Raw genomic sequence first — 62,285 nt, forward strand, 5'->3', positions numbered from 1 at the left:
CAACATATGCATGTGGTATAAGACGGTTGATCAAATAAAATAATTAATTAAAATAACTTCATAAACAAAGTGTTAAAACACAATACAATCCAATCTCACAACCCTGTTATGATCAAAAAAGTAACGGGGTTGTGATTTTTCCCCTCAGATGGCCACTGCTCTTAATGTGGTCAATAACAGGAGAGCAGTCGAGAGTAGTCTAAAAGAAGGTGGTAACTTGCTTGTCTCTGCACAATGTCACTTACTGTTGTTGATGTCACAAAATCATCACTTCATTATTAGGTATGGAGCTAAATAATGTGATTTTAATGGATAATCCTGAATTTATTTAGCAAAAAAACATTAAAAGCAAAAAAGAACAGATAGATGTTTATGTAAATAGTAAATGTATGGACTTAAAATTTTCATTAGTCATATCCCAAGTATACTTTCATAGAAGGTCATGAGGAACATATATGGTGTCAACTGAAAAAAAAAATAGAATTTAAAGTGAACATAATGTTTTTACACTTTATTAAAGGGGACATTTCAATTGATTTAAAACGCTTTTAAAAATGACCCACTAGATAAAATACACTGAAAATGGTTGGAGGGACAATCGTACCGGTTTTGTGGAATGACTCATTTACCATACAGACGTGAGCGTGGTATCAAGCTTCTCATCTAAGTCTCGTCAAGAAAACAAATAAGCGTATTGTAGAAAAAGTTGAAGTATTGTAGATGTGTGATTTGTGATATTTGGGCTATGTAAATATATATGACTTGCTTTAATCATTCTTTTAGGTAACAGAATATGTGATATCTTGTGGCCACTACATAACATAATACAGTTACCGTATTTAGATGCAATACATTTAGAAAAATGTGGTGTAGGCCTACTTTGGTTTTTAATAAAATCTTAATTTCATCTTTGCAGGGCTTTTTTGTGGCATTTATCTACTGTTTCTGCAATGGGGAGGTAATAAAAGCTATGATTTTGTTTGAAGAGTCATCTCAGATTTACTCAGTCTTTTGAGGTCTGATACACTTTTTGGTTGTCTCCCTGTTCCGGTTCTCAGGTGCAGGCAGAGGTAAAGAAGGCATGGTTAAGACGCAGCCTCACGCTGGACCTCAAACAGAAAGCCAGGATGACCAGCAGTGGCGGCGGAGGCAGCTGTTACTACGGCGGCATGATGTCACACACCACCACCCACAGTGTCAGCTTGTCTGCTGCCAATCCCAGAGCACTTTCTTTCACCGGAGGTGTGGCGTGCTCAGGAGGAACTGCTGGTGGAGGTTCAGGGGTCAGGCAGGCTCGCCACGGCACTCTTCACCCACAGACCAGCCTGCCCCGATATGTGTCCGGTGATACTGAGATGTCCGGCCCCGGAGTCTTTGCCAGGCATGCCAGAGCCAACAAGGAAAATAATAACTCAAAAAGTCAGAAAGCTTCGCCAGCCCAGCCCCCTGCAGAAGATCCAGATAGCTCCTTATCTCTAAAAGAGCTGGAGACCATCTTGTGATTGTTTTGACGTTCAGATGAGCATACATGAAATATCGACTCATTCAGACTAAATTAGATGACAGGAATGAATCTTTCTGATTTGACTAAAGCAGCTGTACAAGCCTCTATGTTTGTTGATTTGCATTTGTAAATACACGACTGAGGACCTACCAAACTAGACATTTCAAGGAAATTTCAGATATTGTTTTAATCTAGCAGCTGAACAAACTCTGTTTCCTGAAGATCGTGTGATATGAACAAAAGCTCCAGAGAAGCTACCGAGCAGACCTTGTGATGAGATTGTTTTGTCATCAACAAACTTTTTTTTGTAGATGGGATCAGATTCCATTGTATAAACTATGAGGGAAAACAAACACATTTTCATTTTGCGAAATGACAGCGAAGGCCTCAATACATCAGGATTGTATGCATGTGTCTGCGGGGGTTTGTGTTGTACTATAATCCCAACTCTCTGATGTTACACAGTCTGATGGGTTTCTTACAGATCATTTTAATTTCTGTCAGTGTTCATGAATTGTACAAACATTTTTATATGCTTTTGGTTGATATGATAGAAATGTGAACAGATAAATGAAGCCAAATAATCTGTGAATCGGTGATGCTGCAGATAATTTAAAGTTGAGGGACAGACCTAGTTGTTTAAACAGGGCAACTTCTTCGTCTCCCTCTTCACATCTTTCTTATTGTGTGTGTGTGTGTATGTGTGTGTGTGCGGCTTCTTTCTATGAATCTACTGTAGCGATCCTAAGTAGTCACTCTACCGAGCTAACTGTCCACATTTGATTGTTTCCAACAGTCAGTAGTGTCCAGACAGCAGGTTTAGACAGGTTGAACTTCTCTCTGCACTTTTGTTGCTGTCCATGTTGTCTACTTAGTCCTATTTATCTGTCTGGCAGGACCCTGAGGGCTGATGCTCCTTTTTCCGTGTGACCTCTTGCCCTCACAATACCGTCTAGAATCTCACACCCTCCCCTCAGGCCTCGGCTCGCAGCAAGAGGCCTGAGGGGACCTGAGCTGTTTGTAGACCTCGAGCATGGGTGACGAACCTGCAGCACAAGCCACCAGTATCCACAAGATAAACAGACAGGAAATTGTGCCTGTAAATATTTTAAGACTATTTAGAAAAAGAGGTAACTGTTCTGTGTTTAAAGATAATTTAATACATGTTTTTGGTGTTTGAATAAAGTGAATTAAGTTAAACTGAACTAAACCGAATGGAATACTTACCATTTCTTAGATGTATGTTTAAAAAGGTCTGTTTGTTATTTCAAGTCAATACACACATTTGCTTAACACTGGTAAAACTGGATCAGACAGTAGAACAAAAAAATCTATCTGAATCTATCTGAAATGCAAAACTGACCTCTTAGCACACTCACCATTTAAGGTGTTATCATTTACTTTTATTATCTTTTGGTTGCAAACATAACAAAACAAATCAGACAACAGATTAAACAATAAACTATAAACAGATACCACTACTTCAAATAATAATAATAATAATCAGACAATAAGCTAATTTTAAAATTGATTTATTATATAGTTAGGTCCAATATATAGGTCTTGAGTGCAACAGATGTGTGTGGGGAAGAGATGACAATAGTGATTCTGATTATGAGACTTTTTTTCTCCCTGAAAAGCTGCATTTCCTAGTATTTTATATCTCACACTACCTGCACATTGTAACATCTGTTGCAACTGCTCCTCTTGCTCTTAAGATGGAGCAGTGTGAAGCCAAGTTCACTTGTATATTATTTTAAGGGGACTCAATTTCACAGGTCATTTTTAGTTAACTTGTCACAAGGAGTATTATTCAACCAGTAAAAAACTGTTCTATAATGTTATGGCTCTGAAGCAACTTTACAAAGTTTTAAAAAACTAACCCTCGTGATGTCATTTGAGTTTTTACACCTGTGAACCTGAGGTTTGGGTATTTCATTTGTCTCTTTTGAGTGCCCAACCTTATGGATATGCAATTATACATCAGTGGACTGTCCCTTTAAGCTATTAGGGAAGATACTAAAGCTCTGCCCCCTGTTGCAAAAATGAAAACATTGCAAGTTAAAATGTCCTCAGATTTTTTTCCACATGAAAGCAATAGTCTGTGCGCAATTTTTGGGAGTTTCAGACCATTAAGACCCCATCAACACACATATAATCAATGTAAGTTTTAAAATATAGTTTGACTTGCATATCTGTGTCTTTAAGGCATTTAAAATACATAAAATGCATTATTATGATACTGAATTAATTCGTTTGTTAAATTAGTTATTGTATTTATTTGTCTCCAACCCAACATGAACTTATAAGATACCAAAAAAATACGATTGCAGTGGTAAAACATCAGACATGAACAGAACTTATTATATATAACATTACATTACATAGAAGTTTGTCTCCTGTCCCAAGCTTGACAAATAAAATCTGCCACAAAAAGGTTTTCTTCCTAAAACATCAGAAAATAATTTTAACGTTTAGACCATAAATTTATACTTATATTGTAACAAGCAATAAAGCCATCTTCAGTCTCACCCAAATCATATTTAACAATCACTTCAAAATCTTTTCTCTTCAGGGAAAAGGTGAGGTATTGTGATCGCCACATATTACATCTGTTTACTTCTGAATCTCATTTTAGATTACAGGCCATTCATTAACATTTCACAGCTCTGATGTTGTCAAAAGAGGAAACGTGAAGCATCCAAACATATGGAGCACCAGATACAGATAGTGAGTGATTGCTATTCCACCGGGACAATGAAACCCACATCCCCCACCCAACAACGTGTGGTGGCAGCCAGCTGTCAGCTAATTAGAGAGGAAGAGGTTGGGGACCAAATTGTCACTGTTTGATGAAATCTACAGCTGATTCAGTTCAGTTGGTTCAGATATATGAAAACCTCTTCTAGTAGCAGAGGTGGAGAAAAGCGAAGAGAAGGAGGAGGGTGAAGGGGATGCTGATCGGAAATTACAGAAGGAGGAAATGATCCAGCATGATGACTGTGGTGGTGCTGCTGGTGATGATGATATCACCCTTATTGTACTAGAAAACTATTTTCAGAGGCTTAATGAAATTAAACTACATTTCTGTCACAACACATAAACACAATGCTCACAAAGGCTTTTGATGGACAGATGAAGGTCATGTAACACAGGTGCATCGTCCCTTACAGAGGAAATGTGTGTATGTGCATTTATTGAAAAACATCATTTTTTTATTTACAACACATTATCCTATATTCATTCAAGCATGAACATACATATACACACATATGATAGCTAAATATAGAATAAAAAAGGTGGTATATGTTAAGAAACACTTCTACATTACATTTAGCTGACGCTTTTATCCAAAGCGACTTACAATTGCTATACATGTGAGAGGTCTGGAGTAACAAGGGGTTAAGCATCTTGCTCAGGGACACAATGGTGGATGGGTCACAGTGGGGGATTGAACCCAGGTCTTTTACACCAAAGGCAGGCATCTTATCCATTGTGCCATCTCCACCCTTACAGCCATTACAGAAAAGCAGCAATCATTGCTATCTTCTACAACACTACAAATAAATGAACTCCCTAACATACTTTCCCTTTTACTTCCTCTTTTTTTTAACTTCCTCTTAAGCAGCTCTAATGTTTGAAAACTATTTATACTGTAAGTTTAAATGTGCTGCACCTCCACCAGCTGTAACATTAAGATGCTGCTTATGTGTTAAAGCATCAGTAATAATATTCGGATAATATTCATGACTCTCTAAAAGGGACAATTTCACCCTTTCACTTTTTACTTAATTGAAATTTTGAATGCAGGACTTTTACAGAGCATGATAAAAACAATTTTTGAAGTATGTCCCCCAAATATTTGGATCTCTTAATGACCCAACTTAAAGAGGACAATGTATGGGCTAGGAATAAATGTGCACATGGGCCTGTATTGATTTAACATTACAAACAATGTAGGGCCAGAGCTAAAAAAACCCCTGATTAATATAGATGTAGTTCAAACAACATTAAACGATTATTTCATCAGATTGACACATCCTGTCACTGATTGTGATTAAGTGTATGATGCCTGCGGTATAAACATATTGTATTGAACTTGTCTTGACAAATACAAGTTCTCAAGCCTATCAAGAATAATTTCATTTTAATAATATTGAAGTCCTTATAATTCACAATAAAAATGTTAAAGCCATATTGTAAAGCAGGAAACCTCTTTAAAAGTGTACATGTCACTCAAGCCAGGAAGTGATTCGTCATGTTTAGTCTGCCTGATGAGAGCTGATCCGGTGATGTCATTATGACTTCAAAAGGTGGGCGGGGCGTGAGAGAGCGCGCGCGCGCGCGAGAGAGAGAGAGAGAGAGAGAGAGAGAGAGAGAGAGAGAGAGAGAGAGAGCGAGCACAGAAGCCCACGTAATTCAGTCTGTGTATAGGAGTAATAATAAAATAATCAGACCAACACACTGCATGTTGCGGTCCTATCTGACGCGTCAAACTGCACATCCTCCGCCAAAACTGCTGCAGGCTGTCAGGGGTTCTGATGCGGGCAGTCAGCATCCTCTCTCCTGCATCCAGAAGTGAATGAGGAGGGCCGGTGGCCGACAGGGAGGGGTCCTTTGATATCAGGGCTGCCTCCTCCTGGATGGAGCCCGGCTGTATGCAGTCAGCGATGGCCATGGGAGATGTCTCGAAAAAAGCGTCGGCTCGGAACGTGGCGGTGGAGCGAAAAAACCTCATCACCGTCTGCAGGTCAGTTTACTTACTACTTTAGTGTGTGTTTGTGTGTGTGTGTGTCTGTGTGTGTGTGTTGAAGTGCCTGTGCTCTGATAGCCTATAAGTGGAGATCTAATAGGTTAAATGTAGCGTTTATTGTTACAGTTAGGCTATATTTGAATGTTTGATGGCCTAACAACAATTTAGATCCTGGTGTTTTTGTTTTTCACTGTAAGCCACACATGCACAAGACATATTTTTGACATGCACGCCTAGCCTACGTCATCCTCATGCTATATGTCCTTTTTATGAACTCTGCACCGACAGTGGGCCTGTACTGACATGAAGCCTGTATATACAATGGCCTACTTTCTTAATAGGCCTAAAATCCGACAAAATCCACAGATAGAGGTCTCTCTGTGTGAGTTTAGCAGTGTCATCTTTGTCAGTGCAATTTATTTTCTCCCAGCTGATGGCGTGGTTGCTATGAGACAACCTTCCTAGGGCAAGGACTAGCTGGCACCCCAGGGACTATGGGCAGGGAAGCAGCTACAAGGTCTGTACATCAAGTCCTGGACTTTGTGGGGGTTTTGGATAGAGGTTTGCACTTGAAGGCCCTTTACCAGAGCTTTTAAACAGCATATATACAATACCTAGCCTATAGAAACATACTGTGTGCATGCATGTTTGTAACCACTCAGCAAGGGCATAGGTTCGGGGGTCCATCAATTTATGTGGGAAATGTCTTTATTTATGTAAAGGGAAACTTTCAGGCAGAAGGTGACACTTAAAAATTAAAAAATGTAAAAATGAATAGGCTAAAGGCCTAATGCAATAAGGCTTTAAGGCGTTTTTCTCCTATGGATCAACTTTTCTCATTTAATATCATCCCTGTTGAGTCAACACATGTAGGCATGCTTTAGTCTTCCCTCCTCTTTTGTGTCCTTTGTTTGGGGAAGTACCTTCTGCAAACTTTCTGCACATTCAAAATCTACATATCTGTTTTCTCTGACATTTCGAGAAGAAGTTGTAATTTAATGAGACTAAAGTCATAATACTTTTAAACAATCTACCTGCACTACTACTACTCTGCTGTGCATTAACCCACTTTATATTGCTCTGCTGATATGATAGTATCCCCTTCATCCTTCTGATCATTTTTTTGGTTTTCTGGCCTGCAACTTAACTGTTTTGGTCCAGTCTCACCACTCTCATAGGGTCCATGTCTATTGCAATAATGCTAATATTTTGAATCTGCTGGGTGTGTAAATAGGCAGCTGTTTGCTACTTTTGCTATGTCATCTTGTGTCAATGTTGTTTTCACAGCTAGCACCAAGTGGCCCCCCAAAAATCAGTTATTGAACATATACATGTGTGTACAACAAAAAGTCCACTGGTATTTTCAAGCCCTTCTCTTACCTCTCCTCACAGACATAGACTATACACCTTAAACAGCAAACGTGTTCATGTCTGGCTTCATGTCAGCTCTGCCTGTTCTGCCAAGATTCAAGTCACTGATGTTAAAGGCAAAAGTCAAGTCTAAAGTCTGTTTCTTGGGTCTGTTGTGACTAGGCCCCACAGTCATGTTCTTTTCATACTGTATGTAACACCTACTTAACAAACATACACACACACATTCAGACATCTGTGCAGGTGAACAAGACTGCACCTCTGCTGAGCCACTGACAAGCCTATCTGGGTCATGTCACGTCCCTGCTGTCTGTAATACAGTGAAAACACAGTGGATTGTGCTCGTTTTGAGGATAGTCAGCCAATTATTGTCCAGCATCTGGCCACAGTCGGAGCAGCTGAATGAGACATTGTTGCCTTTGAAACAATGGGGAGTGAAATCACTTGCTTCAATGCCCTGTGTTAGGATAAGCATTGTACACACACACACCACGCATACTGACTGTAAAGTGTTCAGATATGTTTTACTAAATATTATTATATACATCCAGAGTCAGAAAAACATGACCAATATCTATCAGAAATAATTTCGCTCCATGTATACCAGAGTTTCTTTGGTCCAAATTGCCCCTTTTCAACCAACAGCATATCACGGTGTCGCTGGACAAATAGCATGTGGCAGGTGTTCTTGCAGCAAATAGAAGTGCTGAATTATTTAGTCTAAAATATTTAGGAATGGTCATTTCAGGAGATGGTTAATGTTGCTTATAAGCCTAGAATTTTTGTTTAAACCGCATGGGGGTTCATGTGTGTGGGTGTATATATCCTGGGAGGAGGTCACCCCAGCTGACATTAAACCTCTTAATTATGCAGGTACATTGTTATACTCAAATCCATATTAATTATTTATAAATATTTAGCCATTCTGCCATCCAGGGATGGCAGTGTTGGTTGGTCAGTCCAGCACTTTGGTCCAGAAAGAAATATCTCATCAATGATAGATTGCCATGACTTTGCTATAGACATTCATGGTGCCCAGAGGATGACTTTTCCTCTTGTGCTGCCATGATATTAAATTTATGGTTTTAGTGAAATATATGAGTGAATATAATAAACTACTTTATTGACTGCCATGAAATTGTTAGATATTAATGTCCCTCTCAGGATAAATTGTAATCACTTTGGTATTCCTCTACAGTCCCATCAGCCTCAGCTTCTTTATGTCTAGTACTAGTTAGCAAATGTTAGCATGCTAACACGCTTAATTAAAATGCTTTAAACTGTTCATCCAGGGTATTTAAATTCATTTGTTTTCCAAATAATTCATGTACTTAAAATGTACTTTATAGACATCAACAAAGTGTATCACAAGCAGGCTTCCGTACAACCTTGAGTGTAATACATCAGACAAGAGTCATAAATTCAAGCTGTTCAATAAGAAGTCAATTTAGTTGTTGGGAGCTTCCTGAAAGCTCTCCATAAACATCTTCCTCACAGTAAATGGGTGACATCAGGCTCCAGTGTAAAAACAAGAGTACAGTGTGACTGTGGGCAGAAATCTACATCAACAACAAAATGGAATGAACATGATGTGTGTTTAACAACCCAAGTTCTGATTCACTTTTTGATTTTATCCATTTTACAGGTTTTTATCATTGACTTTGTTTCACTCAATCCAGATGTTGGCAGAACACTATTCTTACATGGACTTTTGTGATTTATTTTCATCAAGTAAAGTATAATTATAGTTTGATTGATGAAATGTTCCTCCTACAGCGAACTGAAACAAAGAAAGCATTAATCCATTAATCTGCTCCCTGGCTAACTTATTCCCATGATGACTTTATTACTGGCAACTTCTCCTTCTCTTTGTCTTTCTCTACCACACAAAGGTTTTCAGTAAAGACGCTGTTAGAGAAATACACAGCCGAGCCCATAGATGATTCATCTGAGGAGTTCATCAATTTCGCAGCCATTCTTGAACACATCCTTAGCCACCGTTTCAAAGGTAATGAACCTAAATAAACCTAAATAAGGAACGTGTCTGGAAGGTTAACATGACATGTTAAGAAAACTTGAAAAAACAGTGAACAATTTATGGAATCTGACTTAGAAGCAAAAAAGCATATTGAAAATGTTCAAATGCTGTTTTTGATAATGCATTTTTAGAAGACAATACTAATTTAGTCAATACTGACATTATTACTTAATTATTACTTACCAAGTCAAATCTAAACATTGTTGTATTGTCTGCATTAATACTTGTTCTGAATTTTTAAATAAAATATAATAGTTTCTAAAATAACAACATAGTATCGCGTTCATCAGTCTATTATCAATGGCTGCAATCATTTTTTTGGTCAAACACTGTGGGGTTCCTCCTTCTGCAGCTCCTTGTTTCCATGAGGTCTCATGCTGTTAGCCCATACTCCACCCTCTGCTCACTGAAATAAATACACATTATAGTATGTGTTGAGAATTAAGTTAAACATATCAACATAGAAAATGCATTGAACAACATTCATGTTACACTCTTTTTCTAGGCTCCGGCAGTTGGTTTGATGGTCAGAGGAGTTACTGGGACTACATCCGTCTGGCCTGTGCTAAAGTACCCAACAGCTGCATCAGCAGCATCGAGAGCATGGAAAACATTAGCACCTCACGAGCCAAGGCAAGTCCTATATACAGTACAGTAATCTAAATATAAAACTAATTTTAAACATATTTATTTTTATTTTTATTTCCGTCATTTTCCTAGCTTGTGCTTGTTGGTTTCTTGGTATGTGGACATGTTTTTGTTTAAGGCCTTCCTTGGATTGGTCTTTCTAATTGATTGCCCTGATTTGAAACAGCTGTCCTAGTTAGCATTTACGCATAAATCAGATTTATGAGTATGCAACTATCCCAATCTTTCGCAATAGAAAGAAAACAATGAAAGAAAAAAAATGTCTAAATAAAGGAAGAGTTGTAGTGCAGTCTCAAATAATGTAATAATAATGTTATATTGTACGTATAGTGTTTTAACCTTTGTTGTCTCCTTCAGGGTCGGGCCTGGATACGAGTAGCCCTGATGGAGAAGAGGTTGTCTGAATACATCGCCACTGCTCTGAGGGACAGCAGAACGACCAGGTTAGAGGCCACACATATACAGTAGTATTGCCCTATCCCGACTAGAACCATGTTCCCACCTGGATGTATTCGTCTCTTTGCTTTAGGAGGTTCTATGCAGAAGGAGCCATCGTGTTAAGAGAGGAAGCCACGGTCCTAACAGGGATGCTCATTGGTCTTGGAGCCATAGACTTTAGGTGAGGAAACATTTATGGATCAAATTGATACATTTAGATGGGTATGTTATTTATCTTATTGATGTGTACTTTCTCTTCCACAGTTTCTGTCTGAAAGGGGAGGCTTTGGATGGGAAATCTTCAGCTGTGATTGATTACACACCATACTTAAAATTCACACAAAGGTATGTTCACTGACACTGTGTAAAATAGCGTTTTCACAGTGAATTTGTGAATTTCTCCTCATAACCTTAAATACTTGGAGTGACTATACATTACTGATCCAATGAATCTTCACACAAATAAATGATCATTTACAGTACACATTGTTCCATCCTGGTATTGGATTTTTGCCTCAGGAAATATACCTCACTCCACCTTTAGGTATTGTTAATATGGTATTGTTCTGGTGGACAGTACATGCTGTTTGGTTTTGGTCTATGTGTCAATGCCATGCCTTCAAGATGCCACATTTACCAATAACAGAAAAATCTCTTTGAGAATATTTATTTATTCACTTTACAAATAGGAGCTTCATTTCTTTTAGGATCTTACTTCTATGTCGTTTTCATAGCATGACTTGTTACAGTAGGAAAAGCACATTATCGACACTTGAAAATAAATCATTTTGCTGCGTCTTTTGTAGTTATGAATACCTGAGTGATGATGATGATCGACAGAGTGTTAACAGCAGCACAAGTGATGACAGCATCCCCGAACACCCCTACATCCCCCTGGTCACTGACGAGGAGAGCTGGAGCACAAAGTGTCGCAAGATGGAGCAGAGGTTCAAGATCGTCAATGCTCAAAAGGTGAGCGGCTTTTTTTTGTATTTGAACATACACAGTGTTGCTTGAAGAAATAGTTCATAGCTCATAGCATGAAATATGAAACTACATCCAGCAGCTGTTAGCTTAGCTTAATTTATCTTAACGATTGGAAACAGGGAGAAACAGCTAGCCTGGCCCTGTACAGAGGCAAGAAAATCCACATACCAGCCCTTCAAAAGCTCACAAATTAACTAATGAATTAAGTTATATCTTGTTTGTTTTGCAACAAATAATTTTCCAAAATGTTGAACTATTACTTTGAATGAGTCATCTTACACTGGTTTTGCAGGGTATTGCATTGTCATCTTAAAATGATGATTAACATTTTGCTATCAAAAAGTGTTAGTTACTCTTATATGTTAAATATGGCATGGTTTACTACATATGGTTAAGGAGAAGTCAAACCACAAAATCTCAAAATGATTTCTTTAAAACACGGAGCATCACAGATGTCTAATGTCTCATGAATGTCTGAGGGTGGAGATTTCCTTTCACTTAGTGTGGATGTGCGTTTTCAGGGTTACCTGGAGGAGCTTGTGCGCCTGCGTGAGTCCCAGCTGAAGAACACAGAAACAGAGAACAAAAGGCTGAAGGCCCGATTGGAGGAGCTACAGAGCCACAGCCAACAGGAGAAGAAGGACCTGGAGGCCATAGTCCTGGAGCTTCAGGAGCAGCTGTGAGTAATGTGGACAGAGGGTGGTGTCCAGGTTTCACCCACATACTGTATTCCTCAGTGCACTGCACTATGGCAAGCAGAAAAAGATAACCAGCTTAAATCACATTGGTTTAGTTGACGTTTTTGGTGCGTCTGTTCCAGAGGCCTGGATTGAATTACTTCTCAGTTATGTCTTGTATCCTCATGTTTGTCAGGACAAACTTGATACCATGCGACTCCAACCACCTGGCCAAAAACCTCTCCATCCCTTTGGTCAATCAGTGGCCGACGCTCCAGCCGTACAACAACCAAGAGGACGTCAAGCTGTTCCGCAGGTTTGACCCCTTGAGCATCTGTCTCCTGGCATAACAGAGCTTATGTGTAGCACACGTAATTTAACTGTTATAGATGATTTTTGTATGTAATACTTGAAAAGAGAAACAAAAATGCACACACTCTATGACACCCACAAGTGACTGTCCTAGACGAGAATAAATCTGTCATATCAGCAAGGGTGTGGTGGTACGCTGTGTGCAATACTGCTAATTCCTGCTTCTCTAAGATATTAATATAATAATGATAATGTTTATGTATACATACATTATATACATGCACCACAACATGCGCTTCTATGTACATGTATTATGTTGCACATATGTTGCATACAATAGCCTATATAGAAAATATTTGTTTTGTTAATTTGTTGATTATTTTGCTGTTTTTACATAGACTAGTGGGAATAATTATAGACTTCTACCATGTTTACTTATAATGAATTAAAATAATGATCCATTTAAGAAGCTGTTATATTGTTGTATGTATGTTGGCAGGAGTCTGGACAGTCACAACTTCTACTAAAGCTTTTTTCATTTCATTTAGGTGGCACAGTGCTTATTAACATATCTCTAAACTAAAACAAATGTTGCAGGGAACAAATTGATTGTGAGAACATGGCAAACATATTTTGTGATTCCATGTACAATTTCAATTATTAATTCATAATTTAAAGATAGAAATGATTCCTTGGAAATGTATTTAACTTTAATTATTTATCTTACTTTGTGATTTACAGTGCATCTTTTAAATTAAATTAATTAATAATAAGTATTTTAACATACCAACCACATCTGCAACTAATGGGCGTTACCGATTATTGATTGGGTCATTATTGATTAATCGGCCCATCATTTTCTCAATTATTCAGTTCAGTGGCAGTATTTTATTCAATACAATGTCAGGGAACTTTACTGTTACTGTGTCCTAGAGCCCAAGGTGATGTCTTCAAATTGCTTGTTTTATGCAATAAACTAAAAAATCCAAAGATATTAAATTTACTAAATTATATGACAAAGAAAAACATCTCATCCTTTGATTTGGGAAGCCGATCCTAACAAATGTTTGACATTTTTGCTTGAAAAATGAAAAATTAATTGACTCATTATCAAAATAGTTGCCCAAACTTTTTCAGCCAATAGACTAATTGATTAAGCTCAAATAGGAATTATAGGAGCTATAAAATTTTCCATTTTTTTATTGCTGTATCATTGACCCACTGTATTGTTGCTTAAACCCTTGACTCCTGTTGACCTGTAGGAGGAGTTTCCCCAGCACAGAGCTGCTGTCAGTGGAGATCAGCCTGGATTCAGACTCCCAGAGGATGGAGGGGAAACAGAATGGAGGAGCCTGGTGCACAGGTGAAATTTTAAACAGTTACACACTGTGTCCTCCTAAGATAATAAGTGAGTAAACACACATGAATTGACCCTCCCACTATGTGACTGTCCCACCCCTCCAGAAAAAGACTACACCCCCTCCATGATGGGCCTGTGTGGGTCCTTGGCATCCCTCCCGAGCTGCAAGTCTCTGGCTAGCCTCAAGTCCAGCGAGTGCCTGGTTAACATCAGCACAGAGAACAGTCCTGCCCTCTCTCCCAGCTAGGGGGCGCCAAAGAAACACTGCCAACAACTTAACAGACTGCAATTCAACATGAATACAAAAAGACTACTTTTGGTAGGCGGACAAAAGCTCTCTTTCGTGGCGCTTACGTGAGTCCCTTTACCTTTCTGCTCTGCGCCCAGCACTCTCGCAACTGGAACCTTTTAAGTGTTTGTGAATGAGTAGCCTCTGTGTCTGGGACTGTCCAACAAAGACGCAGGAAAAGCTGCTGTACTGCCTGACGGCCTCCTTCTGTTTCACTGTCTTTATTTGTCTTGACATGATTAAGCCTCCAGAAATGCAAACAACAGGTTCAAGTTTGACCTCTCTTATGTCACAATACTTGATTTTGTGCACTTACAGTCACGTATCTGTACAAAACTTGGTGTATGGTTGTTTTGTATGTACTTGTCCATTTGTCTGTGTCTTACCAGTCTGTGTATCTTATTCTGCCTCTTGCATAATACTGGCAGTGCAGGATGGATGAGTTATGAGTTATAACCTTTTATGGAACAGAAACAATGTTTTGCCATATAATATTACACTATTATAAGAGAGACAAAAAGAGAAGCTTGTCTTGTGCAGATAAAGAGGCCAGAGGGTTTTATGATGAAGATTATTTTAAAATGAACAGATGCAGCTACATGATATTTAGGATGAATGGCAGTTTAGGCCCTATTCCAACTTACTGAATGTTAGATACAGATTTTAGGATGTGACATAAAAGATCAGGCTACTAAGGTTTGCAGAGCCACTACAATGTGAACATAAAAACACTCACATAATATCTATTGCATACAATGCAAAGTGCATTGTGACTATGCAGAATGAATGTTTTCATTGTCTTTTTCTACAAACCTGGCTTGATAGAGTAGTTTGAGCGAGGAGAGAAATAGTGAATGTGCAATGTGAGTATGTGTGTCATTTTTACCCCAATTTTTTTCTTATGATCTGTTTTTATTTTTATATAATTTCACATCATACTTACATCTATCATTACCATCATGTAAATTGCAATCTCATGCAGTGTTGTTGAGAGTTACATTGCGTTGTTTAAAATTGCAATAAAACTTACTTTTTTTTGAAACATTAAATGCTGGTGTGCAATGGATGTGTATTTTCAGTCAGTCGGTCCACTAACTTTGGTGCAGAATTTAATATCTCAACAACTATTGGATGAATTGCCATGAACATAGTTCCCCAGATAATGCATTCTATTGATTTTCGTGATACCCAGACTTTTCCAGTAGCACCATTGACATTTTCAATTTGTCCAAAACTATCTCGAACTGCTAGCATGGCTGTCTTGTTTTCTTAGCTTTTTTACTACTGCTTTTTCCCAGAGGGCAATTTATTTTAATAGTGTCAATGCAATTTGTGTATGGCTCATCACAAAAAAAGACTTATGCTAACGGCATACTGCGTGGCTCTAGCGTTGGTTGGTCAGTCCACCATTTCGGACCAGACTGATATATCTTAACATCCAGATGGATGGATTGCCATTAAATGTTGTACAGACATTTCTGGACCCCTGAGAATCAATCCTAAGGACTTAAATGATCCCAGAACTTTTCCTGTAGCGCCACTATGAGTTTGACACTTTACATTTGTTCAGTACTTTGGTTTATGTTCAAGTACCATCATAACTCATAACATTTCCATCAGCCTCAGCTGTACTTTGTGTTTAGTGTTAATTAGCAAACATTAGCATCCTAACTCATTAAACTCAGATGGAAAACACGGTACAGACAATACCTGCTAAACATCCGCATGTTAGCATTGTCGTGATCATGTTAGCATGATGATGTTAGCATTTAGCCTTACAAAGCTGTTAGTTTGGCTGTAGACTCTTGATCAAGCACATATTGTTCAGTTAGTAGGCTAATAATAACAGCTCACATTTTATAGATTTAAGGATGCGTTTACACATAAGGAGACAGACAAAACAAATAACACAAGAACATAAAATGATAGTAGCAATGTTTGCTGGGGATAACAGAGTTAGCTGAAGCCCAAGGCCTTGGTGAACAGGAGTTTTTACAGCTCCACATTTAGACTCAACATATAGGAAAAAAAACCCTGTATGTTGGTTGCCATTTGGCCACATAGAAGCTAAATGTGTCAGTTGCTAACCTGACTGAAGAAAATCAGACAAAAAAATGACATGAAATGAAAATGAAATGAAATGAAAATTAGCTCTAAATGAAGAGCTGACATCACAGCAATATATTTTACTAGAGGTCAAGAAACCCAACACACGCTCTTTCCCCCTGTGCAGCAGCCTAGGTCACCTTTTGTTTTCATGTCTCCCCTTTGTAGCTTAACTGTGTGAAGCATGACATCGTCTGTCTTCAAATGAGTTTGAAATAACTTACGTGAGGTCATAGGTTAGGATCATTCATTCATTTACACAGACAATTACACAGAGTTAAACAAACAGCAGCTGAAGGTCCTTTGGTAAATGTTGGAAATGGATTAATAGTCAAGACACATTCCAGATTGACATACTGTCCAATTAATTGCTTGACTGTGAAATGAATGGATACCGAGGGTTGTGAAAAGTTGGGTTTAGTTATCTGGCTTTGTCTTTGGCTGTTTTGTTAAAGTGACAGCAATTGTTGGGTGTAGTTGCACTAGATAGATGAGCAGACTGCTGGACACATGGTTCAGCACTTCACCCTTCTGTGATAAAGCACATTTACTCTCATTGTGGTGTGCCAGACACACGGGTGTGTTATCTAAGCATGAGCCAAGGTCTCGTGTAAGTAAATGCATATTTAGGGCCAGTTTTGTTTGGGTGAGCAGATACCGGGAGCGTTAGCCCTGGTCTAGGATCTGCCCCTAAAAGTGCTTGCCACGTTATCTTTACTCCCTTCTCTTGTCCCAAAATTGGCACACCCTTTTACACAGAGTCAGGGTATTTATCTCCCACAATGCACACTGTCTCACCTCACACAGGCACACACAACACCCAAAACCACTCCACAGTCCACCCAGATGGTGCACACACACCCAGCTGGGGTGATTTGATAGGCGTCAGTAGTATGATGAAATGATTAGCCTAAAAATGAATGAATGAATGAAGGTTAGAGGACCATACCAGATGTTTTGTTGTACAGATCATATATAGTTTACATCACAGCTAACTATTTTGTTTTAGAAATTTGGTAATATTTTTCCTATTGTTAGGTATCCACTCCTACGGTATGAAAATCTATTATTTAGCGAACTCTTTGAGACTTACTTTTGTTGTGTGATTCATTACAGTGAACATCAAGTCTGCATTAATTTTTGTCAAATCACATTATTGGTATGAGGTAATGCAGTTCAAGCTTTTCAAATCAATCTGCTCTTATATTGCACCGCCATGCAGCGACAATGTAACACTAACAAAAATGAATGTGGACTTGATGTTGACTGGGATGGATTACACAAATCAATCAAGTTCCAGGAGCCTGCATTGTTATGTTCCATGCTGTACTAAAAGAAGTAGTAAATATATTTAAAAAAATCTCAAATTGTACAGCACACTTTTCAAAATGGTCATGATCTGTTGTTAAAAAGCCAAAACACTGGTATGGACCTTTAAATACATGGGCCGTAATTACTCAATGTATTTTCAATGTCAAATTAAATATATAAAGTATAAGTGTCAATTTCCACACATAAAAAGCTTAAACATTTTTTTTCATCACGAATTTAATGACGAAAATCAGTAAATATGAGATACGAGATGGGGGCGGTGACAGCAAATCACATTGTCCGTGGTTTGACTGATTGAAGGCAGATTGTTCAATAGGATTGAAGTCAGAGGCTCCGCCAACCAATACAAAGTGAGGCCCAGAGCCGGGCCCTCCCCCCGACATAATTAAATCCACACCAGCGTGGTGGAGGAGATGTTTGGAGTTAAAACAAGGACGCTGAGGAGCGAAGAAACTAACCACTTCGCAACTTTCTGGGGCCACCAAAGCACGCTCCAGCCTGAAACAAAAATACAGTGAAATACACCTAAAGGTTTCCTCAGAAGACGTAGGAGTTGACTTTAAAGTGACTTTTTGAAACTGGAGCTACTTCCTTGTTCGACTACGGGGTGAAATATCTCAACATCCTCACAAAGAAACTTTTGCTTGCTAGGCTGCTAACTCGCACACAAGCCAGAGGGAAAAAAAAGAAAAGAGTATTATCACCGCCGGAGACTTGCTCTCAAGCTGTTAGTAACGTTTCATCTGTCGAGCTAAGTGTCGCTGGTAGTTTCTTTTTACTTGGAAATGGTGTTTAAAAGATCCGAGACTGACTTTTGTAACGGTTTTTGAGTAGTCATCATCACTAGAGGAGGAAGGGTTGCAGCTGGTAACTTAGCCAGTGCTTCCACACAGCGCCCCCAGATCTCCCCCAGGCAGGACATCCATTATTATTTTCACTTGTTTAGGAGGCGAGTAGTCACACATTTGTTGCTGGAAAAGATGTCTGGCCGAAGTGGAGTTGGACAGCACCGGGGAGCTACTTTGGGTCCACAGCCCCTCAAGGCTACTATCCCCTATCAGCTGGCCAGCAAGCCTCGAGCACACCGAAGGGATGGAAAGTCAGGTATGAGTTCACCACCAGTCAGACTGTATCATGTGGTTATGTCCCTGGATAAATCTGTAAATGCTTAAATATGATGCCATGATAGGAAAAAGTGAAAATATAAGACTTAAATTCAGCCTGGCGTGAGTTAACACCAGCTTTATGCGTCGCCAAGTAGTAGCTAGTGTAATGCACTTGCTAAGTTATTAACTACTTATTAGTTTCAAACTCGAGATAGATGACCTAGTAGGGGGAAATGAAGTTGATGTCTTGAAATTGCAGCTCTAAGCCCAAAGATATTTCAACTCCATATGTTGTTAATGGTGACACAAAGTGGGTTAAAGCTTGCGGCTGTGGCTCAGGAGGTAGAGCGGGTTGGCCGTTAATCGGAAGGTCGGCGGTTCAATCCCTGGCTCCCCCTAGTTGCGTGTCGAAGTGTCCTTGGGCAAGATACTGAACCCCGATTTGCCCCTGGCGGCTGTTCTGCCAGTGTATGAATGTGTGTGAATGTTAGTTTCCGTTTGAGCACTTAGGCTCAGTGTATGAATGTGTATGACTGGTGAATGCAGATGTAGTGTAAAAGCGCTTTGAGTGGTCGAAAAGACTAGAAAGGCGCTAGACAAGTACGGAGCATTTACATTTACATCTATTGTAACCAAATTACACTTTTTAAGACTAATTTAAAATATTCATGTGATGTGTGTTTACTTCAGCACTTTATAATTTAAAGATTATGTAGGTGAAAATGATGAATTAATATAAGAGCGCAAAGCGATAACAACATGGTCACAATTCTGCAATATTGCAGACGTAATAAATAACAGGATCATTTAAATCTGTTGCTGCATGTCAAGTAAAAACTTGTCTGCGTCTGACAGCTGGAAAGGCCAAACCACACCAGCTGAGCTCTGGCATGAGGCGGACAATGTCTCTTGACGCCATCATCGGGCCGTACCTGCAGGGACACTGGCCGAAAGAACCGGAGGGCCAGAGCAGCCTGTCTCGCAAGGACAAATCCACCCAGGTCAGCTCCGGATGAGGAATGTTCCTAAGTGTGAACATGATTGTGCCGGCCAATTTGAATCAGAGCCGTGAGAAAGAAATTAATGGAATGCATTACTTTACCACAGATGTCTTGTGTTTAGAGTTTTTAAATCATTATTTGTGTCTATGCGCTAGTGGGGTTTTTTGTAAAGCATATGGGGTTGGTTCATGTTAGAAGATTAGTTTGCAGTTTATGCAGAAAAGGAAGTTGCTCGAAGACTGGGAGGGAGGGAGTGTCCACTGCTTGCAGAGCTATTACAGTGAGAACCACAGCCATGAGAACAGTCCCTGAAGTCAGCTGATGAGGCCGTTTTGGCTGCACCCATCCTCTCTGCTCTGTGTGCAGGCACTCGCCACTGCCGTTTGGTTGCCCACATCCTCCCTCCCCCTTCTCTCTCTCTTTTGTTTTTCAGTTTCTCCTGCTCTTTCGCTCTTCAAGTGTGAAGAAGAGAGTCTGTGGGTGTGGATGGTGTGATGTGGCAGCAGATCAGCCTTTTGAGTGTGAAAAGCTGTGCTAAGTGCAACTTTTTGGTCAAATATGTGTGAAGTCCTGATGTAATGCGTCACTTGAACGCAGCAGTTTCAGGTCTTATGTTTGAACACAATCAAAAGGCTGAAATATAATTTTGGTATATGCGCTTATTTATCAGTGATGTGTGATCTTATTTGCAGAGTGTTGGTTCTTATGGTGGCTTTCCCTCCCCAGACTCCAGACTCGTGGTCCGATAAACCCCAGAGCAGGAGAAGTAGCAGCAGCCACAAACGATCAGCGTCATGGGGCAGCGCTGAGCATCTGCGAGAGGTGAACCCCTGCCATTGTTGCTCAACATGTGTGTCTGTAACAGCCAGGCTTGCTAAACTGGATGGGTTTGTATAAAAGAGTTCAAACTCAATTATTTTGACAGCATTGAGCAACAGGAGACCAAATGAGCTCATCTGCAAAGAAACTTCCCTTTCTGACAGTTTTAACCCCTCCTCATCGTAGCTTTCATCTCAAGCATCACATAATCAGATTGTCTCTAAAGGGTTGTAAAGTGTGTGACATGAAAGGTTAAAGGACTTCCTCTGTGTGTTTTTGTGAGCGCAAGCTGATCGACTGACAATAACCTCTGTTTATTGCAGATCGCTAAACTAAAACAACAGCTGCAGCAGCGTGCCAAACCTGCAGTCTCAGGGGGGCATGACAAAGACCGCCAGCGTGGCTATCCTCAGGGGTGCTGTAGCCTGGGAACTACTCAGGTACCCTAGCAGTATCACCACACACATACAACACACTGCACTACTTACTTGATACATGCGTACAAGCTTATAAAGACAACAGATGTAAAATCTCACTGATTTCAGAGAAGAGTCACTGATTGCATTTCTCACAGTGACCTAAACTGTGCAGCTCATAGCAGGAAGTGAATGAACTAAAGCAATGAAGCAACAGGAAGACTACTGCATCACGTCGCTTCTGCTTTTCAGAACGAAATACGTAGTTCTGCTTTTGAGCACAGCTGGTCTGCACTTTCTTGTTGTGTGGTGCCACACTCCACTGGGCTGAATCGGCAGTGACGTGACCAACCAGAAAGACCTGATTTGTACCTGAAAGTATTTTTATAAGATTTTAAGAAGTTAAAATAAATTTTTAACTCTAGCGTGTTTCAAATTTAGTATAAGACAGACAGTAATCATCTTTTTGATATAGCACACAATTACAGGAAACATGACAAACTGACCAACAAACAAGTGCTTTATCTGCTTGAAGTTGCTTATCAACCGTAATGCAGCCTAACTTCCATTCAACTTGTTTTCCGTGTTCTTAGACTCAGCCAATTCCCATCCCCCTTGCTCCCCTGTCGACACTGGTCCCTCGACTGCGGTGCAGTGTGGAGGGCCTCAACCAGGAGCTAGAAGGCATGTTCATCTGCCAGCCGCCACTTCCTCAGCACAGGGTAACTGTCACCCGCTAGATGGATGAGTTGGTTTAATTGTAAAGAAAAGATTACTTTTAAAATGATGGTGGCTGACAATAAATTACACTTTCATTTCCCACCTTGCCAGCTCCTTGAGGTTCCGGACGGCCACCGGGCTCCAGTCCCTCCGCAGAGCTGCAGCAGTGGATCTCAGAGTGACTCCGCCACCACACCCCTGTCCTCGTCTTCCTCTTCACCCTCCTCACCCTGCTCCCCTCCTTCCTACATCTCCACCTCCCCTCCCAACTCTGAAGATGCACCTCTGGATCTGCACCATGGTTAGTTTCTACGCATAATGTGTCAATTCACTACATCCAAATTCAGTGTTTCCCATACATTGATGCGTTTTTGGGCCCGCCACACTATCAACGCTGACCCCCACATATTGATTTTTGATTTCTTTTTTACTATTTAAAATGGGTAAAATGGTATTTCACTGTAGAGCTGTATGCAGCAAATAGATTTGCTCAGCCCCTCCCATCCCTTGCGCTCTCTCACAAACACATTAGCCGCTTTCATCCTGCCCTATTCTCCAGGATTATTGCAGGTATATGCTGGCTCGCAGCGCTGTATGAAAGGGAACGAGCCCTAAAGTGTTGTATGTGTGAAAAGCCACAGTCGGTATGCCGGTGTTGTGTTAACGTTACATAAACGTTGCCTATATGAATGACCGAATGTGATATACTGGTGGATATGCTTTCCAAGTTTATTGTGGGATATCTGCGTTAAAGCGGCTGACAACAGACCTGATTCAGACTATTCGTGCACAGTCTGAATCAAAACATGATCATGTGCTGGAGGAAGGATTGTTGCTTTTGCACACAGACAAGATTCCTGAATCAATCCGTTGAATGGTTAGTAACACCACTCCACAACTTTTTGTAAAACTAATGCATTCAAGTTAACTCTGATAATTTAGTCTATCTGTTCTTAACACAACGCTGTCAATGTGAGAGACCCACTGTCAAAAAAGTTAATAGTAACCATGTATGAAGCCCAGGTAATGTTAGAAATATTTACAGCTGGGTTGTCTGGTACAGCTGCTAGTCGTGCACCACAGCTACACTGTCATTCTGTGGGAAACACTGAAATTTCTTGATGGTTTAAGTCATGCAATATTATATTGTTAATAATTAATTATGTTAGTATTAAAATAGAGAATTATCAGAAAACAACCAGAAAAGTAAACTGCTGTCATTCACACCTGTTGCAGCCTCTCCGACACGACCTAAAATCAGAAAATCGCTTGCATGCACAGTCTCACAGGCAACTTTCCCAGACACACACACACTAAAACATACTCAACATTTCACACAGGGGTTTGGGTAAACGCTGAACATCGTGAGACTATCGCAACTAAACAGGAGTTTATAAATAAATACTGGTTATAGTAGCATACTGAATATTCAGGCACAGGTTGGTTTGTCTTGAGGTCTATGGTGACTTGTCCTGTTTTTTTAAATGTGTTTAAAGCCATACTTACTAGGAATTACAGACTTTAAAGTGTTTTCCTGTTATACAGCTCACTTTAATTAAGATACATAATTAGCTAGAATAAGAAACAATTTCTGAGGTATATTTTCTACAAAGAGACCTTGCATGCCAGTAGTACATTGTCCATTTTTACATTGCCACCTACTCTATTGGTGCAATAATAGCAGATGCTTTATCAGTCTCTGCAGTGAATCATCCCCCAGACATTTACCATCATGTTTTTGTTAAGTTTTGTTTGGTACTGGTCCCCCATGGAGACGAGTACTTGAGTAGTGAAGTCTTTTCCGGTGCACGCTTCACCCTCCACTTTTCACGCACAATATTCAATAAAAAAACTGTAGGTTACAAACTCTTAAGTGGTGCATTCATGTACTAACTTATGATTGTGGTGCAAACAATTATCCACATACAATATAGTTTATGTTGATGGTAGTCTAACTGGACAGGCTGCTAAACTCATAAGGGATTACATGTTCCTTATCTTGTGATACACTGACTGCCGTCACACTTGCTTAACAACCAAGGGGAGCACTTTTGTTGCTTAGTAAGTGGAACAATCTAAAATACTTAACACCTGCATACTTTCAACATTTAAATATTGACTCTAGTACATTTGTAAGCATTTATCACTTTGTCCATTTTTGCTTATAAATTAATGGAAAACAAAATTGAAAGATCCATGATATTTGTAACAGAATTTATTATTTCAATGCTCAGAAACTCCAGTTTGCCATATTAATAGTAAATTTGATTTTGTTTTCATGGGTTGAGATGACGATAGCTAATTAATTTCATAAATTGAGAACATTAATATTGAAAGCACATGAGAGATGTTTATACTCTTTCTGCTACAAAGCCCTGAAGGCAAACTTCTCCTCCCATGTGCAGGTTGAAAGAGTTTTGCTTCTCTACTATATTGATTGATTTTTTGTTTTCCTCCTCCTGTTTTCAGCTTTGATAGACGGTGCAGAGATCTGCCTCCTGTCTCCGTTTTCCACCCAGAATGAGACTGACCTCTCCCTCCCTCTCCTGACTTCGTCCTCCCCAGGGCCCAACAAAAGTTGCTGCTTCCAGAGAGAACCTCCAGAGGGCTGCGAGAAGGTCCGGGTCTGGGAGGAAGCCAGGTACGTTTTTGTTCTGCGTCTCAAACGGGAATTGGCAGCTTTCTCTCATACATTTACTCCGAGCCACGCCAACAGTAGTCACCGGCTCATGGGGGGCTCTCAAGAGTACTTCATCGATATATTGTCGTGCTCAGGGTGGATGGTTTCATTAAATAAAATAATGCAACAGAACCAGAAATTTTTTATTTTTAAATTTTATTTCTTCTTCTTGGCAACTTGACACCTACATTACCCAAAACGCCCAGAACTTCACAACTGTCAGTTCAGAGATTCAGGTGTTTTATGCTATTAGAAACTAGCCTCGGGCCGCTAGCCTCAAGCAGAGATGAGGAGCGGGCTAAAGAGGTCTGGCAAGCACACTTCATTCTAACTCCACACCCCCAGATTTTTTTTTTTTCCCCCTATGAACCGGTTGTCTTCAGACTCAGCCGTCACTTGAGACACTCTCTAAGACTTCACCCAGCTTCCTCTGAAGCCACTAAAGGCTTTATACTACTTTCCCCCCCTCCCCCACATGCAGCTGCACCCCCGGCTGCCTGTAAACAGACTTTGATGTGGACAAAATGGTGGTTCTGGGTAACTGGGCGAGTTACATGGTGTATTTGTATTCTGATGTTTTTCTTACCTCTACACAGACAAATAACTAATAAACTAATGTAACTGTTCTAGGCCAGTTGAACTGAACTGTGTGTACGCGCCCTCTATTGGTGATTTCAACGTCATTGTACAATGACAGAATTTACAACAAGTATTTCCCCGTGATGTAAACTATATCTAGACATGACTGGACATTTACTGTCATCAGTGTGCTAGCAAGTTTAGCCATTTAAAACATCCTCTGTAAATTTCGTCAGCAAAGTTAAACGTCTGAAAAAAGCGCAGACCTAAAGTTACAGAATGGTTTTGGTCAACAGAACCAGAGTCAATCAAAGGAGTGTGTACCCTCCCCAAAGTCTTGCCCCCCACCTACACAACACTACTGCCTGGTTTATGTCCTTAAAAGCTGGGACAGTTTGTTTCAGAAGCATTTTTATTGTCGAAACTCTCTTTACATCCTGACAGCAATCATTAAATCTGAAGCTCTGGCACAAAAATGGAAACATCCTGCATCTGTGGCTGTTGAAGGACTGTAATAAGCATAATGTGATGTCTTGAGTAGAATTAAGCCTGGCCTGTTGTGAGCGTGACTTTTCCATTTAACCAAACCTCATTTCTAACACTCTCACTTTGACAGGTATAAGTTTTGTCATTAGTTTCTCTCTCCTCTCGTTCTGTAGCACTCTACACCAACTCAAGCCAGCCCTCATCTCCTCCTGCCCAGACCCCAACAAGGTAAACTTCACCCCCTATGGGGGCTCAGCCTTCTGCCCCGTCAGCCTCCTCAAGCCTCTGCTCCCTTCCATGGACCTGCTGTTCCGCAGCCTCGCCATCTCTCCGGCAGGCGGTTGCTCAAGCCAGGGAACTAGCTCCTGCCAGGCAACGTCCTCTGGCAACCGGGCTGCTCCTCCAGATCCTCCCGCCACCGTCGTGGGAGAAAGCTCAGAGGAGGGCCTCGCTTTCTGATCACAGCTGCGCAGGTCTCTGTTGAAAATGATTATGCAGGATGCAGATATTTCAGTGGTCTGGGACAGATTTGTTGATGTTGCTTTATTTTAGAAAAGGACCATTCCTTTTCTATACAGGGTTAAAATGATCTTTATGTTGACAAATAATAATATTGAAAAGAAAAAAAAAGAATGAAACCTGTACGCGATACAATGGATAAGCTTTATGAGCTCCTTGTTTTGGGTTTCCAGGCAGTGTAACATTTCTAAGTTAAGGTCTTCTTTAGTTCTGTCATTTCTTAATCCAAAGATATATATTTGGCCAAACATGAGTGCGAGATGGGTCAGCCTTAAGGCAGGACATCTCACTTATTCTACTCTTAACTCTATCTGAGATGTGATTTGTTGACTGACTGACGCCCCCCCACCTCACTCGCTGCACATATTTTCTGTTTCCCCAAAGAAGCCATGACATACACTTATTATTTGTTGATCCTGTTTTTTAAACCTCTGGTGTGTGTGTGTGTGTGTGTGTGTGTGTGTGTGTATAATCTTTTGTCCAAAATGAAACCCTTCTTGGATAAGGTTGATTGTTTGTTTTTAAGTATTCAAAGATATTTATCTGCAATTCACCTGCAATGTTTTACCTAACTTGACCTTGCACCTGTTTGCTGGTGTACATAGCACGACAAATCAGTTGGGGTACTCCTTTTTATTTTTATTTACCTAATTTGAAAAAAAAAAAAAACTCAACACAATGAAATCACAATCACATTCATTATTGTAGACTGAAGGGAATTATCGAGTTGTTGGACTTGGGTAGCATCAATACCTAAAGGCTTCAGCTTATGCATTCCTGCTTTAAATGTTGTACAGATATTGTTGTCATTTTGTTTACTTGCAAAAAAAAAACCTTGTGCACGCATGGATACAAACCTTTTATTCCTTGACGTTCTCAACGTGTGCTTGATGGTATGTTTATAGTTTGTTGAGGTTTCACAGCCTAGTTTGACTACCTAACCAGTTTTAGTGGTGTAGATTTGTCATCCTTAATGTTTCTCTAAAGATTTTCTTTTTCTCTTGCCAAGCTGACATGGTGATGTTCAAATAGTTTTATTTCTGGTAGACATGTTTGCACAAATTGAACTGCTACTTTTGAGTCGCAATTCTTATTTTTATATTCACTTTTTGTACTTTAAGAGTAGTAATGTGTATTTTCTACATTCTTTTTTCCAATTACCTGCAACATAAGCTAAAGAAAAAACCTGTTCCTTTTAGTTTTGTTCCATCATTATAATTTTAGGCAGGTGTTACATGAGATACTGTATCGGGTGGATTTTCTTATGCACTTCCAGGAGAGGGTTTTATAAGGAGGAGGAGACGTTTCTTCCATACGTTAGTCCTGGGTTTATTTTCTTTGACAGAATTTTTGTTAATGTATGTGCACATGGGTCGAAAGCTAACTAGTGTGATGGTTTTGACTTACTGCTCCTAGTCCCACTAGCACCTGTCCTGGTGAAATACTGATGGCTTGAAATATTGTCTTTCCCAAGTAAGCCTCACTTTCGATGTTTTATGTGTGGACGTGCTGTGTTATCTCAGGTTCTGTGTTATGTCCACATAAATATGATTGAAAACATGTCGTCTTTCTGATTTATTGAAGTAGTCTTAACTCAATGTCTGCAGAGATGGAAACGTACACCAGATTACATTTCCTCCCCACACTGTCACAGGTGTGCATGTTTGCTTTGTTAAACCCTGAAATTCAGGACATAACCTACTGTTTTTCATTTTAAATTTATACTGCCAAAAAACAACCAATACAGTTTGTCAGTTGAATTACTTCTATGTGCCATTGACACTATGGCATTTTTATGGGTTTGCTTTTCTCTTGTCCTGGATCAGAGTCCTTAGCTCTGTCTTTTCTAAGTTGACTTTCAAGGTGCCAGCAATTACTGCTGGAACTATTTTGATCGATTGTTTTATTTATTTTTTGGCATCTTTGCATAGGAAAAGGTACTCAAATGCTTGCGGATTCTCAAATGTTATGATTTGCTTTTTTTTTTTTGTTACATGTTAGATATTTTTCACAATTTTCTGGCATTTTATAAATTATCAATTGATCACGAAAATAATCAGCAGACCATAGAAAACTGTAAGAGATGCAGCCCTAGTGAACTGTTTCCTTTCAGCATTTTTACATTAACAAGAGTTTGCCATTTAGGAATGCGACTGTTTTCAGCATTTTAAATGGTGCCATTGCAACAATTTACACGTATTAAGAGTTCATTTCCTCTTGTAGGTCAGATTATTCACCGTGAAGATGAATCAAGTTTGCTGTGATGGAGCTGAAATGCCTCGCTTGTAAAAAGATGTATGTATCTGAAGGACATTTTAGATTGAGGTTCATTCTCGACTTGGGAACGATCCAAGGTGCATTTAGTAGCTGTTCTGGAGCTTTCAATCGCAACATGTTCTTGGAATGAGAAATGTCCATTTTATTAAGGAGACTTATTTTAATTTTAAATCAAAAGTCTTGAGTAGCTTTTAAGCCAAACATGGGGCCAAAAACGTGCTCAGAAGAAAGCCCTGATAATTTGAACACCTACATGACAACTTTGCAAACTATGTGCTGATGAAGACCATGTGGTATGATGTAAAGCTCCCGAACCGCTAAGTGGTCGATGTAGTGAGAGTGGCCAGACTGTTTGCGCAAATTTTAGATTGCAGCCTTGAATCAAGAGTCAGTGCAGTGTTTTTATGCGCTTGTTTCTTGAAGGTTTAAATGAGCTAAATGGTCTTTTACTACATAGGCTATTAAAAATACAGAATACTTTTCTTTTCTGGTTCTTGAACATGGCTGAGATGAGCCCTGAAAAAGCCTCAGTCAGGAGTTTCCTTTTAGACCAGCGCTCACACATACAATCCAGCAGGGTAGCCTACTGGTTTATCCAGCTGTTGTCGTTGCATTGTGGGATTGGCTGCCAGTAGAGGAGGTGGTGTACACTTCACTGTACGTTCAGGCCTGTGGGAAACGGCACGAGATCGTCTTCAGAGGAGCGCGCATCACTTGCCCGCAGATATATTCGCTTTAACTGACTCCGTCAGCGGGAGCAGCGTCCACCATGTCGTCCATGCTTGGGGTCGTCGCCAAACAGCTCAGGAGCCACCCGGCTGTAAGTCCTGAACACTATTTATTTAAATAACACGTAAACGACCCGGTGACATTGAACGCGCTGGGAGGACGCAGTGTGGTTAAGCGCGCGACCGTTATCGCACTGTTCTTATGATCTGATGTGTTGTCACCTATTACGCTATATTATTCAGCCTTTTAATGCAGCTTTCCTCAATTAAAGCTAGGTTATTTTACAGTAGCATATGCGGCAGATTCATCTATTATAGGGCCATGACTGCGGAAATGTAAATTCCTTGACACAAATTTCGGTTGAAATGGACGAAAAAGGCAATTTCTCACAAATAAATCCACATTATAGTTCATATTTATCTCCCCAGTCTTCCCTTTGAACAATACTTTATTCAAATTATTATCCTTATTCCTGTTTAGGTTTATAGCCTATTTTTGCTCTCCTGCCCTCGTGACAGGCTACATGTTTCTTTAGCAGCTGCTCCGATGAGGAAGGATAGCTGGCGACATTAATACAAATTAATAGAGGAATCAAAATTGTAAGGGTGAAATGTCGATTGTGAACGGGGGAACAAATGGATTTTTACCGGTAAGAGGTGTAGGCCTACTTCATGAGCACAGCCATGTGTGTAGGTTGCTGCGGCACGTCCTGTCATGACTCAACAATGAAGAGTCAAATATCCAAGGGCGACCGAGTGACACGCTTAGCTTTACGGCTGCCTCTATTAATAGAAATGGTTTTGTCACCTATAAACAGTGTAAGCTTTCCTTTAGGTAAGACACTTCTGTGAAATGATCCATTATTGTGTGTGTAGGGGGTGGGGGGCTGATACAGTATAGCCTATATGATTATTTCATATAGAAAATATATAAGCAGCAAATTTTGCTGCTGGAATGGAATAAAACAGTGGTTCCCAACCTTGGGGTCAGGTCCCCAAGATTATTATAGAAATATCCTAATTAGGCTACTCAAATCTTCTTTTTCTTGTGAATTACTAGATTATTTTACCTAAATTGATTTAAATATATTGGGGGGGGGTCACTCTTTGTTTTAACACATGCAAATGGACAAAAGGGGGTCACAGTTAAAGTCCTTAGTTTTAAGGGGGTCTGAAGCCAGTTGGTTAAGTGCCACTGGAATAAAGATTAATGAAGGCTTTGTTGTTGGGAATCTCTGTCATAATTGGTATGAAATCTGCACTGTGATGCATTTATCTTGTTCTTTGCCCACTAGCTCATCCCCCTCTTCGTCTTCATCGGTGGCGGGGCAACCATGAGCATCACGTACTTAGCTCGGCTGGCTCTGAAAAACCCTGATGTCTCGTAAGTCTCCATCACATCAGAGGAAGTGTCAACGGAAAGACATAAGCTACTATGAAGATTTCTTGTAGATCTAATCCCTCAGATTTCTTTTTTTCATCAGAATATACTGTAAATGTTTATGAAACCTCAGTGTTTGTTTAAGTATGAAGCTTTGAGAAAAATGCTGATAACGTCACATTTTTCTTCTTTGTCCCCAGATGGGATCGCAAGAACAACCCCGAGCCCTGGAACAAGATGGAGGTCAACCAACAGTACAAGGTATGAGCCTTTATGTACATTTTGCACAAATAACTACAGTTCTGATGCTTGTTGATTATGTTCTGTCATTGTTCATATTCTATTAAATGGCTGCTTGGTTATCCACTGAAGACAAGCCATATGTTTTCTGTTATCTTGAATCAAAGTCCATATTGCCTTTGTTATACTGATAGTGTGTGTGTGTGTGTGTGTGTGTGCGCGCGTTTCCAGCTTTTCAAAGTTAACATGGACTACTCCAAGCTGAAGAAGGACAGGCCTGATTTCTAAGTCTTTGCACCTCTGACATTGGTATCAGTGTGAGGAGTCTGTGCACTTTTTGCCAAATACAAAACAAACCCATGACGCTGAATGAAGGTTGAATTGCTCATTGTGCACATGTTCAGTCAGTTCATTTCAAGTGTGGAGGGGCAAAGTGATCATTCACCTATCAATGACTGTATGAATAAAACAGGCAACCACTTGTTTTACTGCTTACTAATTGATGAATTTATTTTTGACTTTGTTGTAAATTATTAAACTAATTTTAAACACATACGTCTTACTTGTATGTCTGTTTTCCACAGTAGCTTTGACAAAAGACAAAAACACATATAAACTTTCTTTACCAAGTTTATATTCGTAACTCTCTGGTGAAATGCTATTATGAGACTATTATTAAAAGACCAAGTGGCATGAGAGATGTCATTTGATCTTCCACTGTGATGTAGCCTAATATTCTAAGCAAAATTTACTCAAACACCCTGATTGGATGTCTGCTGGTCCGTTACTGTAATCTAAATCTTGAAAGAAACCAACTTGAAGATCTAAATCTTTCAACCTAATTCTAAATTAAGTAGTTTTTATGGTAATAAAATTGTTTTGGAGGCTGTTGAATATAGGCCAGCTTGGTGTCAACACAAGGTTATCAATGGATCTACTGTTTTACAAGAATTTACATTACATTTAACATTAAACATATTCCACAACAGTGTTGTCAAAGTCTCATTGGAGCTGTAAGTGTTGAACGCAGATAAAATGAGTGTTATCTTTAACTGATGCAAATTATGTTCAAATTTTATTAGCCAGTGTAGTAGTAAACATCTAAGAAAACAGAAAATCAAAAAAAAAAACCAAAGTGTAAAACAATGTTGTCAAGCAAACGTTTGCTCTATCAAGATCTGCTCAGGGAAATTCAAGTTATTTCCTGTCGTGTCTTGAGGTTTTGGAGTCTGCGGATACATCCATGGTGGAAAGCAAATACTGAGAACTGCAGCTGCTTTGATTTCATGAGATTATTGTAGTCCATGCTAGGGATGGACTGATTAATCCAGCCGATATCTGCCATTTTGACATAATCTGCATCAGCCGATACCTAATATATTTTTCTATTTTGTTAATTAATAAAAATTCCATCTAAAGCAACACATTACGGGCTAAGATAACCATGTATATTAGATTGTTTTCTACACGGAATGATGGAATAATATGACACTTCTTTGTTTTGATATCGGCATTAGGCCTATAAATGGGCCATTGAAAAACCCACATCGGTAGACCGCTAATCCAAGTCAGAGACACCACAGCAGGTCAGAAGATGTGATTGTGATTAAAAATGGGCCACATTAGGAAAAATCTTGATCAGGGACACCTTCATTATACAAGGACATGACAAGGATGTCAGGATGAAGTGTTCTTTAGGATAAATGTTTACATTTTATATATAAATTTATAACCCTGATGAAAAACGTTTAGGCTGTCCAAACCTTTTTATTTATACTTCTTTTGTCTTCATGAAAAACGTTGGAGACTCTCCACCTCTACATGTCAAATTGTAACAATTTCCTCTTGTAGCTGTTATTCCTTATTTTGACCAACAGAGTGTACTGTTACACAAATGGAAAATACCCTGTGGGACATTATCCATTGAGTGGACAAGACATGGAAAAAATGTTTGTTTGACTTATTACTTGTGTAAGTTTTATAACCACATATGCAAAATGTTAAGGGAAAAGTCTTTGCTTTCAAAATATACCGGGAGCATCACAAAATCACCATCAATCAATCAATCAATCATGTAAGGATTTTGCGCATGCCTGAGAACAAACGGATCTAAAATAATGTTTTCATAAAACTCAGCAAGTAGCCTAACATTTAAAATATATTTAACACATAACTCCGTGTTCTGTCTAGTTTGTTCAGTTGGCGGCGATATCGCTCTAGTTGGTGGCAAACCGCCATTTAACTACAAAAGAAGAAGAAGCAAACTGTCTTCTCGCGAGGTTTCACTTAAAAATAACGCGGGACGTGTGAGGAATGAATCCGTTGAAAACAAAATTAGACAGTCACCAGAGGGTAGATAATGTTTAATTAGATAAAACATGTAATGAATGACACTGTCCTCAGTTCAGCTCCATTTGTTGGACTCCACAGAATCGCCGTAGTTTAACACGGTTAACTGTTTACCATTCTCAAACGTTTGTAACTAACGTTGACGTTAGCTAACCAGCTGACTAGCTAAGCTCATTTTCTAAATGGATCCAACGGAGGACTTGTCTGCTCGAGTCCTGCTGAAACATATTCTCAGCACCGACACACCCAGGACTCCCATCACCCGCAGGTACTTCAACAGCATCTTAAACTTTGTTCAGTTTTTTTCCTGTGAAATAACTAACTAACGTTAGCTAAGTTAGTCAAATTATTGGCATCCTCTGGGCCCAGTAACGTTAAACATGTTGCTTGTATTGAACGGAAAACTGAGTTTTAATTTAACCATGTAAAAGTAGAGGGAAAAAACAAAATGTTCCACTCTAAAAAGTGTATAAATTTACACCTGACACAGGAGGTGCCAGGTTACCATAACAATCTTGATGTTAGTCTCAATGACTTTGTATCCAGTTTTTAACTAATTATGAGCTGTTTTGTCTTAAGTGCCTCCAATGCACCAAGCACCAGCGCGACCAGGCGCAGCAGTAGACTCAGCAAGAAAGATGCTGGGCCCAAAACCCCACAGGACATCCTGAGGCGCAGCCTGAAACATAAACTACATGAGGTAAGGAAGACCGGCAATGTTAATGCTGATTAAGGACATGTTTGAGTCTCCAAAAATGTACCTATCTACCTTCTTTCCAGAATTTAACCAGGAAGTCCCTGCCCAATACTAAAAGGAGAACTGCCTCAGTTGTGCTCAGAAAGATAAACATGCCTACCCCAGGCTCACTTCCGTTCGATGATGGAGACACACCGAGGCACATACTCATGAACATCATGCGGACAGGTAGGGCTGGGCAATAAAACTATAACGATACTCATCGCAATGTAATTTTCCTCTTACAATATAACAAATATGTTCAATATATCGTCAATAAATGTTTGATTTAATTAATTTGAATCCTGAACAAATTAGCACTTAATTTTAAATTTTTAGATATTTATTTTGTTGAGGAAAAGGGTTTGACATCAAATGTTACAGGTCACATTCTTACCTTACAGAAAAGTTCCACCACACAATTAACCATCTGGTTTCTTAAATTTTCACTCAGGAGTTAAAATCAGCCTTTAAACTTGAAATTAATATTGATTTGACATTTATCGTGCTAATTATCAATAGGTATGAAATTTTTTATCATGACAACATTTTTGGCTATATCGACCAGCCCTACGGACAGGTATGCGCAAGGGCCGGCGTTTATTCACACATCATATTGCTGCTGGTTGTCATTCTTTTCACCATGTCATCTGTCATGCGATTCAGAGCCTGTGAGGTCCCCTGTGGTTCACGAGGAAGCTGCATCAGAAGAACCACAGCCATCTTCAGCCAGCATTACCAGCAAGCGTCCTAGGTGAGCTGTGTGTGAAACAGGAATTCCATGTTGCTGACATTTAAGTTGTCCATCCAGCAGTACTTTAAATAAATACACTAATGTTAGTTAGGAATACACTTTTATATCATTGCTGGGCCATATCTGACTGTCCACCCTGACTTGCAGTCTCTCCAACAATATTGACTGTATGCAGTTTGTTAAATTACATTGTGTGTATAACAGGATTATATGTGCTTGACTTTCAGCATTGAGCTGTCAGGGTTGGACTTGCCTGATATAACGATTGGCACCGCAGCTAGTACTGTAAAGGGACTGAGCAGAAAAAGACCACGTCGGAGCCTTAATGTAACAGCTTTTGAAAAGCGTCTCAAAGATGGAAATGGTAAGTTAAAACCCCTATTGGTAGGCTTCAGTTGGATTTTTTAAAGGTCCTATGGATGTTTATTATTGTAAATTGATATATTTACAGCAGGATCGGAGTGTTCCCAGTATACTCCTGCTACAAGAACAGGAGGATGGTGTAGAAACATGTTAACTGTATCAGTGAACAGTTATCATGTATGTTTTATTGACTAGCTGCTTGTCCTTACAGATGTTGAAGAGGAAAATGAATCAACAAGTGACCTTACATCACTTTCTTTGTCAAGGTAAATAGCATTAAAAAACTACAGTTGTTTAGTTTTTCTTTTAACTGAGGTTGATTCTGATCAGGCATTGTCTGATTTTTCCAGGGAGTGATCTTATTAAGTTAACTCTCTTTTCGATCATGAGTGGATAGATAACTACATGGCATGTCCAATCTGTTTTGCAGTTCCACCTCTCTGAGTTTAAAAACACCCTTTGTGGATGTTCAGACTGAGAGAAATGGCCTGCAGAGAAGAATTTCTAAACGTCGAAAAATCACAGAGGAAGAATTTGGAGCCGCTGTTGATAAAAGGCAGATGGGAGGTGAATATGATGATTAAGTTGTTCCATTTTTGATCATATGTATAACAAGTCGATGCGATCACTGATTATTCATTTATTTGTTACGTTTATAACAATTTAAACTGTAAAGTGTCAGAAATAATGAAAAATGCAAATGTGTTTTTACTTGCCTCCCCATTACACATAATGGTAGTCTAAACACCTGACTCAGTCTGTTATTCTTCTTGACTTGCAATACTTGCTTTATCTTTCTTTATATTATCTACTTACTATGTTCATTGCTTTGCACCAAAATGCCAAAGCAAATTCCTTGTATGTGTAAACCTACTTGGCAATAAACTGGGTTCTGATTCAAATAGAGTTGTATGTATGAAAATATATTAGTTATTTGCAGCTGCTGTCCTCAGTGTCATTGCTAATGCTCTTTTTTCCCCTTCATGGTTTTCAGGAGTGAGCAGCTTTGTGCTGGCAGAGCGGGGCCTCAGTGAGACCGCCTACTCTGAGGGCTTCACTTTGGGCCTAAGTAAACTCAGTGAACCTGATATCACGACTGACATTGTCCACTGTAACACAGCTCTCTACGCTCATGCTGATGCCATGTCCAACTTTTCTATTGTTGCAACTCAAGACAAACCCACAGTGATGGCATCTCAGCTTCAGAGACAGATCAGAGAGATGGAGCAGGAGGAGCAGATGGGAGCGGAGCCAGGGAAAGGGAAATCAATGTATTTATTTCCGACTGAAGAAGAGGCAGAACCTCAGAATGAAGAAGGTTTTTATCAGTTGGAGGAAGATGTGAACGCAGCTGATGTTCAACCTGAAGATGCTGCGGCCATGTCAAAATCTGAGGAAGATAAAGGTACAGATGAATCTCAGACTAGTGTAAGGGATGATACAGCCAAGTCTGAGGAAGAGGAGAACCAAGTGGAAGCTCAAACTGAAGAGGATGCTGCAGCCAGCTCTCAGTCTGAGGAAGAGGAGATTGCTGCAGATTCTCAAACCGAAGAAGAAGAAGAAGGTGGAGTTGATTCCCAGCCTGAAGAGGATGTTGCAGGCAAGTCTACGTCTGAGGAAGAGGAGGTTGCACCAGACTCTCAAACCGAAGAAGAAGCAGCTGCTGTTGATTCTCAGTCTAAGGAGGATGTTGCAGCCAAGTCTTTGTCTGAGGAAGAGGACGTTGAAGAATATCAAAGTGATCAAGAGGATGAAGCCAATTCTCAATCTGAAGAAGAGCATGACGGGGAGCCAGTGGAGGAAGATACTGAGCAGAAATCAGAACAGCTGCAACGTGACCTGGAACACATCACTCGAAGGACTCATTGCTCTGAGGGGGGGCTCATTGTGCCGGTTACAGACGCAGGTAAGGACGTCAAAAAATATAGTCTCTGGTTATAACTGACAATTCTTTATATTATTGATAGATCTGTCAAACAGAACCCAAAGAAAACCCTTAAAAGCTGGAGCCAGAAAATGTTTGGCATTTTGGCTTTAAAACAACTTAGACAATGAATCAATTATTAAAATTGTTGGCAATTACATTTCTGTTGATTGACTGAAATGTATGATTGACTGATTAATTCACTAATAATTATTTCACTAATAATTTCACTACTAGTATGGCTATGTTTTTATTGTCAGCAGACTGTTAAATGACAATGACTATATGTCATAATGTGCAGGACATAAACTGAAAGCCGGGCAATATGGGAATAATAAAGAATCAGAAGTTCTTTAAATATTGATTTTTATCACCTATATTTTTGAGGTTTATGATACCTTGCCTATCTTTCTGGTTTGTTAATAAATGGGTTGGACTGAATGATAATCACAGGTTAAAAATATTTCCCTGAAAACAGGTATAACATCTAAGTGTTTGCATGTAGGGTGGTCTGATGGCAGGTCCAAAGCACACAGTGCTGTTGGTTTACACAGCAGCCTGGCAATGGGAAGCTATGAGAGCGGCCTGCCTCCTGTTGGGGTCCCTGACTCGGCTGAGTCCCCAACCCAAATACAGACAGATGCGTCTTACACAGAGGCCAAGCCTGATGCTAACAAAGAGAACTCCCTTCAGGGGATGCCTGATATTGAATACAGTGGGCACATGAGTCACAACTCACCTGAAGAAGCTGCTGCTGACGACCCTGCTGAACAGGAGGAAGAGTGGGAGGATGATGAAGATGGTGACGGTCAGTCTTTCTTTCTTTGTGTGTGTGTTTTAATAATGAGAATAAGAATAATACACATTTTTTGTTTTCTAAAATCTTCAGACATCCCCAGCAAGACGCCGGCATTTGTCAGAGAGAAAATGAAGATTTTTCACTCTGATCCTCAGGCTTCACCTTCTGTCTTTAGGAACACTCAAGCCAGGCATGTTGCACTGAAACATCTAGTCTATTATCTATTTTACTGATCATTTTTTATGTTACTGACATGTTCTTCTAATATCTAATACATCACCAGTAGTACAAGTGAAGGTTTGCCTGCAACTAAACCTAAGCAGGTGAGAAAGAGGAGGTCCGGGCCAGCTAAAAACGAAGGCGGCCTTCCTAAGAGCTACCTGATGGGCATGTTCAAGCACTTTGCCAAAACGAAGGTCTCTGCAGATGTGTACCCTGTCCTAAAAGAAACGTAAGTAACTATGACTGTGGATATTTTGAGTTTGTAGACTGTTGGGTTGCCTATGCACTACAATATGGTGAAGACATCATGGATTTTATTACCTGTATACACTTGCTTCATTGTAAATCACTGTCTTTAACAGAATGGATAAATTCTTCGAGCGGCTGGCGGACGACTTGGAGACGTATGCTGTTCACGCAAAGAGAAAAACCATAGAGGTTGAAGACGCTGAACTTCTGCTGAAAAGGTAGGTGTGCTAGGTGCAATTTTTGAACAGTATTAATGACTTTTTGTGATCAAAAGTTTTTAATGTGAAAAGAATCGCCTCCCTTTAAAATAAAAACAAAGAGACTGACACTTTTGTTTTATGGTCTCAAACTGATTGTTAGCCATGTCTTGGATCATTGAAATAACATGAATGGTAGTATGACTTGATGCATGTGACATTTTAAAATATAATTGTGGCAGCACTTTCAGTCACATTATTTTCTTCAAACTGGACTTTAAGTTGCAGCTTGCTATTTAGGGTTTTGATAAAATGAATCAACTCGGTTCAAGAAGCTATAGTATAAACACAACACTGACATATTATCAGTCATGTAGTTGTCATGACGAATGTGAATACACAAACAATTTGTGTGCAGACACAGGGCCACATTGGCACTCATTTGTAGTCGTGTTTGTGGCGTCAAACCTACAAGCAACCTCTTTAACATTACACACAGGCATTTAACCCATTGTTAATGTAAAATATCGATTAGAGAAGCTTTAACAAAGTAAAATGCTGTTCAGCACTTTAAAACCACAAGTGCAGCAATCATATTAGGTTTCGCTTACATTCCTAACACAGACCCGAGACATTAGGCATAGCTCAGCAAGAATTCTAGAGACGGCTGTAATGCTCTCACACATAGTATGAAGAGAGAAATATTGCAGAACCGGCAAAAAAACACTGCCACACTAGGACTATACTGACCTCTACAAGGCAAGCTTGAGCTCTGTGTTCAGTCTGAAGAAAAGGACAGTTGGCTGTGAGCAGTAAGCATAAGGAAGGAAACTTTCAGTTCTGAAATATCCTTCATTCGTCAATGAAAGCAAACATCTTAAAAAACAGTTGACATAAAAATGCCTGACATATTGCATTAGTTCTCTTACAGTTAACTCGTGGTGTGTTTTTGCACTCTGCAGGCAGGGTTATGTGAATGACAAGGTGCCGGTGGAAGTGCTTATTGAAAAATATCTTCGAATGGACCAGCGCAAGCTCCTGATCCCCATAGCAACCAGTGGAAATGTTGTAATCCCTAAAAAGCGGAGATGAATGTTTATTTTCATATACAGCTATGTTTGTTTTGTCTGGTTTCATCTCTTGGACCTCTGCACATTTTAATTACACTGCATTTGATTTGGACAAGCGATACCTCTATTTAATCTTGTTAATCAGAAATAAAAAAGATTTCTGTAAAGTGTAAATATTTGTTAACATATCTTTTACCAAGACTTGGTAAAAGACCAAGACAGTTTTTAACAATTTTTTTTAATTTTTTTATGGGATGTCTGTGTAGCTTTTTTTCTGTATTACTATACTGTGTTGAGTCGAGTGTGATTACACATCTGTACGAAATGCAAGTGTTGTGCTAGTTGACAACAGAGCTCTGTCATTATTGCTTAAGATTACACGAGTACATGTGTCAAATGTCTTCATTTATGATTTTATGCATATATTTTATGACAGTTTGAAACAAAGGAAGGTTTTCAGACTTCTAAAAATCAACAAATCTTAAATTAAAGTTTTCTGTTTTATATTCTGTCCTGTAATCGGCATCAATTGATGAATTGACACCTTTTTAACTCGACTAGTTCCTCTGCTGACTGGCCCAGAAATAAGTGGAGGTAAAGTCAAACCACGGGATGGATGCCGCTCTATTGTTTTTTTGTTACCTTGATTCATTATATTTAGGCTTACAAGCCACCGTGCTGTACCTAACAGTTGTAGGAAAGGAACTGGAAGCATTTAAATTGTGCATTTGCAGAATGGTCAGAGTTTGGATAAAAAAATCTGTCTGGTTGTGTTTTTTATGTATATACATTTGAAAAGAAAGCAAGATTTTTTGCAGAGGGATTTGTCCTGCAAGACTGTCCAGAGCTTTGCTCTTGTCCACTAGATGGGACAAATTGTGCTAAGAATTACTTATCATGAATCAGTCCAGCTGGTGCAAAGTAATTATTTGATGACATGCAGAGTTCCCTATGTGTATTAATGAAAGCATAAAAAAAATCAATAATGGAGATTCGAAGTTTGTACAGTATTGTGAGAGAACACTTAAAGTTGTAAAAATTATAGGTTAAAGATGCACTAAAGACACTTTCAGGGTGAGAGGATGAATCCAGAGATTAATTCTGTGTACAACTTAATTAAAACTTTTAACAGTTATCTGTTAATCTCGGCAGGCTGTGTTAATAATCTTCGCACAAGACGATGGCTCATCCAGTCGGCTGATTAAATTAAACACTGGCCACAACATCTATGTGAAAGAACTACAGACATAACAGAGCCATTACTAGTTATTCATTTTCATCTATTACATACAGGTAGGAAAGAGAAAACGGTGATAGATGGAAAGGAAAAATGATACTATGGTATATTAGATATAAATATTTAGTATATTTTTTCATTTTAGTCATGGTCTGTGAAATTACCCCGAGACAGCAGGAGGTGCTCTTTGCCAGACTATCTATGTCTGGCAGATCTACAGAGCTAGCCTGCTAGCAAACAACAGAAGATCCCGGGCAACTAGCGTTACAATTTAACCCAACACGAAGGTATGTCCGTCGATAAATAAAAAAGAAACCGCCAATATACACGCTAAAGACGTAAAATACCCCGATGAATGCTGTTGTGTCGTAATTGAAGTTTCAGTTTTTGCGAGAATTTCCCCGACCTTTTTGTTTAGCTTAGCTGCTATATTAACAGGGCTAACTAGCCAGCCATCCTGATCGGGTTAGCTCGTGTGCTATCGCCAATTTGTCTGGATTATTTACAGTATTTATATACTTTTAACGGCATCAGACCTTGTCTTAAGTGTGTTGATTATTTCTTTCTTTATGAGCACACAGTTCTGTACGCGTACTTAGCTAAAGAAAAAAGCTAACTTAAAGTAAGATACCACTGTCGATTGTCTGTATTGATAGCAGGTTAACTACCTGCTACTGTCATCGCCTACATCAACTGCACAGCCTGAGTTTCAGTCCCCAGCATTGTCCGCTACAATTAAAGCTTATTAGGAATACTTCATTGAAAAACGTAGGATATGGCTAAACTTTAGGCCATAATTATATAGTGTATTTGTGCTCAATAAATTGAGGATACATGTCCTGGGCCTCAATCATACTCTTTAATTAGAACCATTTAATGTACTGTTGTGGATAATTGAATGTAACTTGCGTTTATCCTTAGAAGAAGTGCTCATGGTGGTATCGTTTTGTTTCTCAGGCTGCTCTGAAACGGTTAGTTGACCAGCTGTCATTTATTATTGTTTAGAAGGTGATGAGTTACAGTTGTGTGTATGACCCCGAGGCAGTGAACAGTGAAATCTCACCTCTTAAACTATATTTGAACTCTAACTAAAATGCAATGTTAAAGGATATAGTGACAACTCTAATCTTTATTGTGATGAGGTGAGACAAGACTGTCTTGCAGTACTTATATTTTTGCCTATATTGAAAGTCACAGTGTTGCCACACACCACATTTAAAGCAGTCTTCACTTTAAGTTTCCCTGAGTCCCTCTCTTTGCCTTCCAGATATACTGAGTATACATAACTCAGTTTAGCTGAGCTCACCTTTAGTGTGATGACCCAAAGTAAAATCCACTGTAGTTGTGCTCTCCATATTTTCAGTGTGAAAAAGAAATGTAATTTGGAAAATGATGAACTGCGACTGAAGTTTAAAATCAGTTTTCAGCTCGACAATGCGTGTGATTAAATATTTGTATAATGAAACAAAGTCACAAACTGTTGTTTCATAGCTGGTTAGCAAAGTATTTTAATACGTGTTTTCTCCTACTGGAACAGTAATAGTAATAGTCCATGTTTTTCTGTAGTCATAAGACTTTTGTTTTATTAGCGCTCAGGTATCAACATATTGACACTTCTGTATTTCTGGTGGCTTTTTATGATGTTGAATGTGTTGGTGCTTTTGTGATGTTTACACTGATACAATCCAGTTGAACTCTTCTTTATTTACAAATAGTACTAGAAGTAAAGACTTTCTGGCATCATGATGTCTTACACAACCAGTGTCTGTCACACATTGTTTATTGATTTTTAACTGAAACATCATACAGCCCTAATCTGTAGTGAGCATGTCAGTGACATTAATAAATGAAATTGTTGTGTGCCTTTTAAAAATTTTAACGGCATCAGACCTTGTCATAAGTGTGTTGATTTTTTTCTTTCTTTATGAGCACACAGTTCTGTACGCGTAGGTAAAGAAAAAAGCTAATTTAAAGTAAGATACTATTGTTGATTGTCTGTATTGATAGCAGGTTAACTACCTGCTACTGTCATCGCCTGCATCAACAGCCTGAGTTTCAATCCCCAGCATTGTCCGCTACAATTAAAGCTTAGTAGGAATACTTCATAGAAAAACTACTGGGTACCTACACCACAATAAATAGGCATGGTTTCCTGGCAAGTTTAGGCAAACCAGGTAACTTTCTAAATTTTCAAACAGCACACTTATTAGTGGAATATTACAATATGTTTGTGAGTTTATTTATTGTAATAGAAATTGTGTTTCCAAGGAATAACTTCCTGCCGATACTTCCAAAAAAATGGCAAAACCACTTATTCATAATAAAGTTTAAATTCCAATAAATTAACCAAAGAAATCGTAATAGAATAGATCCACTGCCCCACAAATAAAACCCAATTTAAAAAGCTTTATTGACTGGGGTATTTGCAGTGTTCTGCAGCCTGCAGGAGTGACTGCCCTTAGAGGTCAACACGTCAAGTGTAAATGTGGGTAATGGTGAGAACCAGGTGACTGGAGACATTAGATATGCATTGAGGTCCCTCCTCCCTTTAACCTCCCATGACCGGTGCAGCTGGGAGGGTTTTAGTGAGGAAGTACAGGCAGGAGGTGAAGCCTGGGTGCTAATGCTTTTTTGCCCTGTCAAATCCCCTTCAATGTAATTGTGGTTCTGCACAAAGTCAGAGATGAGAGCGAGGCAAGCTGATCGCTGTAGCAAAATCAATAGTTCATACCTCTCTGAGATTGAGTTTTTAGGAAAGGAGGAGCACCATGACCAAGGGCAGAATATGAAATCTCTCCCACCAAGGCCCAACACGCGCTGTGCAATCGATCCCCAGTCCCTGCACCAATTATAGTTTTAAGGTTTGTCTGTGGCTTACTGCAGTCCTCAAAGACCCAAGCTTTGGAAATAGACATTGTGTTCACTGACACTTCGACAAGGATTGCAATTTTTTCATCCCCCTTGGAAATTGCCATCTGAAATGCCTCCATTCCTACATACCTCCAGTCTTTAATTTAGAGCAGAGATTGATTCGATTTTCCTTTTTTGTTGGTCGGGGGAGTAAAATGTCAGGGGGGGAGAAAAAGCACTGTGGTCATAACTGCTACCGTATGTATCATATCTCCACAGATATACATCTGTACATTTGAATTAAAATGGATTTTTGTTCTTTGGCTGTACATATCTAATTATGTGTTATTGTGGCCGCAAATATCACCTTGGTTGCTGTGAAGTTCAGCCTGATTTGCCTTTATGGATTAATGTGGAACAGTCAAAAAGCTAACCTTACTCCTCATTAAGATTGCAGTGATTGGAGGGTTCATAAGTTTTCTTTCCTCCATCCTAGATTTTGAATAGATTTTGGTTAAATATTTTTGCTGTTTGATTTGGCAACACCTGTGGTTACTGTGTTAGCTGCAGTTACAGCAAACACTCCTTGAGCAGCAACTTTGCTAGATCTATCTATTTACATTTCAGCCAAACATACACATTGTTTTAATAAAGAAGTCTGTCAATAATAATTGCAACCCCAATATGATTTTGTATTGCACATTGGTTTTCCTCACAACAGCAGTTAGTGACCTTGCTGATTTGTTTAATCTGTGTTCACATCTCAGTCAATAGGTAGCTGAGGAGGAAACTGGGGCGTACATTAAAAAGGTGCTGTTTCAATGCAGCGTGCATCTTCATCAGAGTCCACCTGTCCAAGAATCTGTATTTGATTCCTCTCTCATACCTCTGTTTGATTTTCTTTTGTCTCCATCTAACCACTTTTCAATTTATCTGTACGAATGGTTCCACAGCCGGTGGCCCATCTTTCATTCGCCACCAGTTTTTCCATTTGGCTTCTCTATCGCTTTACTTTTCATTTACTTTCCCAGCATCCCCTTCCTTTATCCTTGTCTCACTCCATCTTACCAGTCGCCACTGTTAAAGAATCAAGAAGATTGGTTGGTTGGTTCTTCATTCATTGGATTTTTTTTAAAGACAGTCTTGGAACCAAGCTTGTGATTTGGATAGTTTTATATCGGCTAGACTTTGTAATGGTTATTGGATAACTTTAGTAACACAACAAATCAGCCTACTCTGTCCATTACATATCTAGACATTTTGACAGGAATATGCACACTAAAAGTGGCAATGTTTTCTACTTCTATCAGAGTGTCACTCAGTTCCAGCACAGTTTTTAACAAGTTATCCATGCTATGAACATCCTGTCCAATCCAGAAGGGTCATTGTGTACCACACTGTTACTATGTAGAAGATATCATAGAAGATCACAGAAGTGTTCCAGTTCCATACAACATACAAATACTGTACATTATATGCTATAGTGAGCAGTTATTAAAGTTAAATGTATTTGGTAGGAGCCATTGCATGTACATAAAACTTTAAAAGCAAAATACATGCTTTGTACCATATTTAAATACTAGCTCCTTTTCCATCGTTCATCATTTCCATTAGTTTAAATACATAAATGAGTGTACTAAATGTTATTGTACTCACAGGAAACGATTCAAATTGTGCTTTGATGAAGAAGGAAAGGAGAATTTTTTTTGAGATGTTCCTAAAGCCTTCTCACCGTCCACAGTAAATTTTTTTTCCTTTTCTTTCTCCAATATCCTTTTGAGCATGACATCTGTGTGGATCCCGACTTTCGTCACTTGACCCGTAAGTGTGATCACTCTGCATGCTCCAGTTAGTTATTGGAATACAGTATGCAGTAGGCCCTTTTCACAGACATTTTGACTTAGTAGTAGTCATAGTAGGAAAAGCACAGGCGTTAATTATAGAGATAGGCTGATCGATCGGCCAGTGATTTTATATATATTTTTTTTAATTGGAAAGTTTTCCACTTAAACGGCCGAGACTGGTGACCAGGGCCAGTCAATGTCACATATCTGATCCTGTGCTGGTCACATTTACATTTTGCAGAAAAACAGACAAAGAGAGACATTATCTGGTATTAGCTTAGAAGATGCAGACACAGTGTGTTTTTTACAAGCACAGACCAGATAAAGCAACGGTGAAAACACTTGTTGGTGTCAACGCCATTCAGTACCACGGTGGTCTCGATCACTGTTGCTGTGAAAAACGGAATTGCGGGTGAAAAAATTGAAAACAAAGTTGTGTGTTTTGGGCAACTGTAAAACTGATGATGAAGAAAGTCAACAGAGCAGACAGATACAGGGAGAGCGAGCGAGAGACAGGTGTAGGTGTGTCTGAAGGGAAAAGCAAGGTGAGCAGATTAAAGTAGTTTGTGAGTAAAACACTGGAAAAAAGGTGGAGACATTTAAGTAGAATTAAAATGGTCAGATAAGAAATAACCTACTAGAAATAGGATGAGGTATAAAATATAATATACAAATGTCATGCCATGTCATTCTCCAGGAAACAGTAGAGTTACAGAGTTACATATTGTACGTAATACTGCAGTTTATTTTCTGTGGATTTTATTTGTAGAAAATAGCTCTGTCCAGCAGCCTAACCTGGAGCACTTTTTTTACCTGCTGCAGTTTTGGAGAAAATGTAAAAGTTATTTAATAGTAAGTGTTCTTATGAACATACAATTGAATGGACCCCGGGGAGAGTAGCCAATGCTTATGCTGGTGTTAATGGGGATCCTGATAAAAGAATTTTCCATTAAAGAGAAGTTACAAAAATGTTTGTGCTCTCAAGTATAGTTCTTAGAAAAAAAGAAATCGGAATAGGCCAAAATGAGAATCGGCCAGTCAGACCTTTAAAACGTCGGTTGTCGTAATCTCTTAAAAATGAACGATTATCAGCCATCATTAATTTTAATGTACATGTCATCATGTCCTAAATGAAAAAGCCTTTTGATAAGCAGGTCTAATAATACATATGCAGTAGTTTACTTTACAGTAAGCATTTTTTGTATCATCACAATTACACAATGGTAATTCCCCTATATCTATAAAATGTGTCACATAGCATTGTGGGATTTTTAGCAGAATGTATTGTACATGCCATGGAAACTTATGGAATATTTAAGGGCAGTAAATACTGCACACGTCTCACACTTCTTTCTGACAAATAAAAGGTGTTAAAGTATTAGTTCACATAATTACCCAAGTGTTTCATGCATTCAGTTTTCTGTCTGTTCAGATTTTACAAGTCACGCAGCCTCTAAGCAGCGTCACTGTAACTCTGCATCACCTTCATTCAGTGTAATCACCGGGAGCAGAAAGCTCACCTCCCAGCCGTCACAATTAGTCACACTGCATTTTGACCAATTGAATTTATGGACGGAGATATTACAGGCTCCGGGTGTGAGAGAAACCTAGAGATGGGTGAAGGGGTAGAGGAATGGTGAAACAGAAAAGAATGGTGAAATGGAAATAAAAACAGTATGAGGGCCCAGACAGACAGTGACTAGTATTATATGGAGTGAAAAACAGCATTCAGCCGCTGACCTTGCAGCAAGATGAAAAAGTCTTATGAATCTGGCACTGTCGAGACAGTGTCCGGCGTGGGGTAATTTGTCCTTATCCTCTTCAAAAGGTATAAAAAAAGAGGGCAATACAGTACTTGTACACCTTTATTGCATACTTAAGTGCTGATTTGTGTGTCTTTGAGTCTGGTGGCAAACCGCTCCTTTTGTCCTTGCTGTCCTCACCACTACTGAAACCCTGGCAGCTGGGCATTGTGGAGAGCCTGTATGAGTCAGGGGAAAAGATGCCTGTTCATGCTGTTAATACGGGGTTAATATAACAATTTTTTAGCAAACTAGGGCTGAACAATTATTCAAAATCAAAAAAAATATTCTACAGACTTAAGAAAAACATCTTTGTTTGGTACAGATTTCAGAAATCACACCATAATCATTTAAATTTATTTTTCAGTGAAAATGAGAATAATTGTGTAAAAATTATCATTCCCTCTAATATTGCAAATCATACTGCAATATCAATCAAAATAATCTTTATTAGATATTTTTCTAAAATTGTTCAGCCTTACAGTAAACCAAATGTAACATTTTCATGGGGCAATGTCTTCCATCATTTCTCAGCCATTGCACATCATTTGAAATTCCTCCCTTACCTTCACTGAATTGCTTATTCTGTTTATAGTCACGGGTGGATGAAGCCTATCCCAGCACACACTAGATATTCTGACCGCAATTATATGTTGTTTTTTTTTAACAATACTGTATGCTTCTTGTGTGATCTCAATTAAAATTTGTGAGTTAAAGAAAAACAATTAGAAATCCTTTAAAAAGACCCAAACCAACAATTCACTGCACTGGTTCCTACCGGGGCTGTAAATCTTGAAAAACAGCCAAACAAATTCTAAAACAGCTAGCCACTGAAGTTTTAATAATATTTTACTTATACAGGATAAATAGTGGATTTGTTGTGGACTATTTTCAGTGGTGGATAAATACAGTGTGGTGCTCTAGTGAATATTTATGTGGCAGTGACTCACCCATGTCACCCAGTGCAGCAGTGTGGCTCACTGTTGTGTGTTTAGTAACAACAATAGAGGTGTATGGCACCAGGGAGTAAACTATATCAGTCTTTGGCTACACAGACAATATGTTGTTTGTTTTTGGTGTTTTCACAGGATTTGGTGACAATAACAGAAATATAGAATATACCCATGTAATATATTATCAGTCTCCTGTAATCTGTAGATTTAACATTTGTTGGAGATTTCTCTGTGGTGTTTGCAATTATTACAGTTTTAATGCAAAGTCTAAACCCTGGTCAGACTGTCCCCCCCCCAACCCACCTGTGTCCTATTGGACAACATAGACCTGCCTTACACCAACCTTTCCATTACAATATCTGTGTGGAAATGAAACCTCCAGAAATGTCTGTCAGAATGCAAACTCACTGTGTACCTTGTGATTTCTTTAATGTTGTTTTGTCAACTCTTGTAGCTCAGTGCAATTTGTTGCTGCAGTTTATTGACCGCTGAAATACTGCAGTTACAGAACTGTGTTTTGATAATCTCCTGTGATTTCCATCCAAGTGAGCTCCATATCTAACAAAAGGAGGCAAAAGTCATAATTTTATGTAAAGTGCAAAATATTTGGTCATTCATTAAATGGTCACTGCTGACCAGTTTAAGGTCTTGAAGAAAGCCAGACATCAGCGTTGAATAACCTTCATACAGAATATGGGCATGGTTTTGTTGTATGGGTTTGTTAGAGTTTGTGTGTGTGTGTGTGTGTGTGTGTGTGTGTGTGTGTGTGGTGGTGGTGTTATGTAGGAGGAAGTGTACATCACAAATCTACACTCTTCCTGTGTTACTTGAAGGTAATTTGGGAACCTTGGATTTGGCCACTGGCTCCAACCCCCACTACAGTCCAGGGAGGCAGCTTGTTTATTTACAGTTCATTTTTGAGACTTAATTGCAATTGCAGTGGCTATTGATCTTAGAACAGGCATGGGCCATCGATCTCCTGCTGTCCCCCAGTGGGTCAGGGACAATTCATCTAGCCGCAACTCCACAAACATTAAATGCTGGCAGTGTGGCCCCATGAATTAAATTATATTAAATCTAACTGGATTAATGAAGGTTAAAGTGCTTGTGTGTTGCATCAAGGTGTCTGTGTGGTTGCCTGCCTCTTCGCTAGAACAATGTCTTTCAAGCTCAACAGGATTTTCAAGAAACTTTAAGGAGATGAGATTTAAATTCTAGTCTCAGTTAATCACACTCACATTGTCTGTTTCTAGGGGGCAAACTGCTTCCATCTGGCGTGCGCTGATGCAGATGGACGTCAGAACTGAACATTGACTTGTGGAAGTGACGGATTCCTCCTCCTCACCCTCTTGCCACCGACACCTTCTGTCACGCTGGCAATGTCAAGAGTCCCGAGTCCCCCTCCCCCTGCGGAAATGTCCAGCGGGCCTGTGGCCGAGAGCTGGTGTTACACACAGGTAAAATGATCACACTGTTGATCAGCCAGCCCCTAATCAGTAACACTGGTATCTTTCATCTGAAATAAATCAAGCACTCTGAGCTTTACCCAGGGTCTTTTTTCTTTGCCAGATCAAAGTGGTGAAGTTCTCTTACATGTGGACCATCAACAACTTCAGCTTCTGTCGTGAGGAGATGGGTGAGGTCATCAAGAGCTCAACCTTCTCTTCCGGGGCCAATGACAAGCTGAAATGGTGGGTGGGCAAGAGAGCTGCCCTGTTTCATTATATACCAAAGCCCCTTTTACACTGGACAGACAAACCCACTAATACCCACTAACATCTGGCTTTTGTCTTCAGTGTAAAAGGGCAGAATCTGCATACATTCACAGGGTCAAATGACTCTTTAGTAGTCACGGGTATTAATCGGCTCCAACTCTGATGATGGCAGTGATGTAAGCGTGACTCTTTCATCTCGTTTTTATTTGCAGATGTCTATAAACGTCTCATCCATATGTTTACGTAGTATTAGCATGCTAGGCTAACATTCTGCCAGCTGCTGCTTTATATCCGCATTGTGACGTCACCAGCAAGGCGCTGCTACGTAGACACTCCGCGGCTACATCTACATTTTTACTACAGTCTACACACAGAAACCACGGTAACATTTGCCCCTTTTTCACTGCATTGGACCAGCTCAACTCGCCTCGACTCTCCTCGCCTTTTGTGGTTTTCCACCAGGGAAAAGTTGTACTTGTACCTGGTACTTTTTTTGTATCATCTGTTGAGCTGAGGCGATACTAAAATGTGACGTGACAACACTGCAGACGACTAATTGGTCAGAGAATCACATTATTATTATTATTTATTATTATTATTATTTATTTATTATATAAGATTTTCGTACCGCTCATCTCTTTGCATTCTGAGTAATGTTGAAATGTTTTTATTATAATTTATAATATAATTATAATTATAATTTAAATCAAGAGACCGCTGGTGTGTGTGAGTCGCGTGTGTCACGTCAAAACGACTATGCTATGACGACCACCTACATTAAGGGGTACCATCTCCGGCTACTATCTGCAATGGAAAACAGGACGGCAGGCCAAAGTAGAGTTGAGGCGAGGCGAGTTGAGCTGATACCAGCAGTGGAAAAGAGGCAATGTTATGGTGGTTGCTGTGTGTAGCCCATAGAGTATAAATAAAAATGAAGAGCCACGGAGTGTCTACTTAACAGCGCTGGGCTGGTGGTGTCACTGGCTTCCGCGCTGCTTTCTACTGTTTACCAACCCTCAACATGACACATCAGAAAGAAAAACAAACAGGCAAACTCGCCTGCTGGTAATGTGAAAATAGTCAGTCTCCTGTTTTTAGCGGGTTCACCCACGTTTAAACAAACCCTGCATATGTGTGCTAATTTTGGTGTAAAACAGGTATTATATTCAGTATTGTGGATTGTCGAGAAACGTCTAGAAAGTCCCACCCCGTCTGGTTAGAGTTACAAATTCCAAAACGAATGTTGTTACTGGTATTCTTTCTTACGAAGGTCTTTTTAATCTGCGTTCACTTTGATCCCTTTATCAAGCAAACAACTCAGAAGTAATACTTGACAATGCAACAAATCACAGCAAAACCTTGAAATCCTCAAAAGAATATAAAATTAAAATTTGTTTTATAGAGAGGAAAGTCTGAGATACACTTCAATATAAAAATGTGTTCACTTACTGTAAACTTATTAAAAAACGAAACAGTGCTCTTTGTCTAATAGCTGCCTTACATGTGCACCATCTATGTTGCTTTAATTACTCATTATGTCGATTAGCGATTTATTATAAATGTACACATGTTTACCAACAATAGTAAAAATATATATCTCTACCTGCATTGGTCTTGATGGCATCTAATAAAGTAATTTTTTTAAGTTGTACTAAAGCAAACAACAACATGAATATGTGTGTATTTACACTAGTAAAAATTAGTTAATACATTATTACCTCCATCCCCTTTTACTAGAGATCTTAACTGTTGCACCCTCCACCACCATCAGGTGTTTGCGAGTGAATCCTAAGGGCCTGGATGAGGAGAGCAAAGACTACCTGTCTCTCTACCTGCTGCTGGTCAGCTGTCCAAAGGCAGAGGTGCGCGCCAAGTTCAAGTTCTCCATCCTCAACGCTAAGGGGGAGGAGACCAAAGCCATGGGTGAGTCAGCCAGGTAGCATAAACTTTTAACTGCAACAGAGGTCATATTCTACATGCAACATCTCTCAGTGGAGTACAATTTCCCGATTGCACTTCTTATGCCATTGCGCAGGAGATAGCCACAGCCAGAGGGAATATGTTCTCGGGTTCTCCTTCACATTGTCATGAACGCAATATCTCAGAAACCTCTGGAAGGAATTTCTGAACTGATTAGAATTTGATGGTCAAAGGTCACTGACCTCACAAAACACTTTTTGGTCAACTTCACTGTAACATGACATCATAATTCCTGGCCATTATTCAACACCATAACTCTGTGCTGTGGCTCAGGAGGTAGAGCCCGTTAATCGGAAGGTTGGCGGTTCAATCCCTGGCTCCTGTCGAAGTGTCCTTTGGCAAGATACTGAACCCCGAATTGCCCCTGGTGGCTGTTCCGCCGGTGTGTGAATGTTAGTTTCTGTTTGAGCACTTAGGCTCAGTGTATAAATGTGAGTGAATGGTGAATGCTTTGAGTGGTCGAAAAGACTAGAAAGGCGCTATACAAGTACGGAGCATTTATAATAAAGCCAAATCCACTGTGCACCTTTTATTCACTTCCAAGAATTCACTATATATGAGTCTGGACAGACATGAATGTAAATTGCAACTTGAATGGTTGGCAGACGCATACTACTGTGGGGCGGTAATTCTAATTTAAAATCGCATCTTTGCTTGGACTCACCTCTTTGTGACTTGTTTGTGTCCCGGCTGTCTGCAGAAAGCCAGAGGGCATATCGCTTTGTCCAGGGGAAAGACTGGGGCTTTAAAAAGTTCATCCGGAGAGATTTCCTCCTAGATGAGGCCAACGGTCTCCTACCTGATGACAAGCTCACACTCTTCTGTGAGGTACACTGCCCAGTCTTCTTTATATCTTTTCTCATTACAATGCAGTCTTAAATGCATTTTGGACTGTTGCATTTCATTTATTTCTCTCCCTTAGGTGAGTGTGGTGCAGGACTCGGTCAACATATCGGGGCAGAACACCATGAACATGGTGAAGGTGCCTGACTGCCGGCTAGCAGATGAGCTGGGGGGGCTGTGGGAGAACTCCCGCTTCACAGACTGCTCCCTGTGTGTGGCTGGCCAGGAGTTTCAGGCCCACAAAGCCATCCTGGCAGGTACAGACCAAAGTCAGACACACTTTTTGTTCTCCAGTTTTAAATGCTTCACTGTGTGTGTGTGTGTGTGTGTGTGTGTGTGTGTGGGTATTAGTTTGCCCTCAGACTGTTGCTTGATTACTCACACATTAACAGTTTTGCTGTTGTCCTAATATCTTTCCATATCACTGCTTTCAGCACGTTCCCCTGTATTCAGCGCCATGTTTGAGCATGAGATGGAAGAGAGCAAAAAGGTGAGCCCAAGGTCCCAAAGCTTTTATATTCTTAGAAATAAATTCGTTTTGTTCCTCAGTGGCTCAACTGCTCGGATTTTCCCTGCTGTGTTGAGGGGTTCGTGTGAGTGAAGGATTGTGTGCTGTCAAATCACTGCAGCACAGAGCTGTTTTGTGAAACTGAATGATAGTGCACATGAAATGAAATTGTCCTGCCGTACTTGAGGGTCAGGATTCATCCTTCACTGACAAAGCGGCAGAAGCAGAGAATTGCTTTTTTTTCATTTGTGCACATGTGACTGTAAGAAATTAAATTGCAGGAGAAGCTGCCCAGATGTTTTTTTTTTAACCAAGGCCATTTTATGTTACAAACTTTTTTTAAAGATTGAAATGTTTCTCTTGGTCATTAACATATTCAAATTTATGATGTCAGATTAGTCTCAATATTAATGAATGTGCACAGAAGGATTCACACATTTTGTGATATATAAATAAATGACTGCAAGAAAATATTGATCGTTCCATACAAATGTAAAACAAATCCACAAATAAGTTTCACGCATGTATTTCTGATGCACACACACACATTTCTTGTTTTAAATAAATGTAATTTGAAATCCACAGAATGTGTGTATGTATTTAAAGGATTTACAATTTTCAGCATATGTCAAATGTGGCTCCTTCTGCTTCAGCCAATCATGTAAGCATAGATTCGAGGGTGTCATTTATTGTGATCACAAGCGTTACCTCCATAAATATACACGATGCACAATATTGTAAAATAACTCATGTGCACTCCTCAAATGCAGTATCTACTGTATAAATGTATTTTAAGTTTATATACAACGATAAATATTTTTGTACATTGAAAACATTTTTTATTTTTGGAAAGAGTCATTTATAAATACATCCCGAAATGCATTAGTCAATCCTTCTGTGTGCATTTATTAATATTGACTGATTGGACTCCATACATGTTTAGTCTGAAAAGCAATGGATGGAATACAGGGCAAGAAAATGTTTTTCAGTTGAAACAAAATGAATTTTCCAAAATCTAACTAAATTGACTTTACAATACTGATCTTGATGTCTTCGTGCTCTGCATTGGTTACTTTAAGTGCACACACTTGATCTCTAGGGATTGTGACCACAAATATTACACATATTTTGAATGTTGAACCAGAAGCATTCATCAAGTAGTTTAACTTTCATCCTTGTCACATTTATTACACAAAAACTGAGTCATGTTGCTTTTCACAGAAACTCTATCTACCAGTGTCAAATCTACTGAGTGGTTTAATGTCGCAAGATGACCTAATTTTCAGTCTTCATAGTAGTCACAAATACCCCAAAGGAAGTGCAGCTGTCTAACAGATAACCAGGGAAGCCTAAAAGAAATATATATACTATACTAATACAACCATGATGTGAAATGTCATTTCTTACATCCCTAACATAATATTGCATGCTGTACAATTTGGATCCGTCTTAAGTTGTTTCTTCACTGTCACTCATTTTAATGTCAGGATTATATATAACTATTGTTTTCATGGTATGCTATCGGCAGGTATCAAAAAAAAAATATATCGAAGCTCACATCCAGGTGAAATGCTTTAAATTAACCTCGTATTCCTCGTCTGTTTCTGTCAGAACCGGGTGGAGATTAACGATGTGGAGCCGGAGGTTTTCAAAGAGATGATGTGCTTCATTTACACAGACAAGGCTCCCAACTTGGACAAGATGGCTGATGACTTGCTGGCAGCGGCTGACAAGGTAATATAACGACCAAGCGGCAACCTCCGGGGCTGAAAAATGAAGCCAATGCGAAAGTGCCAAAAACTGCAGTTCCTCGAATGGCCACTTGAGGCCAGCTCCAAAAGCGAGTCAATCCCCATACACCCCCATGTTAAAATGCCCAGCTTTATAGCAAAGATGTTTACAGCCTGGTACAAAAATACAGCTTTGGTCTTCATGACAGCTGTACAGGGGGTGAATTTTTATGTAAAGTTTAAATTATATAAAAAATAAAGAAATGCATACTTAGGGGCATGGCCACTTTGAGTGACAGGTACGTGGCAACCAGGCTTCATTTGGGCTGCCTCAGCTCCACCGACGCTCCAACTCTTTGCCCATTTTTGGATTAGCCGGGAGTTGGGCATGTTAGAATCTGTTGATTTGGGCTGCTTGACTTTGGGTATTTTAATTTGACTTATTTTATATTATTAATGTTATTAATACTTTGCTGTAGACCATACCATAAGTTTCTACAGATGTTAATATTGCAGGTTGTATTTAATGTGATGAGAGTTGCATATTATTTTGTTTGCAGGATACACTGTGAGCTTCCAGATGCATTAGGACCTATGATTAGGACCTTAGATTGCACAGTTTCCATTAAACGTTCGCCCAGTAAGCCATTCGAGAAACCGTTGGATGATTTCACACTGATCTCACTCCTTCATGACACCAAATGGGTGACTGACATCGAGACACGCTTTCTTTCTGAGGTCGAGCATCGAAAATGAAATTGTTTTTAAATGTTAGAAACCGGACAGACTATGGGGCCAGACTGACGTTTCACTGTCATTTTGAACGCTGAAATGGTGTTTGCATACACACCTGAACTGTCGTAGAAAATACCACCTGCATGCTGATGGAGACAGAAAGTGTACTGAACTCTCGTGTCCCCTCTCTTTCAGTACGCTCTGGAGAGACTGAAGGTCATGTGCGAGGACGCGCTCTGCACCAGTCTGTCTGTGGAAAATGCTGCCGAGATCCTCATCCTGGCTGACCTGCACAGTGCCGACCAGCTTAAAACACAGGCCGTTGACTTCATCAACTAGTGAGTCCACACACAGAAAAAAGCTCGTCGTCATCTTATAATTAGGTCTCCAGCACCTTTTTTAGAGACTCGCAGATCCTCAAGAGTCCACTGAACATTTTGTCTCTGTTGTTGTGTCAGTCTTCTTTATCTCGGCATCATTACGGATGGTACCCAGACTCAGTCTCACACTCTTGCCTCATCTCTTGGTGTCACAGTTAATCATTTAATTTCACATGTCCCCTCACGGTGTGGTCCGTCTGATACATGTCTAGGCTTTCAGAGGGATCAGGACAACCTGACTCCTCACTAGGCCTGCCATCACGTCTTCTGTTGACTCAAACGAATGTGTGATAATGACTCTGAACATGTGTCTGTGCTGATGTTCAGCTCACACGTATTTCTTTAGATTGTTCCCCTCCCTCAACGACTCACGACGCATCATTTCTCTATATTTATAGAGCTGAAACAATCAGTCGATTAGTGGATTAGTTGATCAACAGAAAAAAAATCAGCAAAAATTTACATTCTCTACTTCCAGTGTTTCAATTATGAGTATTTGCTGCTTTTCTTTGTCTTATGTTTGGGATTCCCAACCTGTGGGTTGAGACCCCACCAAGGGGTCACATGATGAATTAGAGAGTTCCAGGAGACTATTAACAGGATAGGTTAAGAGGAAAGAAAGACAAGTTCTTTATTTCATATTTTTGCTATTTTTGTGAAATATTGGATAGTTTTACCTCTTTGGGCCTTGAAAATGTGTTAAAATTAGACACAAAATTTGAAGTTTAAAGGTCCAAAAAAAATTTCAAATAGACTTCTGACAGCTGCAAGGAGGGGTCACAAGTAGACACTACTATATAGACCAACTGAAATTAAATAGGGATTAATCTGCTACAGCGTTCATATCCGCTCAGTAAATGTCACTTTGATTCGGTGAGATGCTGGTCTGGTTCTTACTCTTCAATACCAGCAACACGCTGTCTGCCCATGACAAGAAGGCTACAGCGTAACTTTGTTTACGTCATTACTTTTCCATCGTGCAAAAGAACACTTTACACAAGCCTTCAGAAGCTCATGCAGGTTAAACTTGGCCAATGAAACACTTTTAGGGCTGACTAAAGCCTGGTTTATACTTTTGCGTTGAAATTTATGCTGTAGCCTAAGCATAGCCCTGTACCCTACACGGTAGCGTATGCCGTACCCTGACGTGCACTTCACCAAAAATGTAACTACACGTTACTGCAAGAACTGTGATTGATTGGCTGGGTAGCGTCGCATTTCCTCCACGCCCCCAGGAAGTGCTCCGTGCTTTGAAGTCAAGTTTACTAGCAACCCACACAATAACTTGTTTCACTATCAGAATGTGATCCATTCGGTCTAGAAGAGCACCACGATTATCATTTTACCCTCATTAAAGTTAGCAGAGGGCTAAACCGGAAGTTCAATGCACAAGTACAAGTGTATGTCTACGTTCTTTGCTGTAGACTCGACGCAGAACTATAAATACTTAACTCTAAACAACACACTTTAAACAAACGTGACGACATTGCTAGCCTAGCAACTTTAAGGCTACAAACAACCAGTAATGCAACAGTCGCCGTAGGAGTTGATGTTAAAAGAAAATATCTGTTCTTGTGAAGACTTAACTGTCTAGTAGAACCTTTTTTTACATTATTTACAGAAATAATATCAGATTATGTTCTGGCCAGTAAGATCATCAGGAAAATAATCATCAGACAAATTGATGATGAAGATACTTGTTAGATGCAGCCCTATTTATTTATTTATACAAATAGATTTTTCCAAAAACTAATATTTATTTTTTGTTTCTCTGTCTCTCTCTTGTCCTGTCCTCCAGCCATGCTGCAGAGGTAATGGAGACAGCAGGTTGGAAGTCCATGGTGGCGTCTCATCCACACCTGGTGGCCGAAGCGTACCGCTCCCTGGCTTCGGCCCAGTGCCCTTTCCTCGGACCCCCACGCAAGCGCCTCAAACAATCCTAACAGCCTGGCAGCAAGGCATCTACACTCGTGCATACACACACATGCATACACACGCACACGCAGATTCCCTACTCAAACACAGAGGGACAACCTTCCCCCTTCCTGTTACCTATTACACTACCTACAACCTCCCGCAAATCTCCCCCTTCTAGCCCATCCAAACCTGCTGTATGTAGTCTCTTCTAAAGATGGAGGGATGAAGAAGGAGGAAGAGGCAATGGAAGAGATGGGCAGGTGGGCTCATGAAGTGTCGTTTACAAAGAATCCGCAAAACCCCTCACCTTTTCTCCCCGGCTCTGGCTTAGTGAGGTCTGACATTGTGCTCTTTTCCGTGTGTGAAGTGAAATCCTTCGACATCCTGCTAGTTCCTACTTTGGAATCCGTTTGGGAGGAACAACTGGACACAACAACCCCATAAGAGCCAACTGTCTGGACATTTGGAGGCTTAAAGGACAAGTGCAGATAAATAAAGTCTATAACTGTCTATTTTATCACAAGGCATCTTTTTGCTCTTCGTCTTAGCATTTGGAAAAGAGCGGTCAGAGAAGCCCCCAAACTAAAGAACACATGGGCCTGGGAAGGACTACAGAAGAAGAAGATGAAATGGGACTGTTAGTTACAAACTAGAAGCCCCCTAAGAAAGACAACCAAGGGCTAGTCAGAAAAAGCAGATATGGGACAAATCATCAAAATAATTCTCCCAAAGAAAGTTGGGAAACATTGCACTAAAGTCACAGGTCACCCCTTGTCAACCCTGACCAGCAGTAAAGTAGAAATACTGTAGGCAAGCACACATTGAAGCAAGCTTCATGGACTAAAGACCCAGCTGGACTACCAAGAACAAGTACCCTTTAAGAAGATTTATCATCAAGTGACAAAAACAACACATGCACTCCCATATAGGACTCTGCTTCATCTGCGTCTGTTATCATTTTTTTTAAATAGCCGGGGGGGAGAAATAACGGTAAAGAGAGGATTCAGAAAATAGCAACGCACAACTGGATGTCATTCTTGGGGAAATTGTATTTTGTGTGTGGATTTTGTCTTTGTAGCCCTTGAGAGAAAATAAAATCCAAGGTGTCAACGGACAAACCAACAAGGAGACAACAAATGGAGGAGAATAGAGAAAGTCATGAAATTGTTTTGAAATAACATTAGGATTCAATCAGGCATGTTAATGTTCTTTTATGACTGCTTTCGTATTTGTTTTTTTCCCTCAGAACTGTCATTTCTATTTTTTTCATAGGAATTTGTACAGACACATAGTGTTTTTGAAGCTGTGTAAACAAAAGCATTTTCAACCGTAAAATTCAAAGGAAAAAAAAGCGGACAGATGTTTTCTTTGCAGGCATGAAGACTGAGGGGAAATGAAAATTGAAATGAACACGTTTTAATGTTCAGAATAGACAGAATGTGAAAAACATGCACACCGAGGCAAACCACATGGAAATACATTTGAAGTTATCATTTTAACCTGGTGGAAAATGGTAATTGACAGAAGGAACCGTTGTTGTTTCTTTCCTGTAGATATCGCTGGTTATGAGAAGTGACACTTAGTTGTTGCCATTTTTTGTTCCTAAAAGAATAAACCACACCTATTTTGTATTGAATGCAATGCAAACTTTGTCTGTGTATTTTTATAAGAATTATGTGTTTCAATTAAATTCATTGTTCTCAGCTGTCACATAAAACAACAGGAGTTTCACTCCGTACGAACAGAATAAATTAATAGGCCAAGTTCAGAGGTTTAAAAGTGGGAGTCGGACCTCAGGAAGGCTCCAAAGACTTACTGGGAAGGCTCTGAATTGAAGTGAAAATATATTACATTTGTTATCAAAAGGAGATCACATAGAACAGCCTAAATGTGTGTGATTTGACCCACAGTCTCAGGCTTTGAAAACCCCTATCTAGTCTGTTTTTGTGTTCATGAGAGAAATGTTGATACCTTTGCAACTTTATAATAAAAACCTCCAGTTCCTTTCCCACATTCAGTGGCATAAACCTAATTATGAACAAAACTAGGTTTCTTAAAGTGGTCTTATTATGCTCATTATCAGGTTCATAATTTTATTTGGTGGTTGTATCATAACAGGTTTACACGATTTCATTTTCAAAAAACACTATTTTTGCACATTGAATGTACATTGTGCACATTGCTGCAGCTCCTCTTTTCACCCTGTGTGTTACCTATGATGTAGTGATACATGTCATTTCTACAAGATCTTGGTTGGGAGTTGCACATGCGCAGTACCTAGTTAAGGAAAAGCCATTCAGAAGCAGTATAGGTAAATACGGCTTCGGCTCAGGGGTGATTTCAATCTGAAAACGTTTTGCACCGGTTTGCAACATTTTCGGATTGGACGACATGTTTCGCAAGGTTGTGCAACGGGCTTCGAGGTATGTTTTGTTCTGTTGTGTGGGCGTGTCAGAGGTGTTACCCAATCAGCTGTGACAAGTTTGTAAACACAACGGTGTTAAAAAGGCAGGAAAATGCAGTGGGCTTGTGTAAACGACAAGGTGTTCAGGGAACCACTGTTTCAAATGAAAAAAAGGTTTTGCAACGTTTTGTTGGCACTGAACGCCTATATCTTCCCTTTACCAGCTTAGCAACATAGACTGGAGCAAGAGTTTCAGAGTGCCGCGTTATTAATTTGTAACAAATGTATCTTTCATCCATAAAGTTTTAAATGAGCTCTGTCTACATCACAGTTGACTGCCTGGAGGTTAGCTAGTGTTTGGAAGGGAGAGGAGAGGCAGCAGGCGGACGTCTTGTCACTGCAGCTCAGAGGGTTTTTCCACAGGTGTTTTTGAGGGCGTGTCGGACTAGTCGTTTGGCAAGCATTGACGCGTTTTGCTGTGACGTCGCAGCAAAGCAGAAAAAAAGGCTGGACTACAAACGAGCTGTTTTCAGGCAGTTCAGAGCAGTGTTTTCTGTGGGAGATGGGAACTCCTTTTGGGGTAGACTTTTTCACCCTGCAAACCTATTACATGCACAAAAAAGATATCTAAGTCAATAAAGGAGAAGGAAAAAGCCAAAAGCTCTTTTAGTTTGTTAGCTGTGCACAATGAATGTTTATATTGATTTCTTCAATTCCTAAATGCAAACAGACATTGGTGTGAGAAGTGGACTGAAGGCAACTGACACACAGTAGTGGAAACTTATTACATATTAAATTAAGTACAAAGCTGAGGTACTTGTTCTTCATTTGAGTATTTCCATTACTACTCCATTACATTTGAGGGAAATACTGTGCTTTTTACACTGCATATATTTAAAAGCTTTACTAAATACAGATTTTCAATACAAAATACATGATCATATAAAATATGATGTTGCCATAGAGAAAACTTGGCAACAGAAGATATACTCACAGGAAGGGATTAGTATATTTAATAATACTCAACTCACAATAAATGTAGGATTTGTAAGTATTTGAGTATTTTTATATTGCACTATTGCTACTTTCAGTTAATTAAATAAAAAATCTGAATACTTCCTCCACCACTGCCGACTTACAGTACCTGAGGTGAAACTGAAATTGAACTGCTTGACATGCAGTTACCATCTAAAAACTACAGATACTATTTATTCTACATATTGTATATGTTTAAACCAGCCTTCAGTTGGAGGACGTGTTGAAAGAGTTAATAATAGAAGCAGCCTTTGCAGCAAATCAGCTGAAGCTCAGAACTGGCTGATTTGTATTTGTAGCTTTTAACAGGAGCTTTCTGGCCCAGGGGCCTCTGAACACAGCTGTGGTGGAGAGGGAGGGCATGTAGACGACAATGATCAGTGAGCTGTGTGAGGGTTTGTCCGAGGCGCCATCAGCCATGCGGTCAGGGCATCACCTCTGTCACCCACATAATCTAGTTAGCAGCAGTGTGTCTGGTTCATTAAACATCCATTCACCGAGTAGAAAAGGTTACTTGCCAATGCAGATGATTTGATAGATTTGTAGTACTTAATTATTTGAGTCTTTTCTTTTCAATACTCCACTACATTTCAGAGGGAAGTACTGTACTTTTTACTTTACTATATTTATTAGATTATTAATATTTTTGCATAAACGACCTGAAGAGCTTATAAAATAGATTTTGTTAAAAAATTTAACTACCCAACAGTATACACAAGTACAGCTGATGATTATTCGATGAATCAATTAATTGTTGATTTACAGACAATTAATCAGCAACTATTTTTTTTAGTCGTCAAAGTCATTTTTCATGCAAAAACATTTCATGGTTCCAGCTTCTCAAATATAAAGGTATGCTGCTTTTCCTTTTAATCACTTTTATGTATTTTTAATCATTTTGAAATTTGGACTATTGGTTGGA

The 62,285-nt window shown here is 39.5% G+C and overlaps 6 protein-coding genes and 1 long non-coding RNA gene across 16 annotated transcripts in view; 6 read left to right on the forward strand and 1 right to left on the reverse strand.

Annotated features, from left to right (window-relative positions):
* pth3r (parathyroid hormone 3 receptor) overlaps positions 1-2,709 on the forward strand; it is an 18,335-nt gene extending 15,626 nt beyond the window's left edge. For all 7 annotated transcript variants that reach the window (XM_046069071.1, XM_046069073.1, XM_046069066.1 and 4 more), the window contains 2 exons: positions 917-958; positions 1,059-2,709. In XM_046069071.1, coding sequence (XP_045925027.1) covers positions 917-958; positions 1,059-1,502 — 486 coding nt within the window. In that variant the 3' untranslated portion in view covers positions 1,503-2,709. The remainder of the gene's footprint in view (positions 1-916; positions 959-1,058) is intronic.
* A 3,198-nt stretch (positions 2,710-5,907) lies between these two features.
* rundc3ab (RUN domain containing 3Ab) lies at positions 5,908-15,327 on the forward strand. 2 transcript variants are annotated; one of them, XM_046069036.1, is made up of 11 exons: positions 5,908-6,254; positions 9,521-9,636; positions 10,172-10,299; positions 10,672-10,757; positions 10,844-10,933; positions 11,017-11,097; positions 11,559-11,724; positions 12,261-12,418; positions 12,613-12,732; positions 13,991-14,091; positions 14,193-15,327. In XM_046069036.1, exons 1-11 carry the CDS (start codon positions 6,148-6,150, stop codon positions 14,333-14,335), a joined length of 1,296 nt encoding a protein of 431 aa, XP_045924992.1. In that variant the 5' UTR covers positions 5,908-6,147; the 3' UTR covers positions 14,336-15,327. The 2 variants fall into 2 exon arrangements, with proteins under 2 accessions (XP_045924992.1, XP_045924993.1); XM_046069037.1 differs by lacking the exon at positions 5,908-6,254 and adding an exon at positions 6,698-6,774.
* On the reverse strand, positions 9,971-11,621 carry LOC123982990. The gene is made up of 3 exons (XR_006828097.1): positions 11,569-11,621; positions 10,654-10,734; positions 9,971-10,072 (listed from the first exon to the last, which is right to left on the reverse strand). It is a non-coding gene; the product is annotated as an uncharacterized LOC123982990 (long non-coding RNA).
* A 2,892-nt stretch (positions 15,328-18,219) lies between the features above and the next one.
* On the forward strand, positions 18,220-27,701 carry LOC123983106 (protein FAM117A-like). Of its 2 annotated transcripts, none has more exons than XM_046069230.1 (8): positions 18,220-18,919; positions 19,777-19,922; positions 20,649-20,744; positions 21,065-21,181; positions 21,751-21,879; positions 21,989-22,178; positions 24,443-24,518; positions 25,796-27,701. In XM_046069230.1, the coding sequence occupies exons 1-8, from the start codon at positions 18,796-18,798 to the stop codon at positions 26,079-26,081; spliced, it is 1,164 nt and encodes a 387-aa protein (XP_045925186.1). In that variant the 5' UTR covers positions 18,220-18,795; the 3' UTR covers positions 26,082-27,701. The 2 variants fall into 2 exon arrangements, with proteins under 2 accessions (XP_045925186.1, XP_045925185.1); XM_046069229.1 differs by having other exon boundaries at positions 18,223-18,919; positions 24,347-24,518.
* Positions 27,702-29,060: 1,359 nt separating this feature from the next.
* Positions 29,061-31,320, forward strand: ndufa4b (NDUFA4 mitochondrial complex associated b). Its single transcript, XM_046069231.1, has 4 exons — positions 29,061-29,238; positions 30,442-30,530; positions 30,728-30,788; positions 30,999-31,320. The coding sequence occupies exons 1-4, from the start codon at positions 29,188-29,190 to the stop codon at positions 31,053-31,055; spliced, it is 258 nt and encodes an 85-aa protein (XP_045925187.1). The 5' UTR covers positions 29,061-29,187; the 3' UTR covers positions 31,056-31,320.
* A 1,734-nt stretch (positions 31,321-33,054) lies between these two features.
* On the forward strand, positions 33,055-39,934 carry cenpt (centromere protein T). Its single transcript, XM_046068486.1, has 13 exons — positions 33,055-33,384; positions 33,696-33,816; positions 33,897-34,041; positions 34,519-34,606; positions 34,834-34,970; positions 35,181-35,235; positions 35,400-35,536; positions 35,964-36,875; positions 37,399-37,701; positions 37,783-37,882; positions 37,976-38,143; positions 38,277-38,381; positions 39,323-39,934. Exons 1-13 carry the CDS (start codon positions 33,299-33,301, stop codon positions 39,450-39,452), a joined length of 2,487 nt encoding a protein of 828 aa, XP_045924442.1. The 5' UTR covers positions 33,055-33,298; the 3' UTR covers positions 39,453-39,934.
* Positions 39,935-40,823: 889 nt separating this feature from the next.
* Positions 40,824-59,565, forward strand: LOC123982714 (speckle-type POZ protein). Of its 2 annotated transcripts, none has more exons than XM_046068487.1 (10): positions 40,824-40,954; positions 49,370-49,573; positions 49,686-49,807; positions 51,603-51,754; positions 52,512-52,639; positions 52,734-52,911; positions 53,089-53,144; positions 54,774-54,896; positions 55,823-55,965; positions 57,806-59,565. In XM_046068487.1, the coding sequence occupies exons 2-10, from the start codon at positions 49,496-49,498 to the stop codon at positions 57,948-57,950; spliced, it is 1,125 nt and encodes a 374-aa protein (XP_045924443.1). In that variant the 5' UTR covers positions 40,824-40,954; positions 49,370-49,495; the 3' UTR covers positions 57,951-59,565. The 2 variants fall into 2 exon arrangements, with proteins under 2 accessions (XP_045924443.1, XP_045924444.1); XM_046068488.1 differs by lacking the exon at positions 40,824-40,954 and adding an exon at positions 45,190-45,338.
* Positions 59,566-62,285: the final 2,720 nt, after the last annotated feature.

The sequence above is a fragment of the Micropterus dolomieu genome, linkage group LG14, assembly GCF_021292245.1.
Source record: "Micropterus dolomieu isolate WLL.071019.BEF.003 ecotype Adirondacks linkage group LG14, ASM2129224v1, whole genome shotgun sequence".
Lineage (NCBI taxonomy): Eukaryota > Metazoa > Chordata > Actinopteri > Centrarchiformes > Centrarchidae > Micropterus > Micropterus dolomieu.

Coding starts and splice junctions, on each gene's coding strand:
- rundc3ab (XM_046069036.1), top strand. CDS start 6,148: ATGGAGCCCGGCTGTATGCAGTCAGCGATGGCCATGGGAGATGTCTCG. Junction 10,758..10,843: donor AGGGACAGCAGAACGACCAG/GTTAGAGGCCAC, acceptor TCTTTGCTTTAG/GAGGTTCTATGCAGAAGGAG. Junction 11,725..12,260: donor AGATCGTCAATGCTCAAAAG/GTGAGCGGCTTT, acceptor GTGCGTTTTCAG/GGTTACCTGGAGGAGCTTGT.
- LOC123983106 (XM_046069229.1), top strand. CDS start 18,796: ATGTCTGGCCGAAGTGGAGTTGGACAGCACCGGGGAGCTACTTTGGGT. Junction 20,745..21,064: donor GCGCTGAGCATCTGCGAGAG/GTGAACCCCTGC, acceptor TGTTTATTGCAG/ATCGCTAAACTAAAACAACA. Junction 21,182..21,750: donor GTAGCCTGGGAACTACTCAG/GTACCCTAGCAG, acceptor CCGTGTTCTTAG/ACTCAGCCAATTCCCATCCC.
- ndufa4b (XM_046069231.1), top strand. CDS start 29,188: ATGTCGTCCATGCTTGGGGTCGTCGCCAAACAGCTCAGGAGCCACCCG. Junction 29,239..30,441: donor AGCTCAGGAGCCACCCGGCT/GTAAGTCCTGAA, acceptor TTTGCCCACTAG/CTCATCCCCCTCTTCGTCTT. Junction 30,789..30,998: donor AGGTCAACCAACAGTACAAG/GTATGAGCCTTT, acceptor GCGCGTTTCCAG/CTTTTCAAAGTTAACATGGA.
- cenpt (XM_046068486.1), top strand. CDS start 33,299: ATGGATCCAACGGAGGACTTGTCTGCTCGAGTCCTGCTGAAACATATT. Junction 35,236..35,399: donor ACATCACTTTCTTTGTCAAG/GTAAATAGCATT, acceptor TCTGTTTTGCAG/TTCCACCTCTCTGAGTTTAA. Junction 38,144..38,276: donor TACCCTGTCCTAAAAGAAAC/GTAAGTAACTAT, acceptor TGTCTTTAACAG/AATGGATAAATTCTTCGAGC.
- LOC123982714 (XM_046068487.1), top strand. CDS start 49,496: ATGTCAAGAGTCCCGAGTCCCCCTCCCCCTGCGGAAATGTCCAGCGGG. Junction 49,808..51,602: donor GCCAATGACAAGCTGAAATG/GTGGGTGGGCAA, acceptor CACCACCATCAG/GTGTTTGCGAGTGAATCCTA. Junction 51,755..52,511: donor GGAGGAGACCAAAGCCATGG/GTGAGTCAGCCA, acceptor GGCTGTCTGCAG/AAAGCCAGAGGGCATATCGC.